At 46.6% G+C, this 72089-nt stretch overlaps 2 protein-coding genes across 2 annotated transcripts; one reads left to right on the top strand and one right to left on the bottom strand.

Annotated features, from left to right (window-relative positions):
- The first annotated feature begins 34081 nt into the window (after window positions 1-34081).
- Window positions 34082-38838, top strand: LOC109744486 (squalene monooxygenase SE1). The gene is made up of 8 exons (XM_020303613.4): window positions 34082-34656; window positions 36051-36162; window positions 36245-36419; window positions 36737-36905; window positions 36985-37203; window positions 37298-37573; window positions 37661-37939; window positions 38463-38838. Exons 1-8 carry the CDS (start codon window positions 34402-34404, stop codon window positions 38571-38573), a joined length of 1596 nt encoding a protein of 531 aa, XP_020159202.1. The 5' UTR covers window positions 34082-34401; the 3' UTR covers window positions 38574-38838.
- Window positions 38839-41641: 2803 nt separating this feature from the next.
- Window positions 41642-44265, bottom strand: LOC109744476 (branched-chain-amino-acid aminotransferase 2, chloroplastic). The gene is made up of 7 exons (XM_020303602.4): window positions 43956-44265; window positions 43655-43728; window positions 43116-43476; window positions 42767-42997; window positions 42467-42679; window positions 42257-42369; window positions 41642-42150 (listed from the first exon to the last, which is right to left on the bottom strand). The coding sequence occupies exons 1-7, from the start codon at window positions 44046-44048 to the stop codon at window positions 42036-42038; spliced, it is 1200 nt and encodes a 399-aa protein (XP_020159191.1). The 5' UTR covers window positions 44049-44265; the 3' UTR covers window positions 41642-42035.
- Between the last annotated feature and the right edge of the window lie 27824 nt (window positions 44266-72089).

Here is a 72089-nt window from a genome sequence, read left to right as displayed (position 1 = left end):
AACACTTCGGATGTCCAAACATAGGCTTCCAATATATCAATCTTTACATCTCGACCATTTCGAGACTCCTCGTCATGTCCGTGATCACATCCGGGACTCCGAACAACCTTCGGTACATCAAAACATATAAACTCATAATATAACTGTCATCGTAACTTTAAGCGTGCGGACCCTACGGGTTCGAGAACTATGTAGACATGACCGAGACACCTCTTCAGTCAATAACCAATAGCGGAACCTGGATGCTCATATTGGTTCCTACATATTCTACGAAGATCTTTATCGGTCAGACCGCATAACAACATACGTTGTTCCCTTTGTCATCGGTATGTTACTTGCCCGAGATTCGATCGTCGGTATCTCGATACCTAGTTCAATCTCGTTACCGGCAAGTCTCTTTACTCGTTCCGTAATACATCATCCCGCAACTAACTCATTAGTCACAATGCTTGCAAGGCTTATAGTGATGTGCATTACCGAGTGGGCCCAAAGATACCTCTCCGACAATCGGAGTGACAAATCCTAATCTCGAAATACGCCAACCCAAAAAGTACCTTTGGAGACACCTGTAGAGCACCTTTATAATCACCCAGTTACGTTGTGACGTTTGGTAGCACACAAAGTGTTCCTCCGGTAAACGGGAGTTGCATAATCTCATAGTCATAGGGACATGTATAAGTCATGAAGAAAGCAATAGCAACATACTAAACGATCGAGTGCTAAGCTAACGGAATGGGTCAAGTCAATCACGTCATTCTCCTAATGAGGTGATCCCGTTAATCAAATGACAACTCATGTCTATGGCTAGGAAACATAACCATCTTTGATTAACGAGCTAGTCAAGTAGAGGCATACTAGTGACACTCTGTTTGTCTATGTATTCACACATGTATTACGTTTCCGGTTAATACAATTCTAGCATGAATAATAAACATTTATCATGATATAAGGAAATAAATAATACTTTATTATTGCCTCTAGGGCATATTTCCTTCAGTCTCCCACTTGCACTAGAGTCAATAATCTAGATTACACAGTAATGATTCTTACACCCATGGAGTCTTGGTGCTGATCATGTTTTGCTCGTGGAAGAGGCTTAGTCAACGGGTCTGCAACATTCAGATCCGTATGTATCTTGCAAATTTCTATGTCTCCCACCTGGCCTAAATCCCGGATGGAATTGAAGCGTCTTTTGATGTGCTTGGTTCTCTTGTGAAATCTGGATTCCTTTGCTAAGGCAATTGCACCAGTATTGTCACAAAAGATTTTCATCGGTCCCGATGCACTAGGTATGACACCTAGATCGGATATGAACTCCTTCATCCAGACTCCTTCATTTGCTGCTTCCGAAGCAGCTATGTACTCCGCTTCACACGTAGATCCTGCCACGACACTTTGCTTAGAACTGCACCAACTGACAGCTCCACCGTTTAATGTAAATACGTATCCGGTTTGCGATTTAGAATCGTCCGGATCAGTGTCAAAGCTTGCATCAACGTAACCATTTACGATGAGCTCTTTGTCACCTCCATAAACGAGAAACATATCCTTAGTCCTTTTTAGGTATTTCAGGATGTTCTTGACCGCTGTCCAGTGATCCACTCCTGGATTACTTTGGTACCTCCCTGCTAAACTTATAGCAAGGCACACATCAGGTCTGGTACACAGCATTGCATACATGATAGAGCCTATGGCTGAAGCATAGGGAACATCTTTCATCTTCTCTCTATCTTCTGCAGTGGTCGGGCATTGAGTCTTACTCAATCTCACACCTTGTAGTACAGGCAAGAACCCTTTCTTTGCTTGATCCATTTTGAACTTCTTCAAAACTTTGTCAAGGTATGTGCTTTGTGAAAGTCCAATTAAGCGTCTTGATCTATCTCTATAGATCTTAATGCCTAATATATATGCAGCTTCACCGAGGTCTTTCATTGAAAAACTCTTATTCAAGTATCCCTTTATGCTATCCAGAAATTCTATATCATTTCCAATCAGCAATATGTCATCCACATATAATATCAGAAATGCTACTCAGCTCCCACTCACTTTCTTGTAAATACGGGCTTCACCAAAAGTCTGTATAAAACCAAATGCTTTGATCACACTATCAAAGCGTTTATTCCAACTCCGAGATGCTTGCACCAGTCCATAAATGGATCGCTGGAGCTTGCACACTTTGTTAGCTCCCTTTGGATCGATAAAACCTTCCGGTTGCATCATATACAACTCTTCTTCCAGAAATCCATTCAGGAATGCAGTTTTTACATCCATTTGCCAAATTTCATAATCATAAAATGCGGCAATTGCTAACATGATTCGGACAGACTTAAGCATCGCTACGGGTGAGAAGGTCTCATCGTAGTCAATCCCTTGAACTTGTCGAAAACCTTTCACAACAAGTCGAGCTTTATAGCCAGTAACATTACCATCAGCGTCAGTCTTCTTCTGGAAGATCCATTTATTTTCAATGGCTTGCCAACCATCGGGCATGTCAACCAAAGTCCATACTTTGTTCTCATACATGGATCCCATCTCGGATTTCATGGCCTCAAGCCATTTTGCGGAATCTGGGCTCACCATCGCTTCTTCATAGTTCGTAGGTTCGTCATGGTCTAGTAACATAACCTCCAGAACAGGATTACCGTACCACTCTGGTGCGGATCTTAATCTGGTTGACCTACGAGGTTCAGTAATAACTTGATCTGAAGTTTCATGATCATTATCATTAACTTCCCCACTAATTGGTGTAGGTGTCGCAGAAACTGGTTTCTGTGATGATCTACTTTCCAATAAGGGAGCAGGTATAGTTACCTCATCAAGTTCTACTTTCCTCCCACTCACTTCTTTCGAGAGAAACTCCTTCTCTAGAAAGGATCCATTCTTAGCAACGAATATCTTGCCTTCGGATCTGTGATAGAAGGTGTACCCAACAGTCTCCTTTGGGTATCCTATGAAGACACATTTCTCCGATTTAGGTTCGAGCTTATCAGGTTGAAGTTTCTTCACATAAGCATCGCAACCCCAAACTTTAAGATACGACAACTTTGGTTTCTTGCCAAACCATAGTTCATAAGGTGTCGTTTCAACGGATTTTGATGGTGCCCTATTTAGAGTGAATGCAACCGTCTCTAAAGCATAACCCCAAAACGATAGCGGTAAATCAGTAAGAGACATCATAGATCGCACCATATCTAGTAAAGTACGATTACGACGTTCGGACACACCATTACGCTGTGGTGTTCCGGATGGCATGAGTTGCAAAACTATTCTGCATTGTTTCAAATGTAGACCAAACTCGTAACTCAAATATTCTCCTCCACGATCTGATCGTAGAAACTTTATTTTCTTGTTACGATGATTTTCAACTTCACTCTGAAATTCTTTGAACTTTTCAAATGTTTCAGACTTATGTTTCATTAAGTAGATATACCCATATCAGCTCAAATCATCTGTGAAGGTGAGAAAATAACGATATCCGCCACGAGCCTCAATATTCATCGGACCACATACATCTGTATGTATGATTTCCAATAAATCTGTTGCTCTCTCCATAGTTTCGGAGAACGGTGTTTTAGTCATCTTGCCCATGAGGCACGGTTCGCAAGTACCAAGTGATTCATAATCAAGTGATTCCAAAAGTCCATCAGTATGGAGTTTCTTCATGCGCTTTACACCAATATGACCTAAACGGTAGTGCCACAAATAAGTTGCACTGTCACTATCAACTCTGCATCTTTTGGCTTCGACATTATGAATATGTGTGTCACTACTATCGAGATTCATTAAAAATAGACCACTCTTCAAGGGTGCATGACCATAAAAGATATTATTCATATAAATAGAACAACCATTATTCTCTGATTTAAATGAATAACCGTCTCGCATTAAACAAGATCCAGATATAATGTTCATGCTCAACACTGGCACCAAATAACAATTATTTAGGTCTAAAACTAATCCCGAAGGTAGATGTAGAGGTAGCGTGCCGACCGCGATCACATCGACTTTGGAACTATTTCCCACGCGCATCGTCACCTCGTCCTTAGCCAATCTTCGCTTAATCCGTAGCCCCTGTTTCGAGTTGCAAATATTAGCAACAGAACCAGTATCAAATACCCAGGTGCTACTGCGAGCATTAGTAAGGTACACATCAATAACATGTATATCACATATACCTTTGTTAACCTTGCCATCCTTCTTATCCGCCAAATACTTGGGGCAGTTCCGCTTCCAGTGACCAGTCTGCTTGCAGTAGAAGCACTCAGTTTCAGGCTTAGGTCCAGACTTGGGTTTCTTCTCCTGAACAGCAACTTGCTTGCTATTCTTCTTGAAGTTCCCCTTCTTCTTCCCTTTGCCCTTTTTCTTGAAACTAGTGGGCTTACTGACCATCAACACTTGATGCTCCTTTTTGATTTCTACCTCCGCTGCCTTTAGCATTGCAAAGAGCTCGGGAATTGTCTTGTTCATCCCTTGCATGTTATAGTTCATCACGAAGCTCTTGTAGCTTGGTGGCAGTGATTGAAGAATTCTGTCAATGACGCTATCATCCGGAAGATTAACTCCCAGTTGAATCAAGTGATTATTATACCCAGACATGTGCTCACTGACAGAACTATTCTCTTCCATCTTGTAGCTGTAGAACTTATTGGAGACTTCATATCTCTCAATCCGGGCATTTGCTTGAAATATTAACTTCAACTCCTGGAACATCTCATATGCTCCATGACGTTCAAAATGTCGTTGATGACCCGGTTCTAAGCCGTAAAGCATGGCACACTGAACTATCGAGTAGTCATCAGCTTTGCTCTGCCAGACGTTCATAACTTCTGGTGTTGCTCTTGCAGGAGGCCTGGCACCTAGCGGTGCTTCCAGGACGTAATTCTTCTGTGCACCAATGAGGATAATCCTCAAGTTACGGACCCAGTCCGTGTAATTGCTACCATCATCTTTCAACTTTGCTTTCTCAAGGAACGCATTAAAATTCAACGGAACAACAGCACGGGCCATTTATCTACAATTAACATAGACAAGCAAGATACTATCAGGTACTAAGTTCATGATAAATTCAAGTTCAATTAATCATATTACTTAAGAACTCCCACTTAGATAGACATCCCTCTAATCATCTAAGTGATTACGTGATCCAAATCAACTAAACCATGTCCGATCATCACGTGAGATGGAGTAGTTTCAATGGTGAACATCACTATGTTGATCATATCTACTATATGATTCACGCTCGACCTTTCGGTCTCCGTGTTCCGAGGCCATATCTGCATATGCTAGGCTCGTCAAGTTTAACCTGAGTATTCCGCGTGTGCAACTGTTTTGCACCCGTTGTATTTGAACGTAGAGCCTATCACACCCGATCATCACGTGGTGTCTCAGCACGAAGAACTTTCGCAACGGTGCATACTCAGGGAGAACACTTTTATCTTGAAATTTTAGTGAGAGATCATCTTATAATGCTACCGTCAATCAAAGAAAGATAAGATGCATAAAAGATTAACATCACATGCAATCAATATAAGTGATATGATATGGCCATCATCATCTTGTGCTTGTGATCTCCATCTCCGAAGCACCGTCATGATCACCATCATCACCGGCGCGACACCTTGATCTCCATCGTAGTATCGTTGTCGTCTCACCAACTTTTTCTTTTATGACTATCGCTACCGCTTAGTGATAAAGTAAAACAATATTACATGGCGATTGCATTGCATACAATAAAGCGACAACCATATGGCTCCTGCCAGTTGCCGATAACTCGGTTACAAAACATGATCATCTCATACAATAAAATATAGCATCATGTCTTGACCATATCACATCACAACATGCCCTGCAAAAACAAGTTAGACGTCCTCTACTTTGTTGTTGCAAGTTTTACGTGGCCGCTACGGGCTTAGCAAGAACCGTTCTTACCTACGCATCAAAACCACAACGATAGTTTGTCAAGTTGGTGCTGTTTTAACCTTCGCAAGGACCGGGCGTAGCCACACTCGGTTCAACTAAAGTGAGAGAGACAGACACCCGCCAGTCACCTTTAAGCAACGAGTGCTCGCAACGGTGAAACCAGTCTCGCGTAAGCGTACGTGTAATGTCGGTCCGGGCCGCTTCATCTCACAATACCGCTGAACCAAAGTATGACATGCTGGTAAGCAGTATGGCTTATATCGCCCACAACTCACTTGTGTTCTACTCGTGCATAACATCGACGCATAAAACTAGGCTCGGATGCCACTGTTCGGGAACGTAGTAATTTCAAAAAATTTCCTACGCACACGCAAGATCATGGTGATGCATAGCAACAAGAGGGGAGAGTGTTGTCCACGTACCCTCGTAGACCGAAAGCGGAAGCGTTAACACAACGCGGTTGATGTAGTCATACGTCTTCACGATCTGACTGATCAAGTACTGAACGCACGGCACCTCCGAGTTCAGCACACGTTCAGCTCGATGACGTCCCTCGAACTCCGATCCAGCCGAGTGTTGAGGGAGAGTTTCGTCAGCACGACGGCGTGGTGACGATGATGATGTTCTACCGACGCAGGGCTTCGCCTAAGCTCCGCTACGATATTATCGAGGTGTAATATGGTGGAGGGGAGCACCGCACACGGCTAAAATATCGTATATCAATTGTGTGTATAGAGGTGCCCCCCTGCCCCCGTATATAAAGGAGCAAGGGGGAGGCCGCCGGCCTAGGAGGTGTGGCGCGCCAGGAGGAGTCCTACTCCTACCGGGAGTAGGACTCCCCCCTTTCCATGTTGGACTAGGAGTGGAAGAGGGGAAGAGGTGGAGGGGAGGAAGGAAGGGGGGCGCCGCCCCCTTCTCCTTGTCCTATTCGGACTGGGGGGGAAGGGGGCGCGGCCCTGCCCTGGCCTCCTCTCCTCTCTTCCACCTAGGCCCACTAAGGCCCATTAAGTTACCGGGGGGTTCCAGTAACCTCCCGGTACTCCGGAAACATCCCGATTTCACCCGGAACACTTACGATGTCCAAACATAGGCTTCCAATATATCAATCTTTACGTCTTGACCATTTTGAGACTCCTCGTCATGTCCGTGATCACATCCGGGACTCCGAACAACCTTCGGTACATCAAAACATATAAACTCATAATATAACTGTCATCGTAACTTTAAGCGTGCGGACCCTACGGGTTCGAGAACTATGTAGACATGACCGAGACACCTCTCCGGTCAATAACCAATAGCGGAACCTGGATGCTCATATTGGTTCCTACATATTCTACGAAGATCTTTATCGGTCAGACCGCATAACAACATACGTTGTTCCCTTTGTCATCGGTATGTTACTTGCCCGAGATTCGATCGTCGGTATCTCGATACCTAGTTCAATCTCGTTACCGGCAAGTCTCTTTACTCGTTCCGTAATACATCATCCCGCAACTAACTCATTAGTCACAATGCTTGCAAGGCTTATAGTGATGTGCATTACCGAGTGGGCCCAGAGATACCTCTCCGACAATCGGAGTGACAAATCCTAATCTCGAAATACACCAACCCAACAAGTACCTTTGGAGACACCTGTAGAGCACCTTTATAATCACCCAGTTACGTTGTGACGTTTGGTAGCACACAAAGTGTTCCTCCGGTAAACGGGAGTTGCATAATCTCATAGTCATAGGGACATGTATAAGTCATGAAGAAAGCAATAGCAACATACTAAACGATCGAGTGCTAAGCTAACGGAATGGGTCAAGTCAATCACGTCATTCTCCTAATGAGGTGATCCCGTTAACCAAATGACAACTCATGTCTATAGCTAGGAAACATAACCATCTTTGATTAACGAGCTAGTCAAGTAGAGGCATACTAGTGACACTCTGTTTGTCTATGTATTCACACATGTATTATGTTTCCGGTTAATACAATTCTAGCATGAATAATAAACATTTATCATGATATAAGGAAATAAATAATACTTTATAATTGCCTCTAGGGCATATTTCCTTCATCCTGAGCATTTGCCCCACCACGCGCCGGATCAGGTCCTCGAGGAGCGTCTCGGTTCCGCGCACTGCTTGACACAGCCGGTTCATCGATGTGTCTGCTATAACTCCGGCTCGGGCATGGGGTTGAATGAATTCTGTCTCGGCTGTATGAATAAGCCTGCTGCTGCACCATAGCCGTCTGAAGAAGATCCCTAGCACACTGCGTCTCAACCGCCGCTGGGGATTCACCCTCCATTGGAATAGCATCTAATTGTGATGCGGCAGCGATCATATTATCCAAAGGGGTGGAGAAGTGACCCGGCGGCGCCGGTACATACTACAGCGGGTTATGGGTCCGTCGAGGGGGATCCGTCACCCGTGGCTGATCCGGTGCTCCGGTCCTCGGCACCTCAATCCGGTTCACCGCTGCCGGATTACTCGTTCCTGCTCCTGGCGTGCCAAAGAGATTCATTGCCTCATAAACCGGTGGTAGTCGTGACCGATGCCTTCTCCTTAACACGTCGTTTGAAGCGTTCTGATCCAACAGGAGTTGATAATTTTCCGCCTGAATCCGCTGTGCTTGTGCCTCTAAAGCGGCCCGCTCCTCAGCCATCCTGGTTTCTTCAGCCGCTAAGTCCTCCTTAGCTTGAGTTATCTGATCCTACAGCTTAGCCACCTCCGCATTATGCTGATCTTGGGTGTCGGCGATAACTTGTGTGGTCAGTAAGGTCGCCCAGGCGTCCAATAAATCGGACAAGATTTGGGCCGGCTGGCGCGCGGGGCCTCCCGCCCCAGCTGTCGATCCGGAAATTATTGCTGCCATGGTTGAAGATTGCAACGTGGGCTGAGTTCCAGCCATGAAGATCGCAACCCGGTTCAACGGTTCAAAGGGGTCCAAAATACTGTCGCCATCGGAATAGCCCCCAAACTGGCCATCTTGCAGTTGGTACAGTGACTCGGTCTCCCCGGTGGACGACTCGTCATCTGAGTAGATGACGGTCTCGTCATCGGACGCCGGTTCAAGTTCCGCACCATTGATGAATCCTACGAACGCACGCTTCACGGCGGGCTGAACCCGGGCAGGGCTTGCTCGCTGAGCCGTCTCGACGAGGTCGGTGCAGATGTCCGGCTCAGGGCCCGGTTCACCGATCTTGCCGATGAAGACATGAATTCCTCCAAAGGGGACCCGGTACCGGTACTCGATTGAGCCGGCCTCGGGGCCCCAGCCTGCGTCGTTGATGTAGAGCTTGCCGCGACGACTCTTGGTCATCCGGCCCACGGCGTATCCCTTGAGCCCTTCAAAATTGCCCTTCAAGAACTCGAAACCATCACGCGATAGCCCCACGGTGGGCGCCAACTGTCGTGGAATTGTCACGGCAGATGTCCTAGCGAAAGGACTTAGTCGTGGAGCCATCACAACGGGTTAGCTTAAAGGGGTTAAACCGAACAAGGGACATGAGAGTTTTATACTAGTTCGGCCCCTTACAATGAAGGTAAAAGCCTACGTCTAGTTGTGATGGAATTGCTGGGGTTTCGATGACCAGGGAGCGAATACGCTTTGCCTGAGTCTCGAGTTGTCGTGTCTTGTCCTTGAACCGCCGCCGGGTCGTGCCTTTATATACACAGGTCGACGCCCGCCGGCTTACAGAGTCCCGATGCCGGTTTATACACATACCTGCCCGGTCTCTACTTTGTCATACCTTACAATACAAGTCATGTACTACATGGCGGTTTATAGCTACAGGCCTTAATCTACCTTTGGGCATTGGGCCTTCGAGTCTCTGTAGTAAACTGCTTTATTCCTTGTCTTCATGGGCTTTTAAGTATAAACAATCCATTATGGGGATAACCCGACTTACTTGGCCGGTTTACACCTAGTAGTAATATCCCCAACACTTGGTATGTTGACTTTTGCGTAGACCTTCTCGGCAATGGCGCCAGAAATCCTTCTTGCTACCTCTTGAGCACTGCGTTGGTTTTCCCTTGAAGAGGAAAGGGTGATGCAGCAAAGTAGCGTTAGTATTTCCCTCAGTTTTTGAGAACCAAGATATCAATCTAGTAGGAGGCTACGCGCGAGTCCCTCGCACCTACACAAACAAAGAAATCCTCGCAACCAACGCGATAAGGGGTTGTCAATCCCTACACGGTCACTTATGAGAGTGAGATCTGATAGATGTGATAGGATAATATTTTTGGTATTTTTATGATAAAGATGCAAAGTAAAGAAAGCAAAATAAAAACGGCGCCAGAAATAGCTTGTTGTCGGGAGATTAATATGATGGAAAATAGACCCGGGGGCCATAGGTTTCACTAGTGGCTTCTCTCAAGAGCATAAGTATTTTACGGTGGGTGAACAAATTACTGTTGAGCAATTGACAGAATTGAGCATAGTTATGAGAATATCTAGGTATGATCATGTATATAGGCATCACATCCGAAACAAGTAGACCGACTCCTGCCTGCATCTACTACTATTACTCCACACATCGACCGCTATCCAGCATGCATCTAGAGTATTAAGTTCATAAGAATAGAGTAACGCTTTAAGCAAGATGACATGATGTAGAGGGATAAATTCATGCAATATGATAAAAAAAACCCCATCTTGTTATCCTCGATGGCAACAATACAATATGTGCCTTGCTACCCCTACTGTCACTGGGAAAGGACACCGCAAGATTGAACCCAAAGCTAAGCACTTCTCCCATTGCAAGAAAGATCAATCTAGTAGGCCAAACCAAACTGATAATTCGAAGTGACTTGCAAAGATAACCAATCATACATAAAAGAATTCAGAAGATTCAAATATTGTTCATAGATAAACTTGATCATAAACCCACAATTCATCGGTCTCAACAAACACACCGCAAAAGAAGATTACATCGAATAGATCTCCACAAGAGAGGGGGGAACATTGTATTGGGATCCAAAAAGAGAGAGGAAGCCATTTAGCTAATAACTATGGACCCGAAGGTCTGAGGTAAACTACTCACACTTCATCGGAGAGGCTATGGTGTTGATGTAGAAGCCCTCCATGATGGATGCCCCCTCCGGCGGAGCTCCGGAACAGGCCCCAAGATGGGATCTCATGGGTACAGAAGGTTGCGGCGGTGGAATTAGGTTTTTGGTTCCGTATCTGATCGTTTGGGGGTACGTAGGTATACATAGGAGGAAGGAGTACGTCGGTGGAGCAACGTGGGGCCCACGAGGGTGGAGGGCGCGCCTGGGGGGTAGGCGTGCCCCCCTACCTCGTGGCTTCCTGCTTTATTTCTTGACGTAGGTTCCAAGTCCTCTGGATCAGGTTCGTTCCGAAAATCACATTCCCGAAGGTTTCATTCCGTTTGGACTCCGTTTGATATTCTTTTTCTGCGAAACTCTGAAATAGGCAAAAAACAGCAATTCTGGGCTGGGCCTCCGGTTAATAGGTTAGTCCCAAAAATAATATAAAAGTGAATAATAAAGCCCAATAATGTCCAAAACAGAAGATAATATAGCATGGAGCAATCAAAAATTATAGATACGTTGGAGACGTATCATACAACCAGAAGGTTTTATCGATCCTAAGGATGCTAAAAGGTATGCAAACTCCAGCGATCCTTCTATGGACTGGAGCAAGCATCTCAGAGTTGGAACATACACTTTGATGAGGTGATCAAAGCATTTGGGTTTATACAAAGTTTGCAAGAAACTTGTATTTGCAAGAAAGTGAGTGGGAGCACTACAACATTTTTGATAAGTATATGTGGATGACATATTGTTGATCGGAAATGATGTAGAATTTCTAGAAAGCATAAAGGGTAGTTTGAATGGAGTTTTTCAAAGGAAGACCTGTGTAAAACTGCTTACATGTTGGGTATCAAGATCTATAGAGATAGATCAAGACGCCTGATAAGACTTTCATAGAGCACATACCTTGACATGATCTTGAAGGAGTTCAAGATGGATCAGTCAAAGAAGGAGTTCTTGCCTGAGTTGTAAGGTCTGAAGTTAAGACTTGAAGCTCGACCACGGTAGAAGAAAGAGAAAGGACGAAAGTCGTCCCCTATGCCTTAGCCATAGGCTCTATACGATATGCCATGATGTGCCTTGCCATGTGTCTGACAAGGGGGTATAAGAGTGATCCAGGAGTGGATCATTGGACAGCGGTCAAAATTGTCCTTAGGAATAAGGAAATGTTTCTCGATTATGAAGGTGATGAAGAGTTTGGCGTAAAGGGTTACGTGGATGCAAGCTTTAACACCTATCCGGATGACTCTGAGTAGCAAACCGGATACGTATAGTGGAGCAAGCATTTGGAATAGCTCCAAGTGGAGCATAGTAGCAACATCTACAATATGAAATAGAGATTTGCGAAGAACACACGGATCTGAATGTTGTAGACCCATTGACCAAAACCTCTCGTAAGCATAACATGATCAAACCCTAGAACTCATTGAGTGTTAATCACATAGTGACGTGAACTAGATTATTGACTCTAGTAAACTCTTGGGTGTTAATCACATGGCGATGTGAACTAGATTATTGACTCTAGTAAACTCTTCGGGTGTTAGTCACATGGCGATGTGAACTATGAGTGTTAATCACATGGCGATGTGAACTAGGTTATTGACTCTAGTGCAAGTGGGAGACTGTTGAAAATATGCCCTAGAGGCAATAATAAAATGGTTATTATTATATTTCCTTGTTCATGATAATTGTCTATTGTTCATGCTATAATTGTATTAACCGGAAACCATAATACATGTGTGAATACATAGACCACAACATGTCCCAAGTGAGCCTCAAGTTGACTAGCTCGTTGATCAATAGATGGTTGTGGTTTCCTGACCATGGACATTGGATGTCGTTGATAACGGGATCACATCATTAGGAGAATGATGTGACGGACAAGACCCAATCCTAAGCATAGCACAAGATCGTGTAGTTCGTTTGCTAGAGCTTTTCTAATGTCAAGTATCATTTCCTTAGACCATGAGACTGTGCAACTCCCGGATACCGTAGGAGTGCTTTGGGTGTATCAAACGTCACAACGTAACTGAGTGGCTATGAAGGTGCACTACAGGTACCTCCGAAAGTGTCTGTTGGGTTGGCACGAATCGAGACTAGGATTTTTCACTCTGTATGACGGAGAGGTATCTCTGGGCCCACTCGGTAATGCATCATCATAATGATCTCAATGTGACTAAGGAGTTAGCCACGGATCATGTGTTACGGAACGAGTAAAGAGACTTGCCGGTAACGAGATTGAACGAGGTATGGGGATACCGACGATCGAATCTCGGGCAAGTAACATACCGATGGACAAAGGGGATTGTATACGGGATTGAATGAATCCCCGACATCGTGGTTCATCCGATGAGATCATCGTGGAACATGTGGGAGCCAACATGGGTATCCAGATCCCGTTGTTGGTTATTGGCCGGAGAGATGTCTCGTTCATGTCGGCATGGTTCCTGAACCCGTAGGGTCTACACACTTAAGGTCCGGTGATGCTAGAGTTGTGATGGGAAATTGTATGTGGTTACCGAAGGTTGTTCAGAGTCCCGGATGAGATCCCGGGCGTCATGAGGAGTTCCGGAATAGTCCGGAGGTAAAGATTTATATATGGAAGTCCAATTTCAGTCACCGGAATGGTTTCGGGGGTTATCGGTATTGTACCGGGACCACCAAAAGGTGTCCGAGGGTCCACCGGGTGGGGCCACCTGATACGTCTCCAACGTATCTATAATTTTTGATTGCTCCATGCTATATTATCTTCTGTTTTGGACATTATTGGGCTTTATTATTCACTTTTATATTATTTTTGGGACTAACCTATTAACCGGAGGCCTAGCCCAGAATTGCTGTTTTTTTGCCTATTTCAGAGTTTCGCAGAAAAAGAATATCAAACGGAGTCCAAACGGAATGAGACCTTCCGGAACGTTATTTTCGGAACGAACATGATCCAGAGGACTTGGACCCTACGTCAACAAAGCTACCAGGAAGCGACGAGGTAGGGGGCGCGCTTACCCCCCTGGGCGCGCCCTCCACCCTCGTGGGCCCCACGTTGCTCCACCGACGTACTCCTTCCTCCTATATATACCTACGTACCCCCAAACGATCAGATACGGAGCCAAAAACCTAATTCCACCGCCGCAACCTTCTGTACCCACGAGATCCCATCTTGGGGCCTGTTCCGGAGCTCCGCCGGAGGGGGCATCGATCACGGAGGGCTTCTACATCAACACCATAGCCTCTTCGATGAAGTGTGAGTAGTTTACCTCAGACCTTCGGGTCCATAGTTATTAGCTAGATGGCTTCCTCTCTCTTTTTGGATCTCAATACAATGTTCTCCCCCTCTCTTGTGGAGATCTATTCGATGTAATCTTCTTTTGCGGTGTGTTTGTTGAGACCGATGAATTGTGGGTTTATGATCAAGTTTATCTATGAACAATATTTGAATCTTCTGAATTCTTTTATGTATGATTGGTTATCTTTGCAAGTCACTTTGAATTATCAGTTTGGTTTGGCCTACTAGATTGATCTTTCTTTCAATGGGAGAAGTGCTTAGCTTTGGGTTCAATCTTGCGGTGTCCTTTCCCAGTGACAGTAGGGGCAGCAAGGCACGTATTGTATTGTTGCCATCGAGGATAACAAGATGGGGTTTTTATCATATTGCATGAATTTATCCCTCTACATCATGTCATCTTGCTTAAAGCGTTACTCTGTTCTTATGAACTTAATACTCTAGATGCATGTTGGATAGCGGTCGATGTGTGGAGTAATAGTAGTAGATGCAGGCAGGAGTCGGTCTACTTGTCTCGGACGTGATGCCTATATACATGATCATACCTAGATATTCTCATAACTATGCTCAATTATGTCAATTGCTCAACAGTAATTTGTTCACCCACCATAAAATACTTATGCTCTTGAGAGAAGCCACTAGTGAAACCTATGGCCCCCGGGTCTATTTTCCATCATATTAATCTTCCAACGCTTAGTTATTTCCGTTCCTTTTATTTTACTTTGCATCTTTATCATAAAAATACCAAAAATATTATCCTATCATATCTATCAGATCTCACTCTCGTAAGTGACCGTGTAGGGATTGACAACCCCTTATCGTGTTGGTTGCGAGGATTTATTTGTTTGTGTAGGTGCGAGGGACTCGCGCGTAGCCTCCTACTGGATTGATACATTGGTTCTCAAAAACTGAGGGAAATACTTATGCTACTTTGCTGCATCACCCTTTCCTCTTCAAGGGAAAACCAACACAGTGCTCAAGCGGTAGCAAGAAGGATTTCTGGCGCCGTTGCCGGGGAGGTCTACGCAAAAGTCAATATACCAAGTACCCATCACAAACCCTTATCTCCCGCATTACATTATTTGCCATTTGCCTCTCGTTTTCCTCTCCCCCACTTCACCCTTGCCGTTTTATTCGCCCTCTCTTATTCGTTCGCCTCTTTTTCGCTTGCTTTTTGTTTGCTCGTGTGTTGGATTGCTTGTTTGTCACGATGGCTCAAGATAATACCAAATTATGTGACTTTACCAATACCAACAATAATGATTTCCTTAGCACTCCGATTGCTCCTCTTACCGATACCTAATCTTGTGAAATCAATGCTTCTTTGTTGAATCTTGTTATGAAAGATCAATTCGCCGGCCTTCCTAGTGAAGATGCCGCTACTCATCTAAATAGCTTCGTTGATTTATGTGATATGCAAAAGAAGAAACATGTTGACAATGATATTGTTAAATTGAAGATATTTCCTTTTTCGCTTAGAGATCGTGCTAAAGCTTGGTTTTTGTCTTTGCCTAAAAATAGTATTGATTCTTCGAATAAGTGCAAAGATGCTTTTATCTCTAAGTATTTTCCTCCTGCTAAGATTATTCCCTTAGAAACGATCATGAACATGTTGCACAAGCTTGGGAGAGGATGAAATTAATGATACGTAGTTGCCCCACTCATGGTTTGAATTTGTGGATGATTATATAAAAAATTTATGCCGGATTGAATTTTGCTTCTAGAAACCTTTTAGATTCAGCCGCGGGAGGCACTTTTATGGAAATCACTTTAGGAGAAGCTACTAAACTCCTAGATAATATTATGGTTAATTATTCTCAATGGCACACTGAAAGATCTACTAGTAAAAAAGTGCATGCGATAGAAGAAATTAATGTTTTGAGTGGAAAGCTGGATGAACTTATGAAATTATTTGCTACTAAGAGTGTTTCTTCTGATCCTAATGATATGCCTTTGTCTACTTTGATTGAGAATAATAATGAATCTTTGGATGTGAATTTTGTTGGTAGGAATAATTTTGGTAACAACGCGTATAGAGGAAACTTTAATCCTAGGCCTTATCCTAGCAATTCCTCTAATAACTATGGTAATTCCTACAACAATTCTTATGGAAATTTTAATAAGATGCCCTCTGAATTTGAGACTAGTGTTAAAGATTTTATGAATTCGCAAAATAATTTCAATGCTTTGCTTGAAGAGAAATTGCTTAAAGTTGATGAATTGGCTAGGAACGTTGATAGAATTTCTCTTGATGTTGATTCTCTAAAACTTAGATCTATTCCTCCTAAGCATGATATCAATGAGTCTCTCAAAGCCATGAGAATTTCCATTGATGAGTGCAAATAAAGAACTGCTAGGATGCGTGCTAAGAAAGATTGCTTTATGAAAGCGTGTTCTTCTAGTTCCTATGAAAATAAGGATGAAGATCTAAAAGTTATTGATGTGTCCCCTATTAAATCTTTGTTTTGCAATATGAATCTTGATAATGATGGGACTGAATATGATCCACCTTTACCTAGAAGGCGTTCCAAAAATTCGGAGTTTTTAGATCTTGATGCTAAAATTAATAAAAGTGGGATTGAAGAAATCAAAACATTAGATGTTAATGAACCCACTATTTTGGATTTCAAGGAATTTAATTATGATAATTGATCTTTGATAGATTGTATTTCCTTGTTGCAATCTGTGCTAAATTCTCCTCATGCTTATAGTCAAAATAAAGCTTTTACCAAACATATCGTTGATGCTTTGATGCAATCTTATGAAGAAAAGCTTGAGTTGGAAGTTTCTATCCCTAGAAAACTTTATGATGAGTGGGAACCTACTATTAAAATTAAGATTAAAGATCATGAATGTTATGCTTTGTGTGATTTGGGTGCTAGTGTTTCCACTATTCCCAAAACTTTGTGCGATTTGTTAGGTTTCCGTGATTTTGATGATTGCTCTTTAAACTTGCACCTTGCGGATTCCACCATTAAGAAACCTATGGGCAGAATTAATGATGTTCTTATTGTTGCAAATAGGAACTATGTGCCCGTAGATTTTATCATTCTTGATATAGATTGCAATCCTTCATGTCCTATTATTCTTGGTAGACCTTTCCTTAGAACGATTGGTGCAATTATTGATATGAAGGAAGGGAATATTAGATTCCAATTTCCATTAAAGAAAGGCATGGAACACTTCCCTAGGAAGAAAATAAAACTACCATATGAATCTATTATGAGAACCACTTGTGGATTGCCCACCAAAGATGGCAATACCTAGATCTATCCTTGCTTTTATGCCTAGCTAGGGGCGTTAAATGATAGCGCTTGTTGGGAGGCAACCCAATTTTATTTTTAGTTTTTTTTGCTTTTTGCTTCTGTTTAGGAATAATTTTTTGATCTAGCCTCTGGTTAGATGTGTTTTTACGTTTTAATTAGTGTTTGTGCCAAGTTACACCTATAGGATCTTCTTGGATGATAGTTATTTGATCTTGCAGAAAATTCCAGAAACTTTCTATTCACGAAAATAATTGTTAAAAATCACCAGAACGTGATAAAATATTGATTCCAATTGCTGCTTATCAATAAACAAATTGTCTAGGTCTTCCTATTTTGGCTGATTTTTTTGAGTTCCAGAAGTTTGCATTAGTTACAGATTACTACAGACTATTCTGTTTTTGACAGATTCTGTTTTTCGTGTGTTGTTTGCTTATTTTGATGAACCTATGGCTAGTAAAAGAGTTTATAAACCATAGAGAAGTTGGAATACAGTAGTTTTAACACCAATATAAATAAAGAATGAGTTTATTACAGTACCTTGAAGTGGTCTTTTGTTTTCTTTCGCTAACGGAGCTCACGAGATTTTTTGTTAAGTTTTGTGTTGTGAAGTTTTCAAGTTTTGGGTGAAAGATTTGATGGATTATGGAACAAGGAGTGGCAAGAGCCTAAGCTTGGGGATGCCCATGGCACCCCCAAGATAATCTAAGGACACCAAAAAGCCAAAGCTTGGGGATTCCCCGAAAGGCATCCCCTTTTTCGTCTACTTCCATCGGTAACTTTACTTGGAGCTATATTTTTATTCACCACATGATATGTGTTTTGCTTGGAGCGTCTTGTATGATTTGAGTCTTTTCTTTTTTGCTTACCACAATCATCCTTGCTGTACACACCTTTTGAAAGAGACACACATGATTCGGAAATTGTTAGAATACTCTATGTGCTTCACTTATATCTTTTGAGTTATATAGTTTTTGCTCTAGTACTTCACTTATATCTTTTAGAGCACGGTGGTGGATTTGTTTTATAGAAACTATTGATCTCTCATGCTTCACTTAGATTATTTTGAGAGTCTCAAATAGCATGGTAATTTGCTTAAATAATCCTAATATGCTAGGTATTCAAGATTAGTAAAAACTTTCTTATGAGTGTGTTGAATACTAAGAGAAGTTTGATGCTTGATGATTGTTTTGAGATATGGAGGTAGTGATATCAAAGTTGTGCTAGTTGATCAGTTGTGAATTTGAGAAATACTTGTGTTGAAGTTTGCAAGTCCCGTAGCATGCACGTATGGTAAACATTATGTAACAAATTTGAAACATGAGGTGTTCTTTGATTGTCCTCCTTATGAGTGGTGGTCGGGGACGAGCGATGGTCTTTTCCTACCAATCTATCCCCCTAGGAGCATGCGCGTAGTGCTTGGTTTTTGATGACTTGTAGATTTTTGCAATAAGTATGTGAGTTCTTTATGACTAATGTTGAGTCCATGGATTATACGCACTCTCACCTTTCCATCATTGCTAGCCTCTTCGGTACCGTGCATTGCCCTTTCTCACATTGAGAGTTGGTGCAAACTTCGCCGGTGCATCCAAACCCCGTGATATGATACGCTCTTTCACACATAAACCTCCTTATATCTTCCTCAAAACAGCCACCATACCTACCTATTATGGCATTTCCATAGCCATTCCGAGATATATTGCCATGCAACTTTCCACCATTCCGTTTATCATGACACATTCATCATTGTCATATTGCTTTGCATGATCATGTAGTTGACATAGTATTTGTGGCAAAGTCACCGTTCATAATTCTTTCATACATGTCACTCTTGGTTCATTGCATATCCCGGTACACCGCCGGAGGCATTCATATAGAGTCATACTTTGTTCTAGTATCGAGTTGTAATCATTGAGTTGTAAATAAATAGAAGTGTGTTGATCATCATTTTCTAGAGAATTGTCCCAAGTGAGGAATAAAAAAAAGAGAAATGCCATAAAAAAAGAGAAGGCCCAAAAAAATGAGAGAAAAAGAGAGAAGGGACAATGTTACTATCCTTTTACCACACTTGTGCTTCAAAGTAGCACCATAATCTTCATGATAGAGAGTCTCTTGTTTTGTCACTTTCATATACTAGTGGGAATTTTTCATTATAGAACTTGGCTTGTATATTCCAACAATGGGCCTCCTCAAGTGCCCTAGGTCTTCGTGAGCAAGCAAGTTGGATGCACACCCACTTAGTTTCTTTTGTTGAGCATTCATATATTTATAGCACTAGTGCATCCGTTGCATGGCAATCCCTACTCCTTGCATTAACATCAATCGATGGGCATCTCCATAGCTCATTGATTAGCCTCGTTGATGTGAGACTTTCTCCTTTTTTGTCTTCTCCACATAACCCCCATCATCATATTCTATTCCACCCATAGTGCTATATCCATGGCTCACGCTCATGTATTGCGTGAAGGTTGAAAAAGTTTGAGTTACTAAAGTATTAAACAATTGCTTGGCTTGTCATCGGGGTTGTGCGTGATGAGAGCATTCTTGTGTGACGAAAATGGAGCATGACTAAACTATATGATTTTGTAGGGATGAACTTTCTTTGGCCATGTTATTTTGAGAGGACATAATTGCTTAGTTAGTATGCTTGAAGTATTATTATTTTTATGTCAATATTGAACTTTTATCTTGAATCTTTCGGATCTGAATATTCATACCAAAATTAAGAAGAATTACATTGAAATTATGCCAAGTAGCATTCCACATCAAAAATTATGTTCTTATCATTTACCTACTCAAGGACGAGCAGGAATTAAGCTTGGGGATGCTTGATACATCTCCAACGTATCTATAATTTTTGATTGCTCCATGCTATATTATCTTCTGTTTTGGACATTATTGGGCTTTATTATTCACTTTTATATTATTTTTGGGACTAACCTATTAACCGGAGGCCCAGTCCAGAATTGCTGTTTTTTGCCTATTTCAGAGTTTCGCAGAAAAAGAATATCAAACGGGGTCCAAACGGAATGAAACCTTCGGGAACATGATTTTCGGAATGAACATGATCCTGAGGACTTGGACCCTACGTCAACAAAGCTACTAGGAAGCCACGAGGTAGGGGGCGCGCCCTCCACCCTCGTGGGCCCCACATTGCTCCACCGACGTACTCCTTCCTCCTATATATACCTACGTACCCCCAAACGATCAGATACGGAGACAAAAACCTAATTCCACCGCCGCAACCTTCTGTACCCACGAGATCCCATCTTGGGGCCTGTTCCGGAGCTCCGCCGGAGGGGGCATCCATCACGGAGGGCTTCTACATCAACACCATAGCCTCTCCGATGAAGTGTGAGTAGTTTACGTCAGACCTTCGGGTCCATAGTTATTAGCTAGATGGCTTCCTCTCTCTTTTTGGATCTCAATACAATGTTCTCCCCCTCTCTTGTGGAGATCTATTCGATGTAATCTTCTTTTGCGGTGTGTTTGTTGAGACCGATGAATTGTGGGTTTATGATCAAGTTTATCTATGAACAATATTTGAATCTTCTGAATTCTTTTATGTATGATTGGTTATCTTTGCAAGTCACTTCGAATTATCAGTTTGGTTTGGCCTACTAGATTGATCTTTCTTGCAATGGGAGAAGTGCTTAGCTTTGGGTTCAATCTTGCGGTGTCCTTTCCCAGTGACAGTACGGGCACCAAGGCACGTATTGTATTGTTGCCATCGAGGATAACAAGATGGTTTTTTTTATCATATTGCATGAATTTATCCCTCTACATCATGTCATCTTGCTTAAAGCGTTACTCTGTTCTTATGAACTTAATACTATAGATGCATGCTGGATAGCGGTCGATGTGTGGAGTAATAGTAGTAGATGCAGGCAGGAGTCGGTCTACTTGTCTCGGACGTGATGCCTATATACATGATCATACCTAGATATTCTCATAACTATGCTCAATTATGTCAATTGCTCAACAGTAATTTGTTCACCCACCGTAAAATACTTATGCTCTTGAGAGAAGCCACTAGTGAAACCTATGGCCCCCTAGTCTATTTTCCATCATATTAATCTTCCAACACTTAGGTATTTTCGTTGCTTTTATTTTACTTTGCATCTTTATCATAAAAATACCAACAATATTATCCTATCATATCTATCAGATCTCACTCTCGTAAGTGACCGTGTAGGGATTGACAACCCCTTATCGCGTTGGTTGCGAGGATTTATTTGTTTGTGTAGGTGCGAGGGACTCGCGCGTAGCCTCCTACTGGATTGACACATTGGTTCTCAAAAATTGAGGGAAATACTTACGCTACTTTGCTGCATCACCCTTTCCTCTTCAAGGGAAAACCAACGCAGTGCTCAAGAGGTAGCACCACCTGACCCGGATGACTTAGTGGGCTGAATATGGGTGGGCACCAGCCCCCTAGTGGGCTGGTGTGCCCCCCCAAGGGCCCAAGGCTCCTAGGGTTGGAAACCCTAGGGGGAGGGGGTGCCTCCCACCTGCTTGGGGGCAAGTTTCCCCCTCCTGGCCGCCGCCCCCCATCTAGATGGATCTAAGGGGCCGGCCCCCTCTCCCATTCCGCTATAAATAATGGGGGGTGGGAGGGCTGCAGTACCCCCTTCCCTGGCGCAGCCCCCCTCCTCCTCCGTAGTGCTTGGCGAAGCCCTGCAGGAGAACCACAAGCTCCACCACCACGCCGTTGTGCTGCAGGAGTTCTCCCTCAACTTCTCCTCTCCCCTTGCTGGATCAAGATGGAGGAGACGTCCCCGGGCTGTACGTGTGTTGAACGTGGAGGCGCCGTCTGTTCCGCGCTTGGATCGGATCTTCCGCGATTTGAATCGCCGCGAGTACGACTCCATCAACCGCGTTCTTGTAACGCTTCTGCTTAGCGATCTTCAAGGGTATGAAGATGCATTCCCTCTCTCTTGTTGCTAGCATCTCCTAGATTGATCTTGGTGACACGTAGGAAAATTTTGAATTATTACTACGTTCCCCAACATACTGTTCATCCACCGTCGACCTCCTCCAGCCTCCACCTGCGACTGTTCATCCACGGGCTCCTGTCCATCCAGCCTCCACCGGCTACTGTTCAACCAGCACTCCACGGGCTACTATTTATCCAGCCCTCCACTGGCTACTGTTCAACCAGCCTCCACGGGGTCCTGTTCATCCACCCCAGCCGGCTCGATCGGGGTCCTGTTCATCCAGCGGCAACGGCCTCTAGCTACTACCACGGGGTCCTGTTCATCCAATCCCCACCGGGAACTGTTCGTCCAACCCCCAACAACGCTCACTGTTCATCAAGAGGTGGCAGGTTTGGTCGGCTTCAGTTAGTAGCAGTAGCGAAGGAATCACTCGATCGGGTTCAGTTAACAGCCAAGGATCGATCGATCGCTCGGGTTTAGTAACGCGTAGCTAGTGCAATCGCTCGGGTTCAGCAGGCGAACACCTCGCTCGGGTTCAGTTAGAGCCCAACGCCTCGAACCCACGCGCGTACGTGTACGAGAGAAATGCGTAATCCCTCCGTGCATCGCTCGGCCCCAACCACCCACCGTAACCGGGAACTCCCTGATATTTTCCTCGCCCTCGCTTCTACCATGGTTTTTTCCGTCATGGACGGCCCACCGAATGTCATGCAGCTGCGTCTCCGACCCGCCCAAGACGAAAAGCCCATTTTCTGTCATGATTTTTGTCATAATTGCAGGAGCCCACCACATCTACGATGATACTGGATTTTATCACAATTATCGTCATAGAAGTGTCATAAGCATGACAGAATTTTTTTCGTTCGGTCCAAAATGTCACGGATGTGTCTTTTTTTGTAGTGTTCTTCACGCTCCAACAGATCAAGTACGGAACGTACGGCACCTCCCGTTCTACACACGTTCAGCTCGGTGACGTCCTCCGCCTTCTTGATCCAGCAAGACAACGAGGTAGTAGATGAGTTTTGGCAGCACAACGGCGTGGTGACGGTGATGGTGAAGTGATCTCCGCAGGGCTTTGTCTAAGCACTACAAAAATACGGACGGGGGTGTAAACGGTGGAGGGGGGCGTCGCACACGGTTAGGCAATTGTCTGTTGTGTGCTAGGCGCCCCCTTCCCACATATATATAGGTGGGAGGGAGGGAGGGGCGGCCAAAGGAGCTGCCCAAGTAGGAGAAATCCTACTTGGGGTCCCTCCCAAGCTGCCCCCTTTCCTTATTTGGAGGGCGGGGAAAGGCACGGGAGGGTGGCGCCCCCTTTTCCTTTCTCCCATGAGAGGGAGAGGCAGGAGGGGCTAGCCCTCCCCCTTTTCCTTCCCTAGGGCTGGCCAAACAAGGGAGGGGGCGCACTGTTGGGGAACGTAGCAGAAATTCAAAATTTTCTACGCATCACCAAGATCAATCTATGGAGTTTACTAGCAACGAGAGGGAAGGAGTGCATCTACATACCCTTGTAGATCGCGAGCGGAAGCGTTCAAGAGAACGGGGTTGATGGAGTCGTACTCGTCGTGATCCAAATCACCGATGATCCTAGCGCCGAACAGACGGCACCTCCGCGTTCAACACATGTACGGAGCGGGGACGTCTCCTCCTTCTTGATCCAGCAAGGGGGGAGGAGAGGTTGATGGAGATCCAGCAGCACGACGGCGTGGTGGTGGAAGTAGCGGGATCCCGGCAGGGCTTCGCCAAGCGCAAGCGGGGAGGAAGAGGTGTCACGGGAGGGAGAGGGAGGCGCCAGGGCTTGGATTTTGCTGCCCTCCCTCCCCCCCACTATATATAGGGCCAAGGGAGAGGGGGGGCGCAGCCTTGGCCCTTCCTCCAAGGAAGGGTGCGGCCAGGGAGGAGTCCTTCCTCCCCAAGGCACCTCGGAGGTGCCTTCCCTTTAGGACTCTCCGTTTTTCTTATCTCTTGGCGCATGGGCCTCTTGGGGCTGGTGCCGTTGGCCCATATAGGCCAAGGCGCACCCCCTACAGCCCATGTGGCCCCCCGGGGCTGGTGGACCCCCGGACCCCTTTCGGCACTCCCGGTACAATACCGATAAAGTGCGAAACTTTTCCGGCGAGCAAAACAAGACTTCCCATATATAAATCTTTACCTCCGGACCATTCCGGAACTCCTCGTGACGTCCAGGATCTCATCCGGGACTCTGAACAACTTTCGGGTTACCGCATACTAATATCTCTATAACCCTAGCGTCACCGAACCTTAAGTGTGTAGACCCTACGGGTTCGGGAGACATGCAAACATGACCGAGACGACTCTCCGGTCAATAACCAACAGCGGGATCTGGATACCCATGTTGGCTCCCACATGCTCCTCGATGATCTCATCGGATGAACCACGATGTTGAGGATTCAATCAATCCCGTATACAATTCCCTTTGTCTATCAGTATGTTACTTGCCCGAGATTCGATCGTCGGTATCCCGATACCTTGTTCAATCTCGTTACCGACAAGTCTCTTTACTCGTTCCGTAACACATCATCCCGTGATCAACTCCTTGGTCACATTGTGCACATTATGATGATGTCCTACCGAGTGGGCCCAGAGATACCTCTCCGTTTACACGGAGTGACAAATCCCAGTCTCGATTCGTGCCAACCCAACAGACACTTTCGGAGATACCCGTAGTGCACCTTTATAGCCACCCAGTTACGTTGTGACGTTTGGCACACCCAAAGCATTCCTACGGTATCCGGGAGTTGCACAATCTCATGGTCTAAGGAAATGATACTTGACATTAGAAAAGCTCTGAGCAAACGAACTACACGATCTTGTGCTAGGCTTAGGATTGGGTCTTGTCCATCACATCATTCTCCTAATGATGTGATCCCGTTATCAACGGCATCCAATGTCCATGGTCAGGAAACCGTAACCATCTATTGATCAACGAGCTAGTCAACTAGAGGCTTACTAGGGACATGGTGTTGTCTATGTATCCACACATGTATCTGAGTTTCCTATCAATACAATTCTAGCATGGATAATAAACGATTATCATGAACAAGGAAATATAATAATAACCAATTTATTATTGCCTCTAGGGCATATTTCCAACACGCACCAGCCCCCTTGTGGGCTGGTCTGTTCCCTCCTTTGGCCCATAAGGCCCATATCTTGCCGGGGGGGTGCCCAGAACCCCTTCCGGTGCCTAGAACAACATGATATCTCAGACAGGATCACGTACCACTCTGAAGTAGCACGCATCCTCGTCGTCCTACGAGGTTTGGTGGTGACTTGATCCGAAGTTTCATGATCACTATCATTAGCTTCCACTTCAATTGGTATAGGTGCCACAGGAACAACTTCCTGTGCCCTGCTACACACTAGTTGAAGTGACGGTTCAATAACCTTATCAAGTCTCCACCATCCTCCCACTCAATTCTTTCGAGAGAAACTTTTCCTCGAGGAAGGAACCGTTTCTAGAAGCAATTACTTTTGCTTCTAGATCTGAAATAGGAGGTATACCCAACTGTTTTTGGGTATTCTATGAAGATGCATTTATCCGCTTTGGGTTCGAGCTTATCAGCCTGAAACTTTTTCACATAAGCGTCGCAGCCCCAAACTTTTAAGAAACGACAACTTAGGTTTCTCTAAACGGTGTCGTCTCAACGGAATTGTGTGGTGCCCCTTTTAAAGTGAATGCGGTTATCTCTAATGCCTAACCCATAAACGATAGTGGTAATTCGATAAGAGACATCATGGTATCCACCATATCCAATAGGGTGCAGTTATGATGTTCGGACACACCGTCACACTATGGTGTTCCAGGCGGTATTAATTGTGAAACACTTTCCACAATGTCTTAATTGTGTGCCAAACTCGTAACTCAGATACTCATCTCTATGATCATATCACAGACATTTATCCTCTTGTCACAACGATCTTCAACTTCACTCTGAAATTACTTGAACCTTTCAATAATTCAGACTTGTGTTTCATCAAGTAAATACACTCAGCATCTACTCAAATCATCTGTGAAGTAAGAACATAACGATATCCACTGCATGCCTCAGCACTCATTGGACTGCATATATCAAAATGCGTGACTTCCAATAAGTTGCTCTCTTGTTCCATCTTACTGAAAACGAGGACTTTCAGTCATCTTGCCCATGTGGTATGATTTGCATGTCTCAAGTGATTCAAAATCAAGTGAGTCCAAACGATCCATCTGCATGGAGTTTCTTCATGCATATATACCAATAGACATGGTTCGCATGTCTCAATCTTTTCAAAAACGAGTGAGTCCAAAGATCCATCTACATGGAGCTTCTTCATGCGTTCTATACCAATATGACTCAAATGGCAGTGCCACAAGTATGTGGAACTATCATTACTATTTTATATCTTTTTGGCACGAACATGTGTATCACTACGATCGAGATTCAATAAACCATTTATTTTAGGTGCAAGACCATTGAAGGTATTATTCAAATAAAAAGAGTAACCATTATTCTCCTTAAATGAATGACCGTATTGCGATAAACATAATCCAATCATGTTTATGCTCAACACAAACACCAATCTCGATGGTAGAGGGAGCATGCGATGCTTGATCACATCAACCTTGGAAACACTTCCAACACACATCGTCATCTCACCTTTAGCTAGTCTCCATTTATTCCGCAGCTTTTATTTCGAGTTACTAACACTTAGCAACCGAACCGGTATCTAATACCCTAGTGTTGCTAGGAGTACTAGTAAAGTACACATTCATATAACGTATATCCAATATACTTCTGTCGACCTTGCCCGCCTTCTCATCTACCAAGTATCTAGGGTAGTACTGCTTCAGTGACCGTTCCCCTCATTACAGAAGCACTTAGTCTCGGGTTTGGGTTCAACCTTGGGATTCTTCACTAGAGCAGCAAACGACTTGCTGTTTCATGAAGTATTCCTTTTTCCCTTGCCCTTCTTAAACTAGTGGTTTTACTAACCATCAACAATTGATGCTCCTTCTTGATTTCTACTCTCGCGGTGTCAAACATCATGAATAGCTCAAGGATCATCATAACTATCCCTGATATGTTATAGTTCATCACGAAGCTCTACTAGCTTGGTGGCAGTGACTATGGAGAACTATCACTATCTCATCTGGGAGATTAACTCCCACTCGATTCAAGCGATTGTGGTACTCAGACAATCTGAGCACATGCTCAACGATTGAGCTTTTCTCCCTTAGTTTGCAGGCTTAAGAAACTTGTCAGAGGTATCATACCTCTTGACGTGGGCACTAGTCTGAAATCCCAATTTTAGTCTTCGGAACATCTCATATGTTCTGCGACGTTTCACAAACATCTTTGGTGCCACAATTCTAAACCATTAGAACTATCACGTAGTCATCAACACGTGTATGTCAGATGTTTCGCAACATCTACAGACGACGCTAAGGTTCAGCACACCGAGCGGTGCATTAAGGACATAAGCCTTCTGTGCAGCAATGAGGACAATCCTCAGTTCACGGACCCAGTCCGCATAATTGCTACTATCAACTTTCAACTAAATTTTCTCTAGGAACATATCTTAAACAGTAGAACTAAAGCGTATGACATAATTTGTAAAGACCTTTTGACTATGTTCATGATAATGAAGTTCATCAGATTATTGAACTCCCACTCAGATAGACATCCCTCTAGTCATCTAAGTGATACATGATCCGAGTCAAACTAGGCCGTGTCCGATCATCACGTGAGACGGACTAGTCATCATCGGTGAACATCTCCATGTTGATCGTATCTGCTATACGACTCATGTTCGACCTTTCGGTCTCTTGTGTTCCGAGGCATGTCTGTACATGCTAGGCTCGTCAAGTCAACCTAAGTGTTTCGCATGTGTTCCGAGGCCATGTCTGTACATGCTAGGCTCGTCAACACCCGTTGTATTCGAACGTTAGAATCTATCACACCCGATCATCACGTGGTGCTTCGAAACAATGAACCTTCGCAACGGTGCACAGTTAGGGGGAACACATCTCTTGAAATTTTTAGTGAGGGATCATCTTATTTATGCTACCGTCGTTCTAAGCAAATAAGATGTAAACATGATAAACATCATATGCAATCAAATAGTGACATGATATGGCCAATATCATTTTGCTCCTTTGATCTCCATCTTCGGGGCACCATGATCATCTTTGTCACCGGCATGACACCATGATCTCCATCATCATGATCTCCATCATCGTGTCTTCATGAAGTTGTCACGCCAACGATTACTTCTACTTCTATGGCTAACGCGCTTAGCAATAAAGTAAAGTAATTTACATGGCGTTATTGAATGACACGCGGGTCATACAAAAAATAAAGACAACTCCTATGGCTCCTGCCGGTTGTCATACTCATCGACATGCAAGTCGTGATTCCTATTACAAGAATATGATCATTCTCATACATCACATATATCATTCATCACATCTTCTGGCCATATCACATCACATAGCACATGCTGCAAAAACAAGTTAGACGTCCTCTAATTGTTGTTGCAAGTTTTTACGTGGCTTGTATAGGTTTCTAGCAAGAACGTTTCTTACCTACGTAAGACCACAACGTGATATGCCAATTTCTATTTACCCTTCATAAGGACCCTTTTCATCGAATCCGTTCCGACTAAAGTGGGAGAGACAGACACCCGCTAGCCACCTTATGCAACTAGTGCATGTCAGTCGGTGGAACCTGTCTCACGTAAGCGTACGTGTAAGGTCGGTCCGGGCCGCTTCATCCCACAATGCCGCCGAAACAAGATAAGACTAGTAGCGGCAAGAAGAATTGGCAACATCTACGCCCACAACTACTTTGTGTTCTACTCGTGCATAGAAACTACGCATAGACCTAGCTCATGATGCCACTGTTGGGGAACGTAGCAGAGATTCAAAATTTTCTACGCATCACCAAGATCAATCTATGGAGTTTACTAGCAACGAGAGGGAAGGAGTGCATCTACATACCCTTGTAGATCGCGAGCGGAAGCGTTCAAGAGAACGGGGTCGATGGAGTCGTACTCGTCGTGATCCAAATCACCGATGATCCTAGCGCCGAACGGGCGGCACCTCCGCGTTCAAGACACGTACGGAGCGGGGACGTCTCCTCCTTCTTGATCCAGCAAGGGGGGAGGAGAGGTTGATGGAGATCCAGCAGCACGACGGCGTGGTGGTGGAAGTAGCGGGATCCCGGCAGGGCTTCGCCAAGCGCAAGCGGGGAGGAAGAGGTGTCACGGGAGGGAGAGGGAGGCGCCAGGGCTTGGATTTTGCTGCCCTCCCTCCCCCCACTATATATAGGGCCAAGGGAGAGGGGGGGCGCAGCCTTGGCCCTTCCTCCAAGGAAGGGTGCGGCCAGGGAGGAGTCCTTCCTCCCCAAGGCACCTCGGAGGTGCCTTCCCTTTAGGACTCTCCGTTTTTCTTATCTCTTGGCGCATGGGCCTCTTGGGGCTGGTGCCCTTGGCCCATATAGGCCAAGGCACACCCCCTACAGCCCATGTGGCCCCCCGGGGCTGGTGGACCCCCTTGGTGGACCCCCGGACCCCTTTCAGCACTCCCGGTACAATACCGATAAAGTGCGAAACTTTTCCGGCGACCAAAACAAGACTTCCCATATATAAATCTTTACCTCCGGACCATTCCGGAACTCCTCGTGACGTCCGGGATCTCATCCGGGACTCTGAACAACTTTCGGGTTACCGCATACTAATATCTCTATAACCCTAGCGTCACCGAACCTTAAGTGTGTAGACCCTACGGGTTCGGGAGACATGCAGACATGACCGAGACGACTCTCCGGTCAATAACCAACAGCGGGATCTGGATACCCATGTTGGCTCCCACATGCTCCTCGATGATCTCATCGGATGAACCACGATGTCGAGGATTCAATCAATCCCGTATACAATTCCCTTTGTCTATCGGTATGTTACTTGCCCGAGATTCGATCGTCGGTATCCCGATACCTTGTTCAATCTCGTTACCGGCAAGTCTCTTTACTCGTTCCGTAACACATCATCCCGTGATCAACTCCTTGGTCACATTGTGCACATTATGATGATGTCCTACCGAGTGGGCCCAGAGATACCTCTCCGTTTACACGGAGTGACAAATCCCAGTCTCGATTCGTGCCAACCCAACAGACACTTTCGGAGATACCCGTAGTGCACCTTTATAGCCACCCAGTTACGTTGTGACGTTTGGCACACCCAAAGCATTCCTACGGTATCCGGGAGTTGCACAATCTCATGGTCTAAGGAAATGATACTTGACATTAGAAAAGCTCTGAGCAAACGAACTACACGATCTTGTGCTAGGCTTAGGATTGGGTCTTGTCCATCACATCATTCTCCTAATGATGTGATCCCGTTATCAACGGCATCCAATGTCCATGGTCAGGAAACCGTAACCATCTATTGATCAACGAGCTAGTCAACTAGAGGCTTACTAGGGACATGGTGTTGTCTATGTATCCACACATGTATCTGAGTTTCCTATCAATACAATTCTAGCATGGATAATAAACGATTATCATGAACAAGGAAATATAATAATAACCAATTTATTATTGCCTCTAGGGCATATTTCCAACACGCACCAGCCCCCTTGTGGGCTGGTCTGTTCCCTCCTTTGGCCCATAAGGCCCATATCTTGCCGGGGGGGTGCCCAGAACCCCTTCCGGTGACCCGATTCCTTACCGGTAAGTCCCGAAACACTTTCGTGTCCAAATACCATCGTCCTATATATCAATCTTTACCTCTCGACCATTTCGAGACTCCTCGCCATGTCCGTGGTCTTATCCAGGACTCCGAACAATATTCGGTCACCAAAACATATAACTCATATAACACTATATCGTCAACGAACATTAAGCGTGTGGACCCTATGAGTTCGAGAACTATGTAGACATGACCGAGACACCTCTCCGGTCAATAACCAATAGCGGAACCTGGATGCCCATATTGGATCCTACATATTCTAGGAAGATCTTTATCGGTCGAACCGTTATGACAACATACATAATTCCCTTTGTCCATCGGTATGTTACTCGCCTGAGATTCGATCGTCGGTATCTTCATACCTAGTTCAATCTCGTTACCGGCAAGTCTCTTTACTCGTTTCGTAATACATCACCTCGTGACTAACTCTTTAGTCATTTGCTTGCAAGCTTATGATGTGTATTACCGAGAGGGCCCAGAGATACCTCTCCGATACTCGGAGTGACAAATCCTAATCTTGATCTATGCCTACTCAACAAACACCTTCGGAGATAACTGTAGAGCATCTTTATGATCACCCAGTTACGTTGTGACGTTTGATAGCACACAAGATATTCCTCCGGCATCCGGGAGTTGCATAATCTCATAGTCGAAGGAATATGTATTTGACATGAAGAAAGCAATAGCAATAAACTGAACGATCATTATGCTAAGCTAACGGATGGGTCTTGTCCATCACATCATTCTCCTAATGATGTGATCCCGTTATAAAATGACAACACATGTCTATGGTTAGGAAACCTTAACCATCTTTGATCAACGAGTTAGTCTAGTAGAGGCTCACTAAGGTCACGGTATTTGTTTATGTATCCAAACATGCATTTAAGTTTCCGGTCAATATAATTCTAGCATGAATAATAAACCTTTATCATGATTTAGGAAATATAATAATAACCATTTATTGCCTCTAGGGCATGCATATTTTCATCACGCGCAAACGCGCGACACGCTAAAAAAGCGTTTGCAGCGTGCTGTTTGCGAGTTTTTGCGCGGCGCGGAGCGCTTGCTCCAGCGGCCGCTGCAAAGTTTAGCGCGCGCGAGCCGCTTCAGCAAACGCGCTATATTTCTTCTTTTTTGCACTACGATTCTCAATACAAATTTGGCTCCGATAGTACGCAGATAAACGATAGATAGTATAGATAGTTCATAGCCTCCTCCTACGATACATAGATAATGCATAGATAGTTCATAGCCTCCTACTAGATAGATAGATAAAACGAAAAACTACTACTACTCGTCATCCTCCGCCTCGGACTCCGCCTCGGTGAAGTCCTCCTCCGACGTCTGAATGTAGGCCTCAAGGAACCGCTCGCCGTTGGAGCCCTAGGACGACGCATCTCCTAGCGCGATGTTGAATTTAGCGGCCGCCTTTCGCGTTCGCCTGTCCTCGCGATAGGCGGCTCGCTCCACCCTCCTCTCGGCGAAGAACTGTTGCTCGTTGATGACGTCTTGCGGGAAGCGTTGGCGCCACAATGCCATGGCTTCCTCGTCCATCTCGGCCAGGCTGAGATGGCGCTCCTGCCTTCGGTTCTCGCGACGATCCTCGTCGGTGATAAGCCGCGGGGTAGGCACCAACTCCTGCGCCCGCTCCCGCGTCGTCACGTCCGGGAAGTTCATGTCCCAACGGGAGCGCCAGAGGCGCCACGCCGCAGCGTCGTACACGCGGGCGCCCTCGTGGACGGTGTCGAAGGTGCCGAGTAGGTGCCGGACGGGCGCACACGGACGCCGCGGTAGCCCGAAGCTCCCCAGCGGCGCGGCGGCATGGTGACGCGGTGATGGCACGTCGGCAGTGAGGCGAGAAAGCGGTAGAGGGAGCGAGGAGAGAGCGACAGAAGGCGCGTGGCGATGTGGATAGCAATGGAACGGTGCGTGGCGGGCGCTGTAGTTTATAGGCGCGCCAGAAGCGGAGCGCCAAATCGAGCGCGCGACCGCCCGCTTTTTCCCCGGCGCGCGCAATTGTTCCAACGCGCCTGATTTTTCCGCCTCCGTTGAAGCACGCGAAACCGTCTCGCGCGCGCTAAAATCTTCTTTTACCACGCGCGCGTTTTTTACAGCCTCTGTTGAAGATACTTTAATGAAAGTTTTTTTTTTGAGGAAGCACTTTAATGAAAGTTTAAGGGTACGCCTTGAAGATCTGCGTCCCGTGGTCCCGTGACCCGGAGCTGAGATGGCGCCTGCCGGAAAACGGACGGCACGAAACCGTCTCGCACCGGCGGCAGACGAGGATGCGATCGATCCAGCGTCAGGCGAGATGCTTGGGCTGCGACCCCACCGCTGACGGCACGTGAACTGGCACGGTGCCAGCCACGGACGCACGTCAGAGCTGTCGTGGAGCGTTTCTGGACCGTTTCGCGTGACAGCGTGCCTTCTCCCTCGCGCATCCAATATTCCCACGGGATCCGCCATTGTTTCTTCTTCTTCTATAGTCCGGTGGGCCGGGTCGGTTATGTGTGCACGTTTCACTCGTCAATGATGTTTCAGCGTAGCGTAGTATAGTAAATGTACTAGGAGTACTGGGTGCTACTCCTACTCAACAACCCACATCGAGCGTCTTCTTCCTCCTTAAAATGCTTGGAAGTAGTGTACGTACCTACAAATCTTCTTCATTCAAAATTTGAGAGATGCATGGTTTATATATACTCAAGTCAGGCCAGCTGCTAAGCATACCCACATATGGACCCATGATACGGACCGTGGCGTTGTTTTCGTCCTCATGTGTTAATATTATAATAATAAAATCTTATTGCAAAATAAATTACAAACTGATCGCCACAAATGCAACAAAAAAATACTACTAGTTCTCTCAAGAGAAGAGAACGAACATATTCCAAGAGAAAACACGAGAAAAATCCAGCGAAGAGACAGCCAGCTACACGGACAGACAGGGCGGAGAGAGCGATCTCCCTCCCCCCTCCGCCCCATAAAAAACGGAACAATCTCCAACTCCAAGCGGCCGCCTCTCGTCTCGTCTCTCGTCCCAATCCCACCGCCCGGCACCCCCCCCCGCTCCGTCTCCTCCCCGCACGCATCACCCTCTCTCCCCTCGCCCCTGGCCCGAGAGAACCCACACGCAAACCCAACGAACACGCGGCGCCGCGTTGAGAAACCCCCGAGGAACGACGACCCCAGGAGCAGGCCCCCATTGCGGCATGGCTGCGGCCGCCGGCGTCTGGCAGCTCGTTGGCGTCGCCGTGGCCACGCTCCTCGCGGCGGTCCTCGTAGCCGTCGCGCTGGGGCGCCAGCGCCAGCGCCGCCGCAGGGCCCCGCTCGAAGGGATCCCCGCGCCGGAGGACGGCTGCGAGGTCGCTGACGGCGCATGGAGCGCGGCAGTCGACGGCCCGACGGACGTCATCATCGTCGGAGCCGGGGTCGCCGGATCTGCCCTCGCCTACACGCTCGGAAAGGTGACATGTTTTTTCCTTGCTTACTTCTCCGTCCTCGCGTTCCGCTGGTTAGGCAGGAAGCTCCTGTTTCTTTTAGACTGGAAACTTGTGGTTCTCGTTCCTTGCAAGAACGAAGACCGAATTTGTATTCAAAGGAGAACCCGAGATTGAACTGGTATTCGACAGCGCAGGGATCAAAATTCCACCATGAATTTTCCGAAGGATCAAGTAGACAATCTAACAACAAAACACCTCTCGATTCAGTTTCAGGAAGGCAACTGCTCTGTCATGCTATCATCGATTCCTAGCCACCTTTTCGTTAAAAAAGGTCATGTAACGGCTTTTGATCTGGGGTGGGTGCACGCAATTCATGTGACGGCTCTTGATCTGGGACAGATGCATGCAGGGAATAATTGTGATTCGTTGCAACCTCCTTTTTTGCATGTTTCCACCCTAGGTGAAAGCGAAGTCTGTTATTTGTCTGCGTTGGGGACGTAGAATTCGTATGGTGCTGAGAAGGTGTTGCCTAAATATCATGTCATGCAACTCTAAATAGGGAAAAAAATCTCTTCCAAAAAGCCGTGGTACAAAATTTACCACCCTGTGTCCACGCATCAACCAATTCCTGCTTTCTGGTGGGCATGGCACGCTTGGAGGAACAGAAAAGAGGGGAAAGAACGGTGGGAGAATAATACACACAAGAATTTTGTTTTACTCCCTCCGATCCATATTAATTGTACAACAACGGAGGGAGTAATAAATTTGTTATTTGCCTTACAAAAATCATGCCGGGGCTGCCTTGCAAGTTCTGCTGAAATTACTTATTTTCTTTCTGACTAAATGAATGAGAACATGTGGGTGACAGAACTGTAAATTACTCATAAATGGGCAAAGAGGAGGAAGAGTCATCTGTATTATCTTCTCTCTTTCTCTAGTCTTTTCCATGCCCTCTCGTTCAATCTGCTCCAACAGAGACTTGATGTCCTCTAGCTTTGCACCATTAATGAAATGCCCAACTACTTTGAGGACCCACTTAATTTTCTTCTGTGGCTTACAGCTACTCCGACAATGATATATCATTAATAGGAAAATGTTGAACGAGTTATTGAACTTGATTCTTTTGGCTTTGTTCGTAATAGCTCCACACAGTGAGCGATAGTTTAGACAACAAATTAAGGAAGGAAGTTCCTTTTATAATTGTCAGGTTGTGTACCAGCCGAGAGTGGTAAGATACAGATCCTCATGAAAATACAGTATATACCTGGAAGGAGTATTACCGTGATGACCCTAGTTTCATCTGGATTTGGATATAACTAATAACAATGCAATTCTCTTGCTCATCATGATCAAATGGTGCATTACTGTTATCTTGGATTTTTTTTGCTTAAATCCTGCTTTATTTTTTGGTGACACAGGATGGCCGACGGGTGCATGTTATAGAGAGAGACCTTACAGAGCCCGATAGAATTGTGGGTGAATTGTTACAACCCGGAGGCTACCTGAAATTGATGGAATTGGGTCTGCAGGGTAAGCTTTGCTCTCTCCTGCTCAAAATGGGTTTCCTAACCGAACCATAGGCAATGTATACTGACTATTTGATTTTACCCAGACTGCGTTGATGAAATTGATGCACAGCGTGTCCTTGGTTATGCATTATTCAAAGATGGGAAGAACACAAAACTTTCTTACCCCTTGGAGAAGTTCCATTCAGATGTGGCTGGCAGGAGCTTTCACAATGGACGGTTCATACAGAGGATGCGTGAAAAGGCTGCATCTTTGCCCAAGTAATACCTCATCGTCCATATGAGATGTCTTTAGTACTTATTTGGTATACTTCTTTGTCTAGTTTTCATCTGGTATCCTTCTACGTGACAAGTTCATTTTACCCATAAGCCATGCATTAGAATGATAATACTGTGCGGCCCTTTGCAATGGTTCAATTCTGCTTGTGTGTAAGTTCTTGTATTTGGTGTATTTGCTCTCATGTTCTTTTCAAAAAAATCCTATACATTTTAAACGGGTTAGCTTCACATAAATCTAACTGTTTACACGCCTGCACTTGCAACTGAGAATAATGTTTGACATACTATTGGATTTACAGTGTCCAACTGGAGCAAGGAACAGTTACATCTTTGCTTGAAGAAAATGGTACAGTTAAGGGTGTGCAATACAAGATCAAGTCAGGTGAAGAACTAAAAGCTTATGCACCATTGACAATTGTATGTGATGGCTGCTTTTCGAACTTAAGACGTGCCCTTTGCTCCCCAAAGGTACAGTTCTCACATTATACTCACTGCTGATTACCTTTTTTGGGTTTACTGTACTGATATAATGTAATTTTGTGCTTAGGTTGAGGTGCCGTCTTGCTTTGTTGGCCTGGTCCTGGAGAATTGTGAACTTCCTCATGCGAACCATGGCCATGTTATCTTGGCCAATCCTTCTCCCATCCTATTTTACCCGATAAGCAGCACCGAGGTTCGCTGTTTGGTAGATGTCCCTGGTCAGAAGGTGCCTTCCATAGCAAGTGGTGAAATGGCAAATTATCTCAAGACCGTGGTTGCACCTCAGGTAATCTTGCAGTTGATCTTGTCCTAAGTGTAATTTCAACTGCCTGATTTCTGTAACGAGATTTTAATGGATATCTGATGTTGTCATTTCTCAGATTCCTCCACAAATCTATGATTCTTTTATAGCAGCAATTGATAAGGGAAGCATAAGAACAATGCCAAATAGGAGCATGCCAGCTGCACCACACCCAACACCTGGTGCACTTTTGATGGGAGACGCTTTCAATATGCGACACCCTTTAACTGGTGGAGGAATGACTGTTGCATTATCAGATATAGTTGTCCTGCGTAATCTTATCAAGCCTCTTCGCAATCTGCATGATGCCTCTGCCCTCTGCAAATACCTAGAGTCATTCTATACTCTGCGGAAGGTCAGTCTTCATATTGCAGTTTATGCCTAACTTTTTCCAGTGTAGTGTAATACAGTTTTTTTTAACTCAGTTCTGTAACTTATTCAGCCGGTTGCTTCTACAATAAACACATTGGCTGGTGCTCTGTACAAAGTCTTCAGTTCCTCACCTGACAAGGCTAGGGATGAGATGCGCCAAGCTTGTTTTGATTACTTGAGCCTTGGAGGTGTCTGTTCAAATGGGCCCATTGCTCTACTCTCTGGTCTTAATCCTCGGCCATTGAGTTTGGTTGCACACTTCTTTGCTGTTGCTATCTTCGGTGTTGGACGACTGATGCTCCCCCTTCCTTCACCTAAACGATTGTGGACTGGAGCGAGATTGATTTCGGTAAGTCCCCCGATCTTCAATGATTTCATATATATGATAATGGTTTAGACTAAAGTACTAACATGAAGGCAGTGATTAGAAGGAACGGAACTAGCTGTTTTCTATCTTTTGTGCTCATTTGCATTTGCTCCAGAGTATTTAATATGATTCATGAAATAATTTCTGTTTTGTCAAAATTCATGTTGGCTCTGCACTGCTACATCCATGCTACTACTGTTGGCATACTTGTTTGCATAACTGCTGTATGTTAGTACCTTATTTTTAAAAGGGGAGTACCCCGGCCTCTGCATCACAAGATGCACACAGCCATGTATGTTAGTACCTGGTTTCATAAAGTTTTGGCATCCATTATATTCATCATCTTTGAGTACATGGTTTGGGGGTAATATGTAGAATATGCTCCTGCTGTAGCAAAATTTACTGGAGACTGGCCATCTTTGGATGTTATGATCTATTGTTTGATAAAGCTGCACATTTTTTGCCTTTTCCTACCTTTGCTAATAAACACCGTTCACAACTGCAGGGTGCATGTGGTATCATCTTCCCAATCATCAAAGCTGAAGGTGTGAGGCAAATGTTCTTCCCTGCTACCGTCCCCGCGTATTACCGTGCACCTCCTGAAGCGGAGTTCTGATCTATGAAGGTGCAGCTAATCTCTCGCACGATGACATTTTTCCTGTGTTGGTAGTTGTTGAAAATGTGCTGTGTTGGTAGTCCGAATGGATCGAGGAACGTGTATAGTATCTCCGTTGGGTGCTGATCCTGCTTTTGGAATGTTCTGAATTGCTGCATCGGTGCCCATGTTGATTCGTCCTAGCTAAATTGTACATCTTTGTTGTGCTACTAATGAATTGCGCCTGCTGTTCTAACTAGTGGACTAAGGTGGTGTTCCTTGTCTACTGATCGTGAGCTGTGTTGTGTGCGTTTCAAATCAGACCACTGTATACCATGTTAGGCTGAACTCTGTTATGGACCATGATATGCCTTCAGTTGTATGGGCCAGCCCATCAAATGTGGAGCTTATCCCTTACCTAGAGTCCCAGTTGATTAAGCATGTCTCTTAGAAAAGAGTCCAGTTTAAAGATCCTATGAGAGTTTGAATAAAGATACCCACAGAAATCTCTGCATAAGTCAATGACATAGGATTTAGATGTGCAATGCTTATGACACATCTAGATGTGCTTTAGCAAAACTGTTTGAATAAAATTACTGACTTGTCAAGTCTTGTCTGCTATATAAAGGGCCTGACCCCTCAATAAATAAAGCAGAGAGATATTTTATTGTTTGCCTTTATCTACTTCTCAATAATCTTTTCTTTATGTGAGTAGCAGATCATTTCATCTTGTCAATTGACTGATGACATGTGAAGCTAGAAGATGGAGGATAGTGTATATACTGCACCATCCACAGGCCTTCTCCGACGCGGACGCCCAAATCTCCCCCATATGTTTTATGTTTGGACCAGATGTCTGTAAATTTTTGGGCCTTCATCGCAGCTGCCCATTTTGGGCCGGACCGGTCCAAAACGTCCACAATGTCCTAAGTTCGACCCCAACCACGTCGGCCTATGATGGTCCGGACCCACCCAAAACCCTGACGCTGGTGTATTTTCACAATTTGCCGCATCAATCCCCCTGGACATTGCCCAGGCCTTTGCCGGACATTCGTCGCTCCACCTAGCCTCCTCTTCGTCAAGGCCGCCACGGCGGCAACCGCCAGGAATGATGCTTTTTGACGAAATAGAGCATGCGGAGGAGCATGTTCTCAACTTCAAGGTTTCAACGTTGGGAGATAGTGTTGAATCGGCGTCGGAACCAGAACATGTTGATCTCTACGAGGACTACTTTGTCCCCGATGCGCTATTCGACCACTATTTTCATCGTCGATATTGGATGCATCGACCATTGTTCTTGCGCATCATGGAAGATGTCAGAGCTTATGATGATTACTTCGAGCTCAAGAAGGATTCTGTTGGCTACATTGGGTTCTCTGATCTCCAGAAGTGCACGACTGCTACGAGAATGGTTGGTATGGAACAATCGCAGACCACCGGAATGAGTACCTTTAGATTTCTAAGAGCACATCCTCGAAGCCATGGTCAGATTTGCTAATGTAGTGGTCAAGGTGTTTGGATGAGAGTACTTTAAGAGAACTAAATAACGAAGACACAACAAAGCTCATGGTAGTGGAAGAGAGTTTCAGGCAGTGGCGGAGCTACCAATAAAAGGCTGGGCGGGCCGGAGTACAAAGAGTGCTACCAAATTAAAAATCAACACATTATTGTGGGCCGAACTTCATGTAGAACCCTTTTTTGCTCCAGCCCAGGGCGGGCCATGGCCCTTTCAGCCTTGCTGAAGCTTCGCCCGTGGTTTCAGGTGTGCTCGAATCCATGGATTGCATAAAAATGTAAAAACTGCCCATATGCTCAGCAAAGGAAAAGCTCATTATCATTCTTGAAGCAGTTTCATCACAAGATCATTGGATTTGATACTCTTTCTTTGACATGCTAGGGTTTCACAATGACATGAACGTGCTGGAGTAGTCTATTGTTTGCAAGGTTGTGTGTGGATGAAGCTCTTGCATGCAACTATAAAATCAATGGACATGGGTACAACATAGGGTAGTATCGTTGCAATCGTATTACCTTTGTCAAGACCATCTCCAGAGGTAACAAATTTTTTTACTTTGCTGCAAGACAAGAAGGTGCTAGGAAGGATGTGGAGAGGTCATTTTGAGTGCTTCATGCCTGATTTTTGCCGTTGTTTGCACACTTGCTAAGAATCTCCAGAGGTCATTTTGAGATCCGACGACATTATGGGAGACGATGACAAGTTGTGTAATCATGCAAAGCATGATTGCGAAGAATGAGGAATAGGTGATCCTATCCTGCTTCGAGAGCAGCATGCGGGGACGTTTGATCAATTTGTCGCTGGAGATGGGTGATACCACACACTGCACTGCGACAACTTGGCTGACACATCATCCTGTCCCCCGATCAGATCAGATCAGATCAGATCTGCTGAACAAAAAGACAGATCCGTGCTGTTTTCGTATTGAGTTCCTCCCACGATTTAAAAAAGAAGAAAAATCCCGTAAACGTGCTTGTTGGGTCTGGATTGGCAATGCGTACGTGGAGCCTAAGAAAAATGGACTACTTGCACTTTGGCATACGTTTCTTTCCTGCCTACCATGTGGCATGTGCCGCATCGTGCCGTTGTTTGCTTGTTGTTTGGCCTGCTGCGCCACCAGAAAAACCACACTTGTTGGTCTCTGTAAATTGTCAGAGAGCAACAACGTGAACGTATCAAACTATGAAAATACATCGAGTCTCCATGCAATGTCTCTGTAACTGTAACTTCGATGCGACTGCCAGGTTGTCATGCATGAAAACGATCTATTTGGCAAATGGTTGGTGTCAGTCAGGATCAACGTTAGCTACTTTGCGTGCCCAAATTTGAACTTGCTAATGAAAAGGATCTACTCTCTCCGTTGCTAAATATTTGTCTTTCTGGAGATTTCAACAAGTGACTACATGTGGCAGTCCATTTAAAATCTCTAAAATGATAAATATTTAAGAACGAAAGGAGTATTTGGCAAATTCGTAAGTGTCAAGCAGGATCAACATTGGCCTTTTTTCCGTGCTCAAATTTGAACTCGCTGAAGACTGGGATACGTATCTTCTAACACGAGATATCATCATCATTTAAAAAAAAAACAAGGCAAAAGGCTTACCATTTTCATTGAATAAAAAGTTTTTTAGAGTCTAGGCCTCGGGCCGAATTACAAGCCTCACTCTTGCGGCATAATATTACACAAAAATTTCACCCCGGCTAGGCACCACCCCACAGAGAAGCTTCCTCTTTAGTTCGAGCAACAAGAACACCCATGACGAACTGCGTTGTTACGGAACACCCGTGCATTTCTCTCTTTCCATATTTTCCAAGAAACCAGTAGCATCAGAGAGACCATCGCCCTTGGGGGCCGAGACATCCCCGAGATATCATCACCATGACTATTATTATTCACATTGGCAAGACATGATAAGAAATGCTGATGAATGCTTCCGGCGCCGCATGCGCCCACGCTGTTATCCTAATCAATCAACCGCAACCGTCCATCCTTTCTTGTCCTCCGCCAGGCCCATCTGGATCGACGTCAGAGTCGTGTACAGCTTCTTCGACAGCGTGTCTTCTCCGGTCCTGAACTCGTACCTGCACGCACGCCCAAAAATCAGTACACATCTCAGCACTGAATCGCGCAGACATCTTGGATCTTTTTGCCCCGGCTCAGCGGACGAGTTGCATGAGATCGACTTACCTTGTCCCTTGGTAGGTGATGGTGGACACCGGGGTGACGCCGACGGCCGTTCCCGTGCAGAACACTTCGTCTGCACTGATCAGATCGTCGATGGAGACGAGGCGCTCTTCCACCTGCTCGACAGCACACAACACAAGCTTCAGTTCGTTGTCATCGGCACAGTTGGGTGATGGACAGTAGCGGCGGAGTGGAGTGGAGTGATCGATCGACCTGGTAGCCGCTGTCTCGGGCGAGCTCGATGATGCTCCTGCGCGTGACCCCCGGCAGGATGGTCCCCGCCGTCGCCGGCGTCGCGACGGCGCCGCCCTTCACGACGAAGAGGTTGCAGGAGGAGGCCTCCTCCACGTACCTCTTGTGGACCGAGTCCAGGTACAGCACGTCCGCGAACCCCTTGCTCCTCGCGTCCATCTGCGCCTTGAGCACCTGACGATGGGATAAAAACACCGGTCGGTCAGTCACATTTTCTGGAAATTCACCTGAAGAAGAAGTTACCGGCTAAAGGATTTTCACCGGCGCGTAGTTGGAGATGGTCTTGACCCCGCCGGTGCCGCCCGGCATGGCGCGGTGGATCTCCTCCTCGACCAGCAGGTTTATCGCCGCCATGCCTTCCTTGAAATATGTGCCCACGGGCGCGGCGTAGATCATGAAGGTGTACTCGGGCGCCGGCGCCAGCCCGAGGATCGCCCCGCTCCCGATGAGCAGCGGCCTGAGGTACAGCGCTCCCTTTCCTTGCGGTGGCACCTGAAACCAACGTACGCGAGGGGTGGTTGCAGTGCGGAGGTCAGCCATGGAGGGCTCATGAGCATGGCGTGCACTCACGTCACGTGAATAAAGGAACAAATCGATGCTGACCACGTACCCAGCGCTTGTTGGCGAGGACGGTCTGCTTGACGGCGTGCACGAACTGCTCGACGGACGGGGAAGGCATGCACATGCGCCCGGCGCCGTGCTGCATCCGCCGCGCGTTCTCCTCCGGCCGGAACAGCGTGTACCCGGGCCCGTCCGCCCTCCGGTACGCCTTGAGCCCCTCGAACAGCCCCTGCCCGTAGTTGAGGACGCCGGAGGAGGGGCTGAGCTCGATGTTGCCGTAGCGGGCGAGCTCGCCGCGGGAGAAGCCGCCCTCCTCCTGCGTGCACCGCATGACGTACATGTAGTCGGTCGGGGTCAGCCCGAAGCCGAGGTTGTCCCAGTCGATGTCGCCGCCGCCCTCCTCGTCGGACCTGCATGCAGCCAAGCCAAACCGCACACGGATGCCCCGGTGGCGACGGCACAAGCATTGAGTTTGAGTGCGACGAACGGCACAAAATGGTAAAAGCCATTGGCGATCGAACTGCGAACGAATCGAAACCAACCACGGAAAGTAATTTACGATGAACCTGCTGCATGTCACTCACGCACCTGTCGACGGGGTCCAGCTGCGGCTGCGACGACTTCCACCGGGACGGGAGAAGAGAGCGGCCGCCGCCTCCGTCCTGCACACCGAGAAGGCGCCTACTGTGAGTTCCGATCGACCTCATCGTCATCCTCATCCTCATGGAGGCGGGACGGGAGAGCATCGTGGCCATGGATAAATCTTAGTAGACGGGAAAATGCTCTTCTCCGCAACGGAAACAAGAAGAGTAAAAGCGCCAGGCCCGGCGGCCATGCTTTGTGACGGGGATCTCAACTGCAAAAGCACGAGAAGCGCGCGGGTACGCACCGTCCCGAGTAGAGCTCGGAGGCCGCCGATGACCCCGCCGGCCGAGGTGCGGCCCCACGGGAGGGCGCGCTTCGCAGACGACAGCACAGCCATGCACGCACGCACGTCCGGCCGGCCCGCTAGCTGGATCGCTCGCCAAAGTTGTTCAAGAGAGCAATGGTTTGCAAGCGAGCACAGCACGTCGGCACCTATACCAGTGGCAGTGGGTTAAAATGGCAAGTGTTCGTAAAGAGGTTTCTATATAGGTCGTGGAGAATTTGGCAAGTGTTCGATTTGCCCTGCTGTATCCTACCCTTATAGAAGGCCACATGCATTGGTTTAGGAAACACATGCATTGGTTTTTTATGGCGAATTAACACATGCATTAGCAGGATACGGTAATGTTTGGCAAAGATATTTGGCAATGTTTGACAAAGACTGTGCCCTGTTACGGGACTCCTGTTACGGGGGATCGAGCGTGCGCCAAAGCTCTAGGAGCAGCAAACTTGCTTTTCCTGGATCGAGACAAAACCATCGACGGAGATGGCAATTGACCCGTGGGCCCAGGCACTGAGTGGACCCCGCGAGGCAGTGACAGAGTACAGCCGCGCCTGGCACGGCACCTCCTGGGAACGAGGAAGTCGTAGTCGCGCTGCTCTGCCGCGTGTAAGGCGTGATGGCGTCTGCCAAGCTTTTTTTTTTTTTCCAAAAAAACTTCCAATCTATACGGAAATTGCCTTTGGTGACCGAGCTCACTGGAGGCCTCCATATTCAAAATTCAAATTTCATCGAAATTCATATTTTTTTACATTTCAAAAAATTCTAATTTTTTTTACTGGTATACATGAAGGCATAACACACATGTGTGTAAATTTTCAGGGCAAACATGTTGAAATGAGGGCTGTGCAAAAAAGACAAATCTGGGGTTGTTTAACACATGATACTATTCATCCTCCCAGACCATGAATTTGTCTTTTTTGTACATGTTGCATTTCAATGTATTTCATCATGAAATTTTACACACATGTGGGTTACATCCTTACATACATGCATATTTTTTCAGAATTTTTTGAAACATAAAAGTTTGAATTTGATTTTTTCAAAAATAAAGGCCTCCATGGAGCTCGGCCTCCAAAACGCCATTATCCAATCTATACGTCTATAATATTATGGCAATACAATGAACACCAGAAATAATAAAAAAATACAGTCAAATCCATAGACCACCTAGCGACAATTACAAGAATTGAAGTGAGCTGAAGGCGCGCTGTCGTCACCGCCCCTCCCTTGTCGGAGGCGGGCATAACTTGTTATAGTAGATAGTCGGGAAGTCGTCGTGTCAAGGCCCCATAGGACCAGCGTACCAGAACAACAACCACCGCCGATGAAGATAAATATAGATCGGAAGGATCCAACCAGAAGACGCATGAAGGTAGATGATTGAAGACCGTATCTGAGCAGATCCACCGAAGACAACCCCTGACCGAATCCTGCGAGATATGCCAGAGACAGACATCCACACGCCATCCGATGATGCTAGACACACCACCGACATGAGCGGGGAGAACCTTATTCCATCTTCAGGGAGCCGTCGTCGTCTCGTCTTCCTGAGCAGGACACAAACCCTAACTAAGCTCAAAGAAACATCTAAAAATGGTGCCCTCCTGCCGGCCGACAAGTGCCGGGATTCACCATGCCCCATGGCCCTAGCAATTCTAGCATTGTCGTTGTATCAGTCTGATCTTTTTAGTGGTATATCATTCTGATTGATATCGTAACTTGTCGATATGGTCATTTTGGTAGGAAGTGTAACTCTAACAAAGTCGTCGTCCGCTTATCGTCCTGCATAATTTATGGAGCGTGCTCCATGTTCAGTCCGCGAGCCTTCACATTTGGAGGCTGGGGGCGTTGATATGGAAGGACCTCCATCCACGATTGCTCGCGCGGTGAAGTTTTAGCACAACCTCTTAGTCCCCCGCACAACCCCATCAATGGCGTTGCCGTACGTACAATTGCCGCTTCCGTCCCTGCGAATATCCGTTTATCCACTAGGAAGAGCGTTAATTAATGATCGTCGCTGCATTTCGCACTTGTTTCCCACCCGCACATGGCGAATCCCCCTCCCCTCGTTTCCCACCCAAGCGCACCCATTTGCGGGTATATAAACCCCCATCTCGACACCACCACATCCACCCTCTTCCACGACATCGGCACACTCATCCCATCGTCTCCCTTTGTCGGCCACCACCCCTCATTCTCTCTTCCACCGTTACCATGTCGGTGCGGCCACATGGACCTTTCCCTGGCAAGACCGAAGAGGACCGCACCGAGAGAGAGTGCTAGGAGAGGGCGTGAGACTTCCCTGAATGGGTTGAGGACGATGTGCGCCATAAGGCAAAATCAGTCGACGGTGGCGCTCGCCTACCCGACCCTCAAGTACTTTGACCGCAAGTCGACGACCGTTTGTGCAGAAATGAATACCGCGGGTCAAGATTTTGGCCTCATCCTACATCCAAGGCGCACATGCGTTCATCGACTGCATGGCCATGGAAGTCGCGGCAGCCGAAGACACCCCCGTCTGTGAGGTCACTTCAAAGAGGAGGAAGAGCTCATAGTTTAGTACAGAATCGTTGTAAATCCTTCTTGGAATCCATTTCTTTTAAGAATATTTAACCTAGAAATATATATTTGTAGGCATAAACTTTTCGTCATACAACGATCAACAATTTGCATTAAATGAATACTTGATGCACTTCATAAATAACAATAATCAACAACAATATTGATACTTAATAATCTAATGTCTCTTCTCATTAATGAGCTTAACGAGTTTTTTTTGCGAGGAAATAATCTTGGTCACGATGGGAAAGGTCCATACTACCTTCACAATGCATAGTACCATAACTTGTGTCACAGAAATGTCATTTATTGCCATGCATGACACATACTAGTACGTCATTTAATATGATATGGTATCGTATCATGATACTCAACCATCTCTTTTCTCATTTAATTGTATGCAACTTCACCTAAAATGCATAGTTAACATGCATGATACTACCTATGATACTCTTATTGTGACCGGACTAACTCGTTAGCTTGAATCCTTAAATTAATGATCTTAGATTAAAACCTGGTTTTACTCTTAGTTAACGAGTTTGAGTCGAGTCAAGTCATGAGCTACTTGTTTAGTCTATGAGTTTTGAGTTTTAATCCAGCCCTAGTTGTATCAACCAAAACTCTCATATGAATTCTACAAGTTTTCCAGGTAGGAGCTTGGCACCACTACTTTCGCTAGCCGGTTGGGGTCGTTGAAGGTCTTCGAACTTGGTTGCATTTTGCTTCTTTCCTTGATAAATAAAATTCCGCGGCGGCACGGCCCCACGCACCTCTTTTGAGCTGGCGGTACTAGCGAGTTTTCTCTTGCTTATCTTCTTCGTTTCTTCGTCTCGATAGACAGCAAAGCCGTTGCTTATCTTGTCATCCATGCAGGCCATGACTCGGTGTCTTTATGCTACGACGTCTCTGGTGCTGGTAGGTGCATGCATGCAATGTATCAAAGCCTACGTGTCCCCACGCGCGCGTTCTCGAGTCGCCTCAAATGATCCGTCTGTGCTCATCCGTATGCGATCAAGTGGATGGGATCAGCTGACTGTATTCACTATTCAGTATGTGCCCAAGTCACAAAATGCGCCACGAGACCTATGGAAATCCATTGTTTGCACGCTGCTGCCTTCTTTGCGTGCATAATCTGTTTTGTGGTTGGTCAGTGGGTTCTTATTTTCGGCTTATTTTTCTTAAGGTGGTTAGTGGGTTCTTAAGATCACCTAACAACAATACGAGTGCAAAAGACAACAATATGTTTTTGTGTCCGGAAAACCTTCCAATCTGTAGTCATTAACCCTCAACACTGCTGGAACAGGGCTCGATGCCGACGGCCAAATGTATGCCGACAGCCCCGTCGGCCTACTCCATGCTATACTGACAGCTGAGTCCAGGCTGTCGGCATACAATGGCCGTCGGGCTATCCCCGGCTACGCCTACAGCTGCCGTCGGCATAGCCCAGACTACGCCTACAGCTGCCGTCGGCATATATTGGCCGTCGGCATAGCTGCGGGCCCGCCGACCACGCACGTGCGGGCGGCTAACGGCGTCGGATATATGCCGACGGCGGAGACGGGCGGCCGTCGGCATAGATACAGGTGCCACGTCATTGATCCAAAGCGCATCGACCAAGACCTATACCGACGGCTGCCGTCGGCATAGATGACACGTCATCGATCCGCGGCGCGCCGTCCATCTGCCCTGGCCGCAGTATATATATATATTTGCTTTTTTTCATAGCTATATTTTTATTTTTTTTACGTATTATTATTTGACTAACTTACATGTAACATGTGTTAATATAAGCACACATACATTATTTTTTGGTTCTGTACGGAAGGGTGTGACCCCCCTCACGAACGGCGGCGGTGCCGGCCGGCACCTGGAGTGGGGAAACAGCCGCATCGGGTCTATACGGAGGGGACGTTGCTCCCAAGTGTTTCTATATATGGGATGACCTACCACAACCGGGTGGTGTGGTGGCATGTCTGAAGAGGCGGCATGCATCTCCGGGGTGTAGCCCCCCTCACGGACAGCGCCGCCGCCGGCACCTGGAGGGGGAAACGGCCACGTCGGGTCTACACGGAGGGGATCTTGCTGTGGGTTTGGCCCGGATGTTGCTCCCAGGTGTTCCTATGGGCTGACCTAACACAACCGGATGGAGAGGTCCACTGGTCAAAGCCCGTCCGTGGAAAGTCAAAGGGCTAGATCTCGTGGTCAACCACTCCAGGGTTAGGCGGGACGGGGGCCCTGGGGGTAGCAATGCCACCGGAGCGTCGCACCGGGCCCTCATACAAGCGGGGTGGTGTGGTGGCACGTCTGAAGAGGCGGCACGCGTCTCTGGGGTGTGGCCCCTCTCACGGACGGCGCCGCCGCCGACACCTGGAAGGGGAAACGGACGCGTCGGGTCTACACGGAGGGGATCTTGCTGTGGGTTTGGCCCGGATGTTGCTCCCAGGTGTCCCTATGGACCGACCTAACACAACCGGGTGGAGAGGTCCACTGGTCAAAGCCCGTCAGTGGAAAGTCAAAGGGCTAGATCTCGTGGTCAACCGCTCTAGGGTTAGGCGGGACGGGGGCCCTGGGTGGGGGGTAGCAATGCCATCGGAGCGTCACACCGGCCCATCATACATGCGGGATGGTGTGGTGGCATGTCTGAAGAGGCGGCACGCGTCTCCGGAGTGTGGCCCCCCTCACGGACGGCGCCGCCGCCGGCACCTGGAGGGGGGAAACGGACGCGTTGAGTCTACACGGAGGGGATCTTGCTGTGGGTTTGGCCCGGATGTTGCTCCCAGGTGTTCCTATGGGCTGACCTAATACAACTGGGTGGAGAGGTCCACTGGTGAAATCCCGTCCGTGGAAAGTCAAAGGGCTAGATCTCGTGGTCAACCGCTCCTGGGTTAGGCGGGACGGGGGCCCTGGGAGGGTAGGAATGCCACCGGAGCGTCGCACCGGGCCCTCATACATGCCTGGTGGTGTGGTGGCATGTGTGAAGAGGCGACACGTGTCTCCGGGGTGTGGCCCCCTCACGGACGGCGATGACACAGTATAGACGTTCTGCACTAACGGTGCGGCGTGAATATTATTAAATACTCGGAGCGCGATAAAATCATGAGTTTTTTACACGACGTGGGCACATGTGCTATATGAATGATGGTAATTTTTCATAATTTTTCGTGATGGAGAAGTATCCGAACACTTCCCTCTACGCGGATTGCCCTTCGCATGTCCACGACTTTGGCCGGCGGCCTCCGGGGGCTAGCATGCCGCCAATCTTGCGTACGGGGCCTCTCACAAGTCTGGAAGTGTTGTGGCGGTTGGAAATGCCCGGCACGCGTCTCCGGGGTGTGGCCCCCCTCACGGACGGCGTCGTCACCGGCACCTGGAGGGGGGGAAACGGACGCGTCGGGTCTACACGGAGGGGATCTTGCTATGGGTTTGGCCCGGATGTTGCTCCCAGGTGTCCCTATGGGCTGACCTAACACAACCGGGTGGAGAGGTCCACTAGTCAAAGCTCTTCCGTGGAAAGTCAAAGGGCTAGATCTCGTGGTCAACCGCTCCTGGGTTAGGCGGGACGGGGGCCCTGGGAGGGTAGGAATGCCACCGAAGCGTCGCACCGGGCCCTCATACATGCCTGGTGGTGTGGTGGCATGTGTGAAGAGGCGACACGCGTCTCCGGGGTGTGGCCCCCCTCACGGACGACGATGACACAGTAGTAGACGTTCTGCGGTAACTGTGCGGCGTGAATATTATTAAATACTCAGAGCGCGATAAAATTATGAGTTTTTTACACGACGTGGGTCCATGTGCTATAGGAATGATGGTAATTTTTCATAATTTTTTGGTGATGGAGAAGTTTCTGAACACTTCTCTCTACACGGATTGCCCTTCGCATGTCTACGACTGTGGCCGGCGGCCTCCGGGGGCTAGCATGCCGTCAATCTTGTGTACACAGCCTCTCACAAGTCGTAAAGTGTTGTGGCGGTTGCAAACGCCCGGCATGCGTCTCCGGGGTGTGGCCCCCCTCATGCACGGCGCCGCCGCCGGCACCTGGAGGGGGGAAACAAACGTGTCGGGTCTACACGGAGGGGATCTTGCTGTGAGTTTGGCCCGGATGTTGCTCCCAGGTGTCCCTATGGGCTGACCTAACACAACTGGGTGGAGAGGTCCACTGGTCAAAGCCCGTCCGTGGAAAGTTAAAGGGTTAGATCTCGTGGTCAACCGCTCCAGGGTTAGGCGGGACAGGGGCCCTAGGGGGGGGGTAGCAATGCCACCGGAGCGTCACACCGGGCCCTCGTACATGCAGGGTGGTGTGGTGGCATGTCTGAAGAGGCGGCACGCGTCTCCGGGGTGTGGCCCCCCTCACGGACGGCGCCGCCGCCGGCACCTAGAGGGGGGAAACGGACGCGTCGAGTCTACACGGAGGGGATCTTGCTGTGGGTTTGGCCCGGATGTTGCTCCCAGGTGTTCCTATGGGCTGACCTAACACAACCGGGTGGAGAGGTCCACTGGTCAAAGCCCGTCCGTGGAAAGTCAAAGGGCTAGATCTCGTGGTCAACCGCTCCAGTGTTAGGCGGGACGGGGGCCCTGGGGGGGGGGGGGGTAGCAATGCCACCGGAGCGTCGCACCGGGCCCTCATACATGCCGGGTGGTGTGGTGGCATGTCTGAAGAGGCGGCACGCGTCCCCGGGGTGTGGCCCCCCTCACAGACGGCGATGACACAGTAGTAGACATTCTGCGGTAACGGTGCGGCGTGAATATTATTAAATACTCGGAGCACGATAAAACCATGAGTTTTTTCACAGTGTGGGCACATGTGCTATAGGAATGATGGTAATTGTTCATAATTTTTGGTGATGGAGAACTATCCGAACACTTCCCTCTACGCGGATTGCCGTTCGCATGTCTACGAGTGTGGTCGGTGGCCTCCGGGGGCTAGCATGCCGCCAATCTTGCGTACGCGGCCTCTAACTAGTCTGGAAGTGTTGTGGCAGTTGCAAACGCCCGACACGCGTCTCCGGGGTGTGGCCCCCCTCACAGACGGTGCCGCCACCGGCACCTGGAGGGGGGAAACGGACGCGTCGGGTCTACACGGAGGGGATCTTGCTGTGGGTTTGGCCCGGATGTTGCTCCCAGGTGTCCCTACGGGCTGACCTAACACAACCGGGTGGATAGGTCCACTGGTCAAAGCCCGTCCATGGAAAGTCAAAGGGCTAGATCTCGTGGTCAACCGCTCCCGGGTTAGGCGGGACGGGGGTCATGGGGGGGGGGGGGTGGGGGTAGCAATGCCACCGGAGCGTCGCACCGGGCCCTCATACATGCGGGGTGGTGTGGTGGCATGTCTGAAGAGGCGGCACGCGTCTCCGGGGTGTGGCCCCCCTCACGGACGGCGCCGCCACCGGCACCTGGAGGGGGGAAACGGACGCGTCGGGTCTACACGGAGGGGATCTTGCTGTGGGTTTGGCCCGGATGTTGCTCCGAGGTGTTCCTATGGGCCGACTTAACACAACCAGGTGGAGAGGTCCACTGGTCAAAGCCCGTCCGTGGAAAGTCACAGGGCTAGATCTCGTGGTCAACCGCTCCAGGGTTAGGCGGGACGGGAGCCCTGGGGGGGGGGGGGGTAGCAATGCCACCGTAGCGTCGCACCGGGCCCTCATACATGCCGGGTGGTGTGGTGGCATGTCTGAAGAGGCGGCACGCGTGTCCGGGGTGTGGCCCCCCTCACGGACGGCGATGACACATTAGTAGACGTTCTACGGTATACATGGGCTCCGGGGTCTGGCCCACCTCACGAGCGGCGATGTCGCCGGCACTTGGAGGGGTGAAACTGCCGCGTCGGTAGCTTTCGGAGGGTAGGAAGGACAGTGGGTGTTTTAAAAAAATGGTAGGATTTAAAAAAAAATTAAAGTTGATGTTAAAAAATATTGAAAAATAGGTATGCCTACGGCTTGGCCGTCGGCATAGGTGGCCACGTGGCAACGATACCTATGCCGACAGCAAAGTCGTCGGCATACCCCGCCTTATCCATACGTGATGCAACCCCCTCCACTCATTCTGCTCATCCCCACGTCGTGACCCTGGCCGTCCCCACCCGTCCCGCCGCCGTCGCCCCAGGCCCCCACCCGCGCCACCGCCGCCGCCCCACTCGACCCCCACCAGCGCCGCCGCCGCCCAGATCCACCTTGACCCTGACCCCCTTCGCCACCGCCGCCCAGCTCCACCCCGACCCGCGCCGCAGCCGCTACCCTCTCCGTCCCCGCCTCCTCGCGCCGCCGCCACCACCACCCTCTCCGCCCCCTCACCCCACCACCACTCCCGTCCGCCCTGCCACCGCTAGCCGGCCTGCATCCACGCCGCCCCAACCTCGCTTCCTCCCTCACCAGGTCGGGCCTCGGCGGATCGGCGCCCCTCGTCGTGCCGGCCGGGGCTCGGAGCCCTCCTCCGCCGACCCCTGCAGCGGCGGCCCCTGCCCCCAGCCTCCCTGCTCGCCCGCTGCACCGGCGCCCAAAACGCCCCCGGTGAGCTATTTTTTCATTTTTTTTTGCATTTTATTACTATTTGTTATGTGCATGGATGCATGGATGAATTTTTGTTAGATGAATTGATGAATATTGGTAGATGGATGGATTGATGAATGTTGTTATGTTTTGTTAGATGGATTTGTGATAGATGGATGGATTAATGAATTTGTTAGATGGATTTGTGATAGAATGATGGATGAAATTTTTTAGATGGATGGATTGATGAATATTTGTAAGTTTTGTGTTTGGTCATGTTGTTTCATATGACACGTTATTTGTCATGTTTAGTGTTGGGTCATGTTGTTTCATAGGACACTTAATGAAGCTTTTTTTGCAATTTGAGATGTTGTTTCATGTTGGTTCATAATATAGTGTCAATGCTTTATGTGATATGTGATGAGCTAAATTTTTTCACTCGATCAATTTTACAGGATTTGTGGTGTTTCATCTCCGTGGAGTGCTCTTTGACGTTGGAGGTGTTGGTCCACGGTCGTCCCTCCTCTGATCGACTACATCCTCTACATCCGAGGGTGAGCAACAATTCCATGACCTCGTCTGTTTTTTCCATGTCACTAGATTTCATTTTCACATCAAGTCGCGTAACCTAGGCATCTCCCGTCCGAAAGGGTTGCATCGACAAATATGCATTCAATTGCATATTTATCACCGCAGCTCTTTCGGATTGTCCAGCGCTTTCCACGGACAGCCCGAGGATGTGTAGATTGGGTACGTTGTTCATGCTCTACCCCGTTCTGAGACAGGATTTCGGCGGCGCCTCCCCGTTGTTCTCCGGATGCACATTCCCTCGGCATTTTGCCGAGACGTGTATTTGGAGAACAGCAGGGAGGTGCTGCCGATATTTTGTATCGGAATGGGGTAGAGCATGGACAACGTACTCAATCCACACATTCTCGGGTGGGATTAGGACCCATCTTTACCTATTAGAGATGTAGGTGGATTAAATGTCGTTTCTCGTCAACCCTGTAAAAAATAAAATATTGATGTGAGTAATTTAAATGAATCCTTAATTTTGTTGTGTGGCTTCCAATAAAGTAGAGATGGCAGATAATCAGTGGATGTATAGTGGGTTTTTCCGTCGGAATCAAGTAACAACAGAGTGGGTCGAGAAAAATGATGTGTTTTTGAAAGAGATATTCCGTAGTCCAATGAGGATTGTGCCAGAATGCCCATGTGCCAAATGTAAGAGACGTATGCACAGAGATAAGAGTGAAATGACTAAGCACCTTCGCACACATGGATTTATGCCCAACTTTAATATGCCGATAAACTTTGCCCAGCGGGGCCGTGGTAGAGAGGAGGTGATACGACAACGCGTCGCTGGTTATGAGGACGATGGGGTTAGAGACATGCTAGATGATGTCTTTGCTGCACAGCCGACACCTCCGTCACATTCAGCGAATGAACCGGAGGAGCCGGAGGAAACCGCAAAGCCTTCTTGGATATCTTGGCCTCGTCAAAGAAACCTCTTTATGAGGGTGCCAAGCTCTCTGTGCTGGATGCCATCTCGCAACTGATGGCAGTCAAGGCTGAGTACGGCTGTAGCCGAGGTTGCTTCGAAGCATTTCTGGGAGTATGGGCTAACAGCCTGCCTGAGGGCCATGAACTGCCGAAAACCATGTATGCTATGAAGAAAATCATGAAGGCGCTCTCCATGGATTATGAGAAAATACATGTTTGTCCAAAGAATTGCCTTTTGTTTAGGCATGAGTATGCGAATGACAACTACTGTAGGAAGTGCGGTTCCTCTCGGTATATTGAGGTGGTCGATGAGCAGGGTCAGAAGCAGCAGCTAAAAATCCCTGTGAAGGTTCTTCGGTATCTTGATTTTATAAAAAGACTGCAGCACCTTTTCATCACCGAGGAGTCTGCCAAAATGATGAAGTGGCACAAGGAAGGGAAAAGGTACAATCCAAATAAAATTGTACATCCATCAGAAGGTGAAGCATGGAAGTCATTCGATATAGAATACCCGGAGGAAGCAGCCGAGGCTGGGAATGTCAGAATTGCTATATCAGGTGATGGGTTCAATCCATATGGTATGTCGTCTAATCCATACAGCTGCTGGCCCATGTTTGTTATTCCGCTCAATCTTCCTCCCGGCGCCATAATGCAACGCAAGACCATGTTCCTGCCGCTCATAATTCCGGGGCCTGAATATTCGGGGAAGAATTTGAGTGTGTTTATGCAGCCGTTGGTGGATGATTTGCACCATTCTTGGTACTTCCCGAGGTTGACATACAACCGGCATCTGCAGAAAAATTTCTTGATGAAAGTTTGGCTACAATATTGCATGCATGACTTTCCCGGCTATGCCCTCTTCTGCGGATGGTGTACAAGTGGGAAGATGCCTTGCCCAGTGTGCATGCAGTCCTTGCTTTTCATTTGGCTGAAGAAGGGTGGCAAGTATGTTGCCTTTGACCTGCATCGACAGTTCCTCCCTCCAGACCATCTTGATAGGGAAGACAAGAAGAACTTCACAAAAGGCCTAGTCGTCCATGAAGTAAACAAGATTCCAACGTTCTCTGGTGCGGATGTGCTTGCTCAGCTGAAAGCTCTTAAGCCTGCCGGTGAAGGGAAAGGCAAAGGCAAAGGCAAAGCCACAGGCGAAGACGAGGGCGAGGGCGAGGGCAAAGGAAAAGGCAAAGGGAAAAATGTTTTGAAGGATATGGTGAGACGCACAACTGGACTCACATTACCCCCTTCACGCAGCTTCCCTATTTTAAGGACCTCAAACTTCCATACAACATCGATGTGATGCACACCAAAAACAATGTCGCAGAGTTCCTTTTTCGCACGATCCTCAACATTCCTGATAAGACAAAGGATAATGTTAATGCTAAAGTCGATCAACAGAATATTTGTGATTGACCATGTCTACACATGCAACCTCCCACAGGCAATCGAAAATCTTGGTTAAAGCCAGATGCTGACTTCGTACTTAAAAAGGATCATAAGATGGAGGCATTCAAGTGGCTGAAACACGTCGTGAAGTTCACTGATGGTTATGCGTCGAATATAAGTAAGGGGTCAATCTTTCAACGGGCAAAGTGACCGGGCTCAAGAGTCATGACTATCATGTATGGATTGAGTGGATTATGCCGGTGATGGTTCGGGGCTATGTTCCCGAGCGTGTCTGGCGTGTGCTTGCGGCGTTAAGCCATTCCTTCCGCACGCTTTGTGCTAAAGAAGTATGTCCTGAGATGATAAAAGAGATGCATAAGAAGGCTCCGGAGTTGATATGCAAGCTAGAGAAGATCTTCCCGCCAGGATTCTTTACTCCAATGACACATCTCATTTTGCACCTCGCGAACGAGGTATTGTTGGGGGGCCCTGTGCAGAATCGTTGGCAGTACGGCCCTGAGAGACAGAACAAGCATCTGAGACAGAAATGTGGAAACAAAGCTAAGATTGAATCTTCCATAGCTAAGGCTGTTATCCTAGAGGAGGTGGCAGACCTCAGGACATCGTACTATCCGGACCATGATCCCACGCTATACAATAAGGTGTCTCGATACAATACAGAAGAACCCAAGTATAAACCCAAGCCGCCTCTATTCATCGGGCAAGGTGGCAGAGCTGGATGCTCGACACCTTATATCATGCCACGAGATGAGTGGGAGGATGTCATGTTCTATATCTTGCACAACATCAAGGAAGTTGAGGATGAGTGGATAAGGTAATACCTTTGCACCATTCTTTTAGTCAATTCGTTATGTTCACTTTGCCTAGTTCTTATACCGCTTTTCTTATTTTAGTCGATTCGTTGGTGAAGAGTGGACGGGAATGCTGCCTCCTACTGAAGCGGAGGCACTTGCTCTTCTACGAAAGGGTGTTGATGGAAGGAAATTTTTTGTTGCGTGGTTCATGGAGAAAGTAATTTTTCACACTTCCCTATTACCTAGGGATGGCAATGGGGACAATCCCCTATGGGGATACCTACAACATCCCCATCCCCATCTATTCCCTATCATCCCATCCCCATCCCCGTTTACATGACTGGGGATGAAATTTCCCCATACCCATGCCCCACTGGGGAACGGGGCCCCATTAGGGTCCCCATCCCCATAAACAAATACTCATATACATAATATGACACCCTATAATCAACATACATAAATGGTGTTGTCCTTGTCCTGCTAATGCCTATCTAGGTCGTACTTACTTCTTGGTCATGGTGGCGGCTGAGGTGAGGACGTGAGATAGGTTTAAGGTTTTTTCAGAGCTTTTTTTTGTTTTCGCAAGTTTGTTTGTGAATATTTTAAGGTTGACCGCTGTGTCACAGTTACTAACTGGGTCCCCGATGGGTATTGGGTCTGGGGAATAGGATATCGTCCCCATCCCCGTTCTACCCTATGGGGAATAAATTAGTTTTGTAAATATCCCCATGGGGATGTTTTTCGCCCATCCCCACCCCTAATAGATGAAATCCCCATGGGTTTGGCGGGTATGGGGCCCCATTGCCATCCCTACTATTACCTATTTCACCCTACAATTCCAATTAAACTCATGCACCCTATAATTTCAATTAAACTTGTAGGGAAATGATCCGAATGAATCAATGGATGAAGAATTGAGATGGGTTTCCATGGGTTTTGACCCCGCCGTCATGACACGCGAAAAGTATGATGTGAATGGGTATCGCTTCCATACAGAGGAGCACCAGAACAGTCGGCCTGATCCCAAAACTATAAATACCAGAGTCTTCACCGAAGGAGATAATAAAGTAGATTACTACGGAAGGGTAGGAAAAATATACGAGCTTACATTCAAACATGGCCACGAACCCTAAGTCTCACTGTGTTCAAATGCTGATGGTTTGACCCCAAAAAGGGTCTGAGACATACGCCTTCTGTTGGTTTAGTTGAAGTTAAACCATCAACCGTCTATGCTGGAGCTGATCTCTTTATCGCTGCTACCCAGGCCACACAAGTATATTATTTTCCTTACCCATGCCAGAAAGAGTAACTAAAGGGTTGGGAAGTTGTGTTCAAGGTGTCGCCACATGGTAAGCTACCGGACCCGAATGATGATGATTACTACAACATAAACCCCATGACATACGAGGGAGTGTTCTTTCAAGAGCAACATGATGACGTGGTCGGAAACAAGGAGGATGATGACTTGGGTTATGTTGACCTGGACCCAAATGACGACGACGCACGGATTGATGGTGAGGCAATTGTGAATCAAAGAGACATAATTATGCTTGAAAAGTTAAATGAAGACACTGACGATGAGGAAGAGCCTCCACCTCCGTCAGACAACGAAGAAGATATGCGTGATAGTGATGATGAGACCGGTCGACAAATAGATTACAATAGTGATGATTCATATGGGTTCTAGAAAATGTAAGTTCTTTTAATGATGATTGAGGTAGATTACAATAGTATGCTTAATGTGCTCTTCTGTTATTAACGTTCTTTTCTGTATGCTTAATGTGCTCTTTTGTTATTAATGTTCTTTTCCGTATGCTTGTCTATTTGATATCCTTACTAATTTTTTATTATCTTGTTAATGCAGGTTTGCTAATCATGGGCAAGTCCAGCGGCGCCGGTTTCCTCAACAAATTCAAATCACTTACTCGGAGTGGACGAGCCCACAAGGTCCCCCCCGAATACGCGATGATGACACCTCACATGGAGGTCGAGGGATCGGGGGAGGAGACCCTATAGTAGGAGGGGGTGGGGGGAGAGCCCCTAGAGGAGGAGGAGGTGGGGGGAGAGGCACCCGGGGCAAAAAACTCCGGGCCGTGTCCGAAATAGGAGGGTCTTCTTCGATGCCCTCCTATACTGAGGCACCTTCTAAGTCTGAGGAGGAGGAGTATATTCCTGATGGTGAGGAGGAGGAGGGCAAGGAGGAGGAGGGCGAGGAGGAGGAGGCCGAGGAGGAGGGTGAGGAGGAGGACGGCGAGGAGGGTGGTGGAGGGGAGGTTGACCCCGAGTTGTGGGGTGACTTGCCGTCGGGTGCTCCGAAGGGGTGGCTGCGTGGTACTGCCAGAGTACCTACACCACCTTCTATCGAGGCGCACAAGTGGCTCATTGAACCTGCGGGGACAGAGTAAGTGCCTCTCAATCATATTTTCAACACATGACAACATTTCTTATTGTACACATGCCAATCCTTTGATTCTTTTGCAGGAACTGGATCCTTCACGGAAAGGGCCGTAAACCGAACGGCCTTATCACTGTCCTGTTGAAGGAGTTTTGGCCGGGCCTATTCCGCCTGCGGCCAGGCAGGGACCCAGAGCTGCGGGTTTTGGCCACGAGCTAGGCCCACTACAAGGCTTACAGCCACGCGAAGTACGGGACGGCCGCTAAGGCCGTGATCACCAAATTTTGGGTAAGTTCTCTTCTAAATCACTTGTCTTCAGTTTCGTTCATAGTTTATCATTGAATCACTGAACTCATGCCTTGTTTGCACAAGGCCAGAGCCGACGTGGTCTGGCGGCTGCGAAGAAGAAAGCTCGTTAGTTGCAGTATGAGGTGCGCTGGGTTGCCGTATCGCAGTACTACCACACCTACCTTCATCAAAAGATGACCAAAACTGAAGCGCAGAAGCAACGACTTACCCTGAACAGGGAGTAGTTCATGAAGGTAACTATTACTGACTTTTCATTGTTTCAAGCAGTCAATTATATGTTCATGCTCACATGTCATGCTTCCAAAATTTGCATAGGTTATTCCCCGTTGGTGCTATGGAAAGGATGACGGATGGGTGAGTTTGGTGGATAGATGGCTCGGCGACGATGCAGAGTTTGCTGCCAAGAGCATCAAGGCCCGGGCTAACCGTGGAAAAGACGGGACACACGGCCAAGGAAACAGGAACCACCGGGGCTTCAAGGCCATGAAGGTATATATATATGCATGATGCATTTTTGTTCTTCTTTTTACCGTCATGTTCTTATGTATGGCTAACTTCTATTTGACGTTGCAGGAGGACAAGTTGAAGAGGCCGCTCTCAGACATGGAGTCGTGGAAGATGGCCCGTGAGCGGACTGATCGCAAGGCCAGCGAGAGCCAGTACTACGGCAAGACCGAGGAGCACCTGGAGTCTTACACTCGGTAGTTTCAGAGGTTGCATCCGCCTGGTCCGGATGCTCCTGACATCGTCCAGTCTCAGATCGACGACACGGCGGTGGTGGCCATCCAGCCGAAGTCCCATGGCCGGTACCCCTGTTTCGATGGCTTGATCACACCTTCGGTCTCATACACACGGCTTCGGGCTACCAACCCGAGCCCGTTAGAGAGTACGGGGCGTTCGCAGCCCCCCTTAGCCCGCCAGCATGCTGTAAGTACTTCCCCCTTTATTCTTTCTCTCTAACTTTCTCAGTTTATTTTCAGCATTGCCCACTTAGAAGCAACCTAAATTTTGTAGGCATATAAGGCCTTTGTCGAGCATAAGAATCTTGAGGTGCGGGAGTACTTGCAATGAGTGAAGGAAAACGATGATTACAACCGTCAAATGATGGCGGTTAGTTTTGCCCTCTTAAAACCAAGCTAAAATTTGCACTTTCATTCCTTCTGACCTTCTAATTTGCTTGTTTAACTAACATCCAGGCTATGTTGGCGTCTTGGAGTAACCGCACGGATCACCACAAATGGGACCCCCCCACCATCTGCTGGAGAACCCCCACACGTGCCCACGTTCGATGAATGGGTGGCACTAGGCAGTGAGACTCCAGTTAGTCATTTGCCCTTACAATCTCTTCATTCAACACTATCATATCATATTTACCATTACAAACTCTTCTCAAACATGTAGGGGACCGGCAGCTCGACTCCAGTCACTCTGATCTGGCAAGGAGGTGGCGGTCTTGGCGGTGGTGGTCTTGGCGGTGGTGGTTTTGGCAGTGGTGGTCTTGGCGGTGGCGGTCTTGGCGGTGGTGGTTTTGTCGGCGGTGGTCTTTGATACGTCTCCAACGTATCTATAATTTATGAAGTATTCATGCTATTATATTATCCGTCTTGGATGTTTAATGGGCTTTACTATGAACTTTTATATTATTTTTGGGACTAACTTATTAACCCAGAGCCCAGTGCCAGTTTCTGTTTTTTCCCTTGTTTCAGTGTTTCGCAGAAAAGGAATATCAAACGGAGTCCAAACGGAATGAAACCTTCGGGAGAGTTATTTTTGGAACGGAAGCAATCCAGGGGACTTGGAGTGCATGTAAGGGAAGCAACGAGGAAGGCACGAGGCAGGGGGGCGCGCCCACCCCCTGGGCGCGCCCTCCACCCTCGTGGGCCCCTCGTGGCTCCCCTTACCGACTTCTTTCGCCTATATATCTCCATATACCCTAAAACCATCGGGGAGCAGAATAGATCGGGAGTTCCGCCGCCGCAAGCCTCTGTAGCCACCAAAAACCAATCGGGACCCTGTTTCGGCACCCTGCCGGAGGGGGGATCCCTCACCGGTGGCCATCTTCATCATCCCGGCACTCTCCATGACGAGGAGGGAGTAGTTCACCCTCGGGGCTGAGGGTATGTACCAGTAGCCATGTGTTTGATCTCTCTCTCTCTCTCTCTCTCTCTCTCTCTCTCGTGTTCTTGAGGTGATACGATCTTGATGTATCGCGAGCTTTGCTATTATAGTTGGATCTTATGATGTTTCTCCCCCTCTACTCTCTTGTAATGGATTGAGTTTTCCCTTTGAATTTATCTTATCGGATTGAGTCTTTATGGATTTGAGAACACTTGACGTATGTCTTGCCGTGCGTATCTGTGGTGACAATGGGATATCACGTGATCCACTTGATGTATGTTTTGGTGATCAACTTGCGGGTTCTGCCCATGAACCTATGCATAGGGGTTGGCACACGTTTTCGTCTTGACTCTCCGGTAGAAACTTTGGGGCACTCTTTGAAGTAGTTTGTGTTGGTTGAATAGATGAATCTGAGATTGTGTGATGCATATCGTATGATCATACCCACGGATACTTGAGGTGACATTGGAGTATCTAGGTGACATTAGGGTTTTGGTTGATATGTGTCTTAAGGTGTTATTTTAGTACGAACTCTTGAATAGATCGATCCGAAAGAATAACTTTGAGGTGGTTTCGTACCCTACCATAATCTCTTCGTTTGTTCTCCGCTATTAGTGACTTTGGAGTGACTCTTTGTTGCATGTTGAGGGATAGTTATATGAAACAATTATGTTATTATTGTTGAGAGAACTTGCACTAGTGAAAGTATGAACCCTATGCCTTGTTTCAACGCATTGCAATACCGTTTACGCTCACTTTTATCATTAGTTACCTTGCTGTTTTTATATTTTCAGATTACAAAAACCTTTATCTACCATCCATATTGCACTTGTATCACCATCTCTTCGCCGAACTAGTGCACCTATACAATTTACCATTGTATTGGGTGTGTTGGGGACACAAGAGACTCTTTGTTATTTGGTTGCAGGGTTGTTTGAGAGAGACCATCTTCAACCTACGCCTCCCACGGATTGATAAACCCTAGGTCATCCACTTGAGGGAAATTTGCTACTATCCTACAAACCTCTGCACTTGGAGGCCCAACAACGTCTACAAGAAGAAGGTTGCGTAGTAGACATCAAGCTCTTTTCTGGCGCCGTTGCCGGGGAGGCTAGGTAAGCGGCACTCACACCCCGTCAACCAAGCTCTTTTCTGGCACCGTTGCCGGGGAGGCTAGGTAAGCGGCACTCACACCCCGTCAACCAAGCTCTTTTCTGGCGCCGTTACCGGGGAGGTGAGTGCTTGAAGGTATATCTTTAGATCTTGCAATCGAATCTTTTAGTTTTTGTTTTATCACTAGTTTAGTTTATAAAAGAAAACTACAAAAAATGGAATTGAGGGTACCTCATATGCTTCATCTTTTTAATGTCTTCTGTGAAAATAAGGATTCCGATAATTGTGCTCAATTGCTAGAGGAAGAATGCATTAGAATGTTTGGCACTAAATATTTGAATGATGAGCATGATTGCAATGTTGTTAGTATGAATTCTATGAATATCCATGATGCTAATGATATGCAAAGCCACAAGCTTGGGGATGCTATGTTTGATGAAGATGATATTTTTATACCCCCAAGTTTTGATGAGCAAATTTACTATGATGAAAGCATGCCTCCTATCTATGATGATTATTGTGATGACACGTATGCTATAAAGAATAATGATAACCATGAAACTTGTCATCTCGATCTTAATTTTCAATCACATGATAGTTATTTTGTTGAGTTTGCTCCCACTTTTATTCATCAGAAGAAATTTGCTTATGTGGAGAGTAATAAAATTTCTATGCTTGTAGATCATGAAAATAATACTTTATGTGATGGTTATATTGTTGAATTCATTCATGATGCTACTGAAAATTATTATGAGGGAGGAATATATGCTTGTAGGAACTGCAATAATATCAAGTTTCCTCTCTATGTGCTTAAAGTTTTGAAGTTATGCTTGTTTTACCTTCCTATGCTAGTTGATTATTGTTCCCATAAGTTGTTTGCTCACAGAATCCCTATGCATAGGAAGTGGGTTAGACTTAAATGTGCTAGTCATATTCTTCATGATGCTCTCTTTATGTTTCAATTCTTATCTTTCATGTGAGCATCATTGAAATCATCATGCCTAGCTAGGGGCGTTAAACGTTAGCGCTTGTTGGGGGGCAACCCAATTTTTATTTTTGTTCTTTATTTTTGTTCTTTATTTTTGGTTCTGTTTAGTAATAAATATTTGATCTAGCCTCTGGTTAGATGTGGTTTTATGTTTTATTTAGTGTTTGTGCCAAGTAAGACCTATAGGATCTTCTTGGATGATAGTTATTTGATCATGCTGAAAATTCCAGAAACTTTATGTTCACGAAAATAATTGTTTAAAATCACCAGTATGTGATAAAATACTGATTCCAATTGCAGAAGATTAATAATCAAATTATCTAGGTCGTCCTATTTTTGTAGAATTGTTTGAGTTCCAGAAGTTTGCGTTAGTTACAGATTACTACAGACTGTTCTGTTTTTGACAGATTCTGTTTTTCGTGTGTTGTTTGCTTATTTTGATGAACCTATGGCTAGTAAAATAGTTTATAAACCATAGAGAAGTTGGAATACAGTAGATTTAACACCAATACAAATAAAGAATGAGTTCATTATAGTACCTTGAAGTGGTGTTTTCTTTTCTTTCGCTAACAGAGCTTACGAGTTTTCTGTTGAGTTTTGTGTTGTGAAGTTTTCAAGTTTTGGGTAAAGATTCGATGGACTATGGAATAAGGTGTGGCAATAGCCTAAGCTTGGGGATGCCCAAGGCACCCCAAGGTAATATTCAAGGACAAACAAGAGCCTAAGCTTGGGGATGCCCCGGTTGGCATCCCCTCTTTCGTCTTCGTTCATCGGTAACTTTACTTGGAGCTATATTTTTATTCACCACATGATATGTGTTTTGCTTGGAGCGTCATTTTATTTTCTTTAGCTTTGCTTGCTGTTTGAATAAAATACCAAGATCTGAAATTTTTAAATGAGAGAGAGTCTTCACATAGCCACATAATTATTTAACTACTCATTGATCTTCACTTATATCTTTTTGGAGTAGTTTGTCATTTACTCGTGTGCTTCACTTATATCCTATGAGTAAACGGTTGAATGAATTGAATATCATAAATCTGAAATTATATATGTTTCATATGCTTATCCCGTGGGGAGTGATGACTTTACATATAAGAAGTAGAGGTGGTAAATTTATTGGAGGTTAGCAAACATTGTATTGGTCACTTGAACAATTCATGAAAGAATATTGAAGGAAGAGAGATTTCGCATATAAATATACTATCCTGGACATCTTTTGTAATTGTGAGCACTCATTAAAATATGACATGATAAAAGGTTGATGTTGGACAAGGAAGACAACGTAATGGGTTATGTTTTCTTATATCCGAAATAAAGTATATTTTCATGGATCGCCCAACACGTTGAGCTTGCCTTTCCCCCTCATGCTAGCCAAATTCCTTGCACCGAGTAGAGATACTACTTGTGCTTCCAAACATCCCTTAAACCAGTATTGCCATGAGAGTCCACCGTACCTACCTATGGATTGAGTAAGATCCTTCAAGGAAGTTGTCATCGGTGCATGCAATAAAAATTGCTCTCTAAATATGTATGATCTTTTAGTGTGCAGAAAATAAGCTTTATACGATCTTGTGATATGGAAGAAATAAAAGCGACGGACTACATAATAAAGGTCCCTATCACAAGTGGCAATATAAAGTGATGTTCCCTCACATTAAGATTTTGTGCATCCAACTATAAAAGCGCATGGCAACCTCTGCTTCCCTATGCGAAGGGCCTATCTTTTACTTTTATGCAAGAGTCATGGTGATCTTCACCTTTCCTTTTTTTCATTTTATCCTTTGGCAAGCACCTCGTGTTGGAAAGATTCTGATATATATATCCAATTGGATGTAAGGCATCATGAACTATTATTGTTGACATTACCCTTGAGGTAAAAGGTTGGGAGGCGAATTTATAAGCCCCTATCTTTCTCTGTGTCTAATTAAAACTTTGAACCCATAAATATCGTGTGAGTGTTAGCAATTGTGAAAGACTAAATGATAGTTGAGTATGTGGAGTTTGCTAAATCAAAGCTCTGACATAGACTCTTCCTGAAAATAAGATGAATTGTAATTGTTTGATGACTAATAACACGGTTTGTTAGTTTTCAAGAAAGTTTATGATCTATACTTTAACATGTGAATAGTTTGTTACTTGATCATGCAAAGTTCTATGAGTTGAGCTACTATTATATAATGATGCTAGAAAAAGTGATTGAAATTATCATTGATCAAACTTATGCACCTGCTAGCATTCACACTTCATAAATTCTTTCTTTTATCATTTACCTACTCGAGGACGAGCAGGAATTAAGCTTGGGGATGCTGATACGTCTCCAACGTATCTATAATTTATGAAGTATTCATGCTATTATATTATCCATCTTGGATATTTAATGGGCTTTACTATGCACTTTTATATTATTTTTGGGACTAACTTATTAACCCAGAGCCCAGTGCCAGCTTTTGTTTTTCTCCTTGTTTTAGTGTTTCGTAGAAAAGGAATATCAAACGGAGTCCAAACGGAGTCCAAACGGAATGAAACCTTCGGGAGAGTTATTTTTGGAACAGAAGCAATCCAGGGGACTTGGTGTGCATGTAAGGGAAGCAACGAGGAAGGCACGAGGCAGGGGGGCGCGCCCTCCACCCTCGTGGGCCCCTCGTGGCTCCCCTTACCGGCTTCTTTTGCCTATATATCTCCATATACCATAAAACCATCGGGGAGCAGAGTAGATCGGGAGTTCCGCCGCCGCAAGCCTCTGTAGCCACCAAAAACCAATCGGGACCCTGTTCCGGCACCCTGCCGAAGGGGGGATCCCTCACCGGTGGCCATCTTCATCATCCCGACGCTCTCCATGACGAGGAGGGAGTAGTTCACCCTCGGGGCTAAGGGTATGTACCATTAGCTATGTGTTTGATCTCTCTCTCTCTCTCTCTCTCTCTCTCTCTCGTGTTCTTGAGGTGATACGATCTTGATGTATCGCGAGCTTTGCTATTATAGTTGGATCTTATGATGTTTCTCCCCCTCTACTCTCTTGTAATGGATTGAGTTTTCCGTTTGAAGTTATCTTATCGGATTGAGTCTTTAAGGATTTGAGAACACTTGATGTATGTCTTGCCGTGCGTATCTGTGGTGACAATGGGATATCACGTGATCCACTTGATGTATGTTTTGGTGATCAACTTGCGGGTTCTACCCATGAACCTATGCATAGGGGTTGGCACACGTTTTCGTCTTGACACTCCGGTAGAAACTTTGGGGCACTCTTTGAAGTACTTTGTGTTGATTGAATAGATGAATCTGAGATTGTGTGATGCATATCGTATGATCATACCCACGGATACTTGAGGTGAAATTGGAGTATCTAGGTGGCATTAGGGTTTTGCTTGATATGTGTCTTAAGGTGTTATTTTAGTACGAACTCTTGAATAGATCGATCCGAAAGAATAACTTTGAGGTGGTTTCGTACCCTACCATAATCTCTTCGTTTGTTCTCCGCTATTAGTGACTTTGGAGTGACTCTTTGTTGCATGTTGAGGGATAGTTATATGAACCAATTATGTTATTATTGTTGAGAGAACTTGCACTAGTGAAAGTATGAACCCTAGGCCTTATTTCAACGCATTGCAATACCGTTTACGCTCACTTTTATCATTAGTTACCTTGCTGTTTTTATATTTTCAGATTACAAAAACCTTTATCTACCATCCATATTGCACTTGTCATCTATTCGCCTAACTAGTGCACCTATACAATTTACCATTGTATTGGGTGTGTTGGGGACATAAGAGACTCTTTGTTAGTTGGTTGCAGGGTTGTTTGAGAGAGACCATCTTCAACCTACGCCTCCCACGGATTGATAAACCTTAGGTCATCCACTTGAGGGAAATTTGCTACTGTCCTACAAACCTCTGCACTTGGAGGCCCAACAACGTCTACAAGAAGAAGGTTGCGTAGTAGACATCAGTCTCGCCTAATGTCGATGATGATACCTGTGCATGTGGCCGTCGTGCCATACTTTTCATGTTCCTACTTGTTAGTTTCTTTAGATGACGATGATGATGTTCCATGTCTTGCAATACTTATGTTCATGAAGTTTCACCGATGATGATCTTTAGATGATGAACTTGAGTATATTTAGATGATGATGATGATCTTGAGTATCTTTAGATGATGAACTTGATGATGATCTGTCATATTTCTGTGTATATATGCATAATCTCATATTTTGAGTCTTTGAATGCTGTCAAATTGAATGAAAAAGAGAAAACAGGGCATATTAAAAACTAGGACATAACTATGCCGACGGCTTAGCCGTCGGCATAGCTATGCCCAGGTGAACACAACAGCCGACACGTGGCAGGCTATGCCGACGGCTTAGCCGTCGGCATAGCCTGCCACCCGCGGACTCCCAGGGATTGACATGTGGACGCCTAAGCCGACGGCCCTGTCGGCATAGTTTTTGTCCAGGGTGCGGTCTGCTGCTGCCATGTGGCGGAGATAAGCTGACGGCCGGGCCGCCGGCCTATCCCCGCCACGTGGCGGCCCGTGGTTCGTTTGGCACAGTGACGGAGCCGTCAACGGCCGTCTCGTGGGAAACTACGCCGACAGTCTTTCTATGCCGACGGCCGTACGGACGCCGTCGGCGTAGGTCCCTATGCCGATGGTCTGACAAGACTACGCTGACGGTATCTATGCCGATGGGCCTATGCCGACGGCAGCCGTCGGCTTAGATCTACGCCGGCGGCCCTTGGCCGTCGGCATATGCCGTTGATCCGGTAGTGCAAGGCATTACAAAGAACATGGGAAGTAACAAAAATTACATCCAGGTCCGTAGATCACCTAGTGATGACTACAAGCACGGAAGCGAACCGAAGGCGCGTCGCTCTCCCTCTGGAGCCATACAAATCTTGTTGTGGTAGACAGTCGAGAAATCATGTGCCAAGACCCCACAGAACCAACGCACCAGAACTGCAACCGTCACCGATGAAGAGAAGCATAGATCGCTGATGCAAAGTACGTGAGGAAAAAGACTTTCACTCAATGTGAACAATCACCTGAAAATTCCCATTTCCGGAATGGCCTTATGGAGTTTACCGATGTTTTTTTAATAGTTGTTGTATGATGGTTTTAGGTGATGGCCGCAAGATTGTGCAAACGTGTTAGAATTACTAATGTGTTTATCCATGATTGCAATTGTATTAGATTTAGGCAATACCTTTATAAAGATACCCTGGTTATGTGGAATGAACTTCTTGATATGTGTGGTCAGGTTGTTCTGGCTGCTGAGCCTGACAAAGTTAAATGGTTGCTCGTAACCTCGGGTTCTTTTTTAGTTATATCTTTGTATTAGGACCTCATTGCTTGATAGGTTGTCGTCCCCTTTAAGTTACTTTTCCATGAAAACACCTTTAAAGTTAAAGCCTTGCTTGTAACTAAAAATAGAGTCCTCAAGATAACTTGTGTAACAAAAGGTTGGGAAGGTAGCGGAAAGTGTGAGCTTTGTGATAGTGAAGAGAGTATTTACTCATTGTGCTTTTCGTATTTACTAGCTTAGTTCTTATGGAATGTTATTGACGTTGCTTTGGGTAATCCAAAAACCCTGGGTTCTCTTTTGGATTTATGCCAGAATTTGCTACCTAGCTATACTGGGAAAAGACATGGTTGCATTTTCTATAAGTTTTGCTAGACTATTATGTATTATTTGGAAATCAAGAAACAAATCTTGCTTTCAAAGTGTACTCCCCAATGATCCCATTAATGTCATTTTTTCATTGTGTTTCATGTTGGACTCGTGGACTATTTTGCACAAAAGAGGGTTGCAAAAAATGTTGCGACTAGTGTCTAGAAGGCTTGCTTAAGTAATGACTGAGTCTTCAGGAGAGGGCATGAGGATGTGTGTCTACTATAGTGAAAAGTATTTTGTCGACTTTCTTATACTTTCATTTTGCCCCCCCTGCTTAGTCTATAACCATTAACCTTACTCTTAGTTGCGCTGAGAGTGTATGGTTATGTTTGTTGTAGGATGTCACTACTCCACACCAAGTTACTAGTTGCGAGTGCAAAACTGATATCGGTGGATATTATAATCTAAATATTCATGTTTCACACAATCAATTCTTACTGAAATATATTACACCGATTCCCACAACAACACATGGGATATCATCTAGTTGTCTCTTATACACAAGTCACACAAAAAATTGTAACGAGTGTTGCCTGTTGGGAATCGTAGCATAATTTTAAAATTTTCCTACGCTCACCAAGATGCATCTATGGAGTCTACTAGCAACGAGGGAAGGGAGTGCATCTACATACCGTTGTAGATCGCGAGCGGAAGCGTTCCAATGAACGTGGATGACGGAGTCGTACTCGCCGTGATCCAAATCACCGATGACCGAGTGCCGAACGTACGGCACCTCCGCGTTCAACACACGTACGGTGCAGCGACGTCTCCTCCTTTCTTGATCCAGCAAGGGGGGAGGAGAGTTTGATGGAGATCCAATAGCACGACGGCGTGGTGGTGGATGTAGCGGCTCTCCGGCAGGGCTTCGCCGAGCTTCTGCGCGCGAGAGAGAGGTGTTGCAGGGGAGGAGGGAGGCGCCAAAGGCTGTTGTGTCCTGCCCTCCCTCCCCCCCTTTATATAGGCCCCCAAGGGGGGTGCGCAGCCCTTGGAGATGGGATCTCCAAGGGGGCGGGCGGCGGCCAAGGGGGGAAGGGGTTGCCTTGCCCCCCAAGGCAAGGGGGAACTCCCCCCCTAGGGTTCCCAACACTAGGCGCATGGGGGGGGAGGCCCAAAGTGGCGCCCCAGCCCATTAGGGGCTGGTTCCCCTCCACTTTCAGCCCACGGGGCCCTCCGGGACAGGTGGCCCCACCCGGTGGACCCCCGGGACCCTTCCGGTGGTCCCGGTACAATACCGATAACCCCCGAAACTTCCCCGGTGGCCAAAACTGGACTTCCTATATATAATTCTTCACCTCCGGACCATTCCGGAACCTCTCGTGACGTCCGGGATCTCATCCGGGACTCCGAACAACTTTCGGGTTTCCGCATACATATATCTCTACAACCCTAGCGTCACCGGACCTTAAGTGTGTAGACCCTACGGGTTCGGGAGACATGCAGACATGACCGAGACGCCTCTCCGGTCAATAACCAACAGCGGGATCTGGATACCCATGTTGGCTCCCACATGTTCCACGATGATATCATCGGGTGAACCACGGTGTCGAGGATTCAATCAATCCATATGCAATTCCCTTTGTCAATCGGTATGTTACTTGCCCGAGATTCGATCGTCGGTATCCCAATACCTAGTTCAATCTCGTTACCGGCAAGTCTCTTTACTCGTACCGCAATGCATGATCCCGTGACTAACACCTTAGTCACATTGAGCTCATTATGATGATGCATTACCGAGTGGGCCCAGAGATACCTCTCCGTTTACACGGAGTGACAAATCCCAGTCTCGATCCGTGCCAACCCAACAGACACTTTCGGAGATACCCGTAATGCACCTTTATAGTCACCCAGTTACGTTGTGACGTTTGGCACACCCAAAGCACTCCTACGGTATCCGGGAGTTGCACGATCTCATGGTCTAAGGAAAAAATACTTGACATTGGAAAAGCTCTAGCAAACGAAACTACACGATCTTTTATGCTATGCTTAAGTTGGGTCTTGTCCATCACATCATTCTCCTAATGATGTGATCCCGTCATCAATGACATCCTATGTCCATAGTCAGGAAACCATGACTATTTGTTGATCAACGAGCTAGTCAACTAGAGGCTTACTAGGGACAGGTTGTGGTCTATGTATTCACACATGTATTACGATTTCCGGACAATACAATTATAGCATGAATAAAAGACTATTATCATGAACACAGAAATATAATAATAACCATTTATTATTGCCTCTAGGGCATATTTCCAACAGTCTCCCACTTGCACTAGAGTCAATAATCTAGTTACATTGTGATGAATCGAACACCCATTGCGTCCTGGTGTTGATCATGTTTTGCCCTAGGGAGAGGTTTAGTCAACGGATCTGCTACATTCAGGTCCGTGTGTACTTTACAAATATCTATGTCTCCATTTTGAACACTTTCACGAATGGAGTTGAAGCGACGCTTGATATGCCTGGTCTTCCTGTGAAACCTGGGCTCCTTCGCAAGGGCAATAGCTCCAGTGTTGTCACAGAAGAGAGTCATCGGGCCCGACGCATTGGGAATCACCCCTAGGTCGGTAATGAACTCCTTCATCCAGACTGCTTCCTGTGCTGCCTCCGAGGCTGCCATGTATTCCGCTTCACATGTAGATCCCGCCACGACGCTTTGCTTGCAACTGCACCAGCTTACTGCTCCTCTATTCAAAATATACACGTATCCGGTCTGTGACTTCGAGTCATCCGGATCTGTGTCGAAGCTAGCGTCGACGTAA

The sequence above is a fragment of the Aegilops tauschii genome, chromosome 4, assembly GCF_002575655.3.
Source record: "Aegilops tauschii subsp. strangulata cultivar AL8/78 chromosome 4, Aet v6.0, whole genome shotgun sequence".
Lineage (NCBI taxonomy): Eukaryota > Viridiplantae > Streptophyta > Magnoliopsida > Poales > Poaceae > Aegilops > Aegilops tauschii.
This window is presented reverse-complemented; position numbering and strand designations above follow the sequence as displayed.

What these genes read in the sequence shown, in the direction of transcription:
- LOC109744486 (XM_020303613.4), top strand. Translation starts at nt 34,402, where the DNA reads ATGGCTGCGGCCGCCGGCGTCTGGCAGCTCGTTGGCGTCGCCGTGGCC. An exon ending in GATGGAATTGGGTCTGCAGG is followed by an intron (nt 36,163 to 36,244) that starts GTAAGCTTTGCT and finishes GATTTTACCCAG; the next exon opens with ACTGCGTTGATGAAATTGAT. An exon ending in AGACCGTGGTTGCACCTCAG is followed by an intron (nt 37,204 to 37,297) that starts GTAATCTTGCAG and finishes GTCATTTCTCAG; the next exon opens with ATTCCTCCACAAATCTATGA.
- LOC109744476 (XM_020303602.4), bottom strand. Translation starts at nt 44,048, where the DNA reads ATGGCTGTGCTGTCGTCTGCGAAGCGCGCCCTCCCGTGGGGCCGCACC. An exon ending in CAGCTGGACCCCGTCGACAG is followed by an intron (nt 43,477 to 43,654) that starts GTGCGTGAGTGA and finishes GGCTGCATGCAG; the next exon opens with GTCCGACGAGGAGGGCGGCG. An exon ending in ATCACCTACCAAGGGACAAG is followed by an intron (nt 42,151 to 42,256) that starts GTAAGTCGATCT and finishes GCGTGCGTGCAG; the next exon opens with GTACGAGTTCAGGACCGGAG.